Source organism: Hyla sarda, chromosome 1 (genome assembly GCF_029499605.1).
Source record: "Hyla sarda isolate aHylSar1 chromosome 1, aHylSar1.hap1, whole genome shotgun sequence".
Classification (NCBI taxonomy): domain Eukaryota; kingdom Metazoa; phylum Chordata; class Amphibia; order Anura; family Hylidae; genus Hyla; species Hyla sarda.
The window spans coordinates 505,827,444-505,899,532 of record NC_079189.1 but is presented as its reverse complement, the minus strand read 5'-3'; the positions used below and the strand labels follow the sequence as shown (position 1 = coordinate 505,899,532).

The window sequence follows — 72,089 nt, the reverse complement described above, 5'->3', positions numbered from 1 at the left end:
GGGGTCCCACCGCTGGGGATCCCCGCAATCTTGTATTCACCACCCACCTGTTTGAGCTGCACGCCCCGTGTAACGCCACCCCGCCCCCGCTATGCAAGTCTATAGGAGGGGGCGGGACGCCTCCTTCCATAGACTTGCATAGCGGGGGCGGGGGGGGGGGTGACGTCACTAGGGGCGGAGTCGTGACATCACGATACTCCGGCCCCGTGGTCGCCACTCGGCTGTTTGTGAGCTGGCACTGCGGCGTGCAGCTCAAACAGGTGGGTGGCGAATACAAGATTGCGGGGGTCTCCAGCGGTGGGACCCACGCGGTGAGACATCTTATCTCCTATTCTTGTGATAGGGGATAAGATGTCTCAGGGCCGTAGTACCCCTTTAAGTAACAAACTCTCAGTGTTTTGCAACCAGTGTGCCTCCAGCTGTTGCATAACTACAACCCCCAGGATGCACAGACAGCCAAAGAGAATGCTGGGAGTTGTAATCTTGCAACAGCTGAAGGTTTGTACCTACCCCCCCACCCCCATGTGAATGTTCAAGGGGCGGGGGTTTACAGTGATTTTTTTCGCTGCAAGTTTGAGATGCAGCAAATTTACCGCTGAAGCTCAAACTCCCTAAAAACACCACACTACATCTACACAAAATAAAGGGTAAAACACTACATATACCCCTACACAGTTACACCCCCCCCAATAAAAATGAAAAACATCTGGTACGCCAGTGTTTCCAAAACAGAGCCTCCAGCTGTTGCAAAACAACACCTTCCAGTATTGCCGGACAGCCATTGACTGTCCAGGCATGCTGGGAGTTTTGCAACAGCTGGATGTACCCTGCTTGGGAAACACTGCTGTAATTTTGGTATTGGAGGCAAGTCTAATTCTTGCATCCGGGTTCGCCGATATGCAAATCCGTATATTCCCGTACTCGGGAGAAATTGTGCCACACATTTTTGGTGGCTTTTTCTCCTTTTACCCCTTATGAAAAGGTAAATTTGGGGTCTACACCAGCATGTTAGCATAACATTTTTAACGTGCTGGTGTTGTCCCATACTTTTCATTTTCACAAGAGGTAAAAGGAAAAAGACCCCCAACACAATTTCTCCCAAGTACGGAGATACCCCATATGTGGACGTAAAATGCTCTGCGGGCGCACAACAAGGCTCAGAGTACATTTGAGGCCTAAATTGGTGATTTGCACAGGGGTGGCTGCTGGCTAAAGCAGTTCTGACATAAACGCAAAAAAATAAATGTGACCCCATTTCAGAAACTACACCCCTCACAGAACATAACAAGGGGTACAGTTAGCATTTATACCCCACAGGTGTCTGACAGATTTTTGGAAAAGTGGTCCGTGAAAATGAAAAATGTAATATTGTTACGTTCCGTGAGGGGTGTAGTTTCTGAAATAGGGTTACATCTGGCGGGGGGGGGGGGGGGGGGGCTTGGGTTAACTGATCTGGACCATGGGAGCTTTGTAAACGAACATGGCCCCAGACTTCTATTCCAACCAAATATTCTTTGCAAAGTTCCATTGTCGCTCCTTCCCTTCTGAGCATTGTAGTGCACCCACAGAGCAATTTATATCCACATCCAGGAGATATTTCCTTACGCGAGAGAGATGGGGTTACAAATTTTGGGGGATATTTTCACCTATTACCCCTTGTAGAAATGAAAAATTTGGGGTGACATCAGCATTTTAATAAAAAATAATAAAATATTTTATTTTCCTGTCCAACTTCAACGCAAAGTCATCAAATACCTGTGCGGTGTTAAGGCTCACTGTACCACTTGTTACATTCCTTGAGGAGTGTAGTTTCCAAAATAGTATGCCATGTGGATTTTTTTTCGCTGTTCTGGCACCAAAGGGGCTTCCTAAATGAGACATGCCACGCAAAAACCATTTCAGCAAAATTCGCTTTCCAAAGCCCAATGTTGCTCCTTCCCTTTTGAGCCCTCTAGTGCACCTGTAGATCCCTTTACAGCAACATATGATATATTTTCTTACTTGAGAGAAATGGGGTTTCAAATTTTGGGGGACATTTTCACCTATTACCCCTTGTGAAAATGAAAAATATTAGTGAAAAAAATAAAGATTTTCATTTTCACGTCCAACTTTATTGAAAATTTGTCAAACACCTCTGGGGTGTTAATGTTCACTGTACCACTTGTTACATTCTTTGAGGGATGTAGTTTCTCAGATAGTATGCCATGTGGGGTGTTTTTCACTGTTCTGGCACCATGGGGGCTTCCTAAATGTGCCACAAAAACCATTTTAGCAAATTTGCTCTCCAAAAATTTGCTCCTTCCCTTCTGAGCCCTCTAGTGCACCCACAGAGCACTTTACATCCATATATGAAGTATTTCCTTACTCGAGAGAAAATGTGTTACAAATTTTGGGGGGCATTTTCTTCTTTTACCCCTTGTAAAAATAAAAAAATATGGGTCTACAAGAACATGTTAGTGTAAAAAATGAAGATTTTTAATTTTTGCCTCCACTTTGCTGCTATTCCTGTGAAACATCTAAAGGGTTAACCAACTTTCTGAATGTCATTTTGTCGTTGAGGGGTGCAGTTTTCATAATGGAGTCCATTATAGGGGATTTCTAACATAAAGACCCTCAAATTCACTTCAAAACTGAACTGGTCCCTGTAAAATTCAGATTTTGAAATTTACTTGAAAAATTGGAAAATTGCTGCTATACTTTAAAGGGGTTATCCAGGAAAAAACTTTTTTTTATATATTAACTGGCTCCAGAAAGTTGAACAGATTAGTAAATTACTTCTATTAAAAAATCTTAATCCTTTCAGTACTTAAGAGCTTCTGAAGTTGAGTTGTTCTTTTCTGTCTAAGTGCTCTCTGATTACACGTGTCTCAGGAACCGCCCAATTTAGAAGAGGTTTGCTATGGGGATTTGCTTCTAAACTGGTCGGTTCCAGAGACATGTGTCATCAGAGAGCACTTAGACAGAAAAGAACAACTCAACTTCAAAGGCTCATAAGTACTGAAAGGATTAAGATTTTTTAATAGAAGTAATCTACATATCTGTTTAACTTTCTGGAGCCAGTTGATATATATATATATATATATATATATATATATATATATATATATATATATATATAAATTCTCCTGGATAACCCCTTTAAAGCCCTACGATGTCTTCAAAAAGTAAAAACATGTCAACTTTATGAAGTCAACATAAAGAAGACATATTGTGTATGTGAATCAATATATAATTTATTTGGTATTTTCCTTACAAGCAGAGAGCTTCAAAGTTATAAAAATGCTGAATTTTCCAATCTTTCATTAAATTTTTGAATTTTTCACCAAGAAATGATGCAAGTATTTACGAAAATTTACCACAAACATAAAGTAGAATATGTCACAAAAAACTGTCTCAGAATCAAATTCATAAGTACAAGCATCCAAGGAGTTATTAATGTTTAAAATGACAGTGATCAGAATTGCAAAAAATGCTCTGGTCCTTAAGGTCAAAATGGGCTCGGTCCCCAAGGGGTTAAGGGGTTAAATCTTCCATAGAGGACACCTCCCAATAGTGGCCAGTTTCTTATTCCCTGGCAGAGTCCCATAAGACTTAATGTATTTGCAGAACAAAGAAGCAGTAGATCCAGCACTATTCTTTGCAGCTTTATTGTAACACAGCACTCGGATAAAATCAGCCAATACATCAAATGCGTTTCGAGCGCATGCGCTCTTTTTCGGTGATGTCACAGGTAAATCCAGGCGAGGTTAAATACCTTTCCATCTTAGGGAGGGGGAAAGAACTTACTCCTAGCCCCACCTCTCACTGGAAACCTGTGACACAGTTCACATTAGTAAAAACAAACATTGATTTAAGATATATAAAACCATCAAAGTTTTCAAACTGGGTGGTCTGTTTCACATACTGACATGTGCGGCATACTTTATGTCCACATTTGAAAAAACCTTTTCTCTCTATCCAATTTTGATTATTTCTTTTTTGTGAAACAACCACACTGGGGGATAACTTATCACCAAGTGTGGGTGCCCGCTTAGAAACTATCTGACATCCTACACCTAATATTTCAGCCAGGGTTTCATCCTGCCTTAGATATTGCATGTGTCTCTGCACTATGTTTTTAATCTGGCCGAAATATGGTGAGTAGGTAATGGCTAGCACGGGTGTTTTATTTTGGGTTACCGCCTGACGTGTTGGATTTAATAAGTTACTTCTTTCTTTTTTAGACACTTTCTGTTCTGCTTTCTTGATAGTGTACGAGGAATATCCTCTCTGTTTTAATCTTTGTTTTAACTCACCAGCTTGAGTATTGTACACTACGGGATCTGTGCAGTTCCGTTTTAACCTAGTTAGTTCTCCTACTGGAATCGCTTGTACAGTATGTCTGGGATGATTGCTATTGGCTCTTAGGACCGTACTACCCGATATGGGTTTTCTGTATGTTGAAGTCTCAATTATTCGGTCCCTGGAGCCACTCAACTCTAAGTCTAGAAATGTAATGTTAGTGGAATCCACATGGTAGGTAAATTTTAGATTAAACATATTATTGTTCAGGTAATCTACAAACAGTGGTACGGCCATGACGCTCCCCCTCCAAATTAGGAGGAGGTCGTCAATAAATCGACCGTACCACTGTATGTTTTCCCTAAAAGGATTCTCAGTATTGTAAATGAATTGTGACTCCCAGAACGACATGGTTAAATTAGCTAGGGAAGGTGAGTGCCTCGCCCCCATGGAAACACCACTGACCTGTACAAAAAAGGTCTTGTCAAAAATGAAGTAATTCCTGGACATAAGAAACCAAATAACCATTTTGATGTATTCACATAAATCCAAAGAATAATCACTATATGTAATCAAGTGGTAATCCAAGGCACGCATGGCAACGGTCCATGGGATGCAGGTGTATAAAGACACCACATCACAGGAAAGCCACGTGAATCCCGGATCCCACCTGATATTTTCAAATGCATTTAGAACATCTCTGGAATCCTTTAAATAACCTGGGACTCTTTGAACTAAAGGTTGCAATAATCGATCCACCCATGTGGACAATCGCTCCAGCAATGAACCATTATAGATATTCTATCTATAATTACATTAACTGTAATTACAGTAATGTGATTTATATGATAGAATGTACAGAGTGTAATTTAAAATATGTAGGATATACCACACGAAAACTGAAAACCAGAGCACTCGAACATCTAAATGATAGTACACTCTCTGCGGTGAGACAACGATCTGCGGCATCTGTGCATTTTCGTTCTGTACACGCTGGTAAATTAAATTCTTTCAAAATCTTTGCCATTGAGCATGTGAAAATGGGAACAAGAGGTGGTTGTATTAGAAAAAAACTTGCAGATCGTGAGGCTTATTGGCAGTTCACATTGGGGACTCGTTCCCCAATGGACTTAATGTCCGTCATGAACTGTTGTTCCACTATTAATATTTAATATTTAACATTATATATAGCATAAATTGCTAGGTAAAACATTACCAATTATAATTATAGTATTCTTATAAACCTCTTGTTCCCATTTCTTTGATCCCACAATTGTATGTACAATATGGCAATATTTATTGCATGCATGTTCTTTATAGATTTTATATATCTTAAATCAATGTTTGTTTTTACTAATGTGAACTGTGTCACAGGTTTCCAGTGAGAGGTGGGGCTAGGAGTAAGTTCTTTCCCCCTCCCTAAGATGGAAAGGTATTTAACCTCACCTGGATTTACCTGTGGCATCACCGAAAAAGAGCGCATGCGCTCGAAACGCGTTTGATGTATTGGCTGATTTTATCCGAGTGCTGTGTTACAATAAAGCTGCAACGAATAGTGCTGGATCTACTGCTTCTTTGTTCCACTATTGGGTGTTGGCTGGACACCGATCCGTGCACATTGGAGGGGTTTTGGTGAGCTGGACAAGTGTCTGTGAACTTTAATGTATTTGCACTCTCCAGATAGGGGACACTCCCAATATCAGACACGGAAACACCCAATAGGGGACAAAACACACCAAATAGGGGACAAAACACACCAAATAGGGGAAAACCAGGCTTAAGCCTCAGTAAGGGGACTGGGCTCCCAGGGGGCCTGCTTCTGCACATCTGCCGGCCACATCATTTGCCCCCCCCCCCCCGATTCTCCAGTGCCACTTTATTCCCCCTGTGCCAAATCATCCACCCTTTATTACCCCGTGCAACATAATTTCCCCTTGATCCCCCCGTGCCATTTAATTCCCCTTTTATTAATCTCAGTGCAAATTCATCACTCATTTTTTACCACCCCTTGAGCCATTTCATCCCCCCCCAAGTGCCATTTCATTCCACTTTATTTGTACCACTTTTTTCTCCCTGTGCCAAATCATCCCCCTCACCCCATGTGCCACATCATTTTCCCTTCCCTCCTACCCCTGTTGTTCTTCTTACTTGGCCGGTCTCAGGTGCAGGGGCTCTCAGTGGGTTTGACTTTCTCTGGACGTCCTCTGCACTGCACTTACTGAGCACAGTGGCTGCAGCCTCTAGTGAGTGATGTCAAGAGCGTCACTCATCATTGCTGGAAGCCACCACTGCTCACAGCCTTTCAGTGAGTGCAGCGCTGAGTATGTCAAGAGAAGGTCAAATCTGCTGAGAGACCCTGTAACTAAGCCTGCTGACCAGGTAAGAAGAACAACAGAGGAAGGAGGGAAGGGGACAAGTGATGTGCCACAGGGGGGATGAAATGACACAGGGAGAGGATCAAGGGGAAATTATGTAACACAGGGAGTAATAAAGGGGAGGGGGAATTATTTGGCACAGGACACAGAGGGAATAATGTGGCACAGGGGGTTCAAGGGGGTAGGAATGAAGTGGCATTGGAAGGATCAATAGGGGAAATAAAATGGCACGGGAGGATGAAATGGAACAGGGGTGATACGGGGTAATTAAATGGCACTGGGAAATTCTACTGTCATATCACTTTTCATTGTGTTTTATAGGTAATTACACTCTATAGTGAGTACAGAACAGTATTTAGTCATTTAGAAAGATTGTTGAGCTTTTTTTTTCCAATAGGGGACATCTCTCAATAGTGGACACTTTTTTTCTTCCTGTGAGTGTCCTCTATTAGGAGGTTCTACTATATTATAGAGTTTAGAGTTACCTTTTTTATTCCCTTTCTTTATCAGAGTCCCTACTTTCTCCAAATATTCTTCATTGTTGTCAAGATTTTTTAAATAGTTGTCTTCAGAATCAGACTTTTGCAGAGTTGGAATCTGAAATGTCATTGACTCAAAAGAAGTTCCTGGGATGGCACTATCAGAACTGTTTCTTGGAGATGTGCTGCTACTTTCCTCCTGCTCTGGATACACGGTGTTGTTTTCTCCTTTTATACATGTTTCATCAGTTATGTTGGTTTGATGTTCCATTGATAAAAAAGGATCAAATGGCTCTGATGTCTGTGAAGAAATATCTTTGCATATCAGTGCACTTTGGTCTTCAAAAGAACTATGTATTCTGTTTTCTGAATCAGGTTCTTCAACATCAGACACAGGTGTTAATACTGAGTCTCTCTGCAACATAGAAAGTTTAAACCCTTTGGAAAGTTCCTGTTTTGACCTAGAAGCTGGTGTCTCAGTATCACCTTGGATTAGGACTCTTTGGTCCAGGTCTCCTAATGCTACAGTTACAACTGAGCCTCTTCTTTTTCTGTTAGCATTTTCTGTTTCAGGTGCATTAGATTGGCTTATTTCAGATTGTGGGAGACATTTAGCAGGCACTCGACTGTTGCTGTTTTTCCTTAGAATATATTCTCTTGAAGAGCTTCGAGAAGGAGGAGTAACCTGAAATAAAAAGCTTTGGCTTTGTAAATCTGAAATATCTTGTACTTCTGTATGATTATCACTGTCTAACATATCTTCATCAAAGCCACTTTCAGTAAAATCTACCCGCTCTTCTGCATGCTTCAGTATATCATCTAAGTCTTCATCTTCATCTAATAGCTTATTTTCAGCATCTAATAGATGGCCATCATTTTCACAGGGACCTAAAACTATTGAATGGATGCTTGCCACATCATCTTGGGCACAACATGAATTTGGATGATTTGGTGGAATGATGTTATAGTCTTTGTCTTCACTATGTCTTCTGCTGCTTAGAAGTGATGAGGACACCAGTGGTCTGCCATGGTCAACAGCAGAAACATGTGGTGGATTAGATGTAAAAATCTTTTCTCCTAATTCAAAAAAAGATGGCCTTGTATGACTACACGTAACATAGGGATCATAATACATTTGTGGAAATGTTTTACGTCTCATTACTTTGGCATTAAGGGTATAATCACTTTTTCTTGATTGACAGTAATGGGATGGACGCAGCTTTAATTCCTTATTTGACAAAAATGGAACAGGGTTAAAGTTATCTTTATTTGGCTTCGATTGCCTCAAGTACTGTTTGTGGTGGTTTTCACTTCTTTGTGCTGGGCAAACCTCATCTTTTGACTGTTTGGGCTCAATTTCCAACTCAGACCAAGAGGACGATGGAGATTTATAATATGTTTGTTTAATGGAATTGCCAAAAAGTAAGGCCTCATCTTCTGTATTTACTAATGTGTCCTTTTCATCGGCAAACTCTGCTGGAGGTGGAGGGACATCTGCACACCACTCGGAATATCTGTCCTTAGAACAGACTTCTTTCTGCTCATTCAGACTATAATAAGACACTGGGTAAGAACTGCATGATCCTCCGGTAGAACCGTAATCATTTACTTGGGTAGAACCACTTCCAAATGCATCATGATTATTTTGTTGTACATCAGATTCTATGTGAACCATTACATTTTGGCTGAGTGCTTTATATTTTACTTCTATACCTTCTCCTATTATCTCTAATTTTATTAAAGGCTTGTCACTACTTTTGTCTTTTGTTGCTGTCTTGTCTGTGTGCTTCACAGGATCCTCCATAAAATCCCAAATGTAGTTAGCGTTATGCTGGCTTTGTTGGTGCTGTCTGTCATGGTAACTCCTGCTCTTCTTAAGACTTTTTCCATTGGTTATTATAACATGAGTTCTGCTGTTTTGTGCTAGTCCATTATTTATTTCTAAATTAAGATGAAATCCATTAGACGTGACTGTAAATCCCCCACTGTCCTCTGCTTGGTCTGTATCATGGTGGAGCTCCTCTGTATCACGTTGTGACATTGTAGATGTATCATGCCACGTAACTTTTACAAAACTGTCCATTTTGTCATATGTTGAGAAACTTGTTTTACTTTCTCCTGGTCTCTGTTGGAAGTCATAGTCTTTATTATCCCTGTGCTGTGGTTGGGTCTGTTCTTCACTAGGAAAGGTGCATGGGTGAGAATGATCATTTACTTGTTCCTTTTGGCTGTCTTTACATTCCTTATCAGTTTTCTGATTTAAGGATCTTCTGTGGCAATGGCAAACAAATGGCAACTGCAGATCTAAAAAATGGCAGGACAAATGTTAAAACTTAGAAAAGGAGCTGTAAAAGTTATACATTGCAAAATTGCAACAGCAATGTAAACTTCAGTTTGTAAATCTTTTTTAGTCTATATGGGTGACATTTATCAATGTTTGCTTATGTATTCTTTTTTTAGTTATTTTTTACTTGAAATTTTTTGCTTATGTGCGACTTATTTATCAATAAAATGTAGTAGTTTTTTTTTGCTTAGGGCACTGCACAATCAAAAAGTAGAACAAAAAATAGAGTAGTCGCACATGCAACTTTTTTGCGACAATGTTAAGCAAAAAAAAAAACTACTAAATGCTTTGATAAATGTCCCCCTATATATGTTTAGCAAGTTTATATATAACTCACACAGCATGCATACCACCTGGTCAGAAAAAAAACATGGAAGTATATTGTCAAATTTATTGTTTCTAAGCAGATAACAAAAACAAACCTCATATGAGACATGCTCTAGTCTTTATGCTCTTCAATGAGTAATTAATAGCTTTGTGCACAAAATTCAATACATTTATTAATGGAAATCCTTGCTCGTCTTGGTTGGACTTAGCAGGGATGTAAATAAGTCAGATGTAAGTTTTACTGAATCTTTTCTAAAAAAAAAAAAAACTTTTTGTCAATCTGCTCAACTATTTCTGTTCTAGAACCTACTGTATTCAGACTGGACAACATGTTTGCATACAGCAGGTTATGGAACTTAAATTGTTAAAGTATATGAGAAAAGATTAGCCAATTTTCTTTAACACATATTTTTTTAAAATAAGATGTATAATATGATGCAAATATGAGTTTACCAGTCAATAAAATGTTTTGTATCAGATAGGATAGAACTTACATTCTTCATGGACTGAACCCTTTCGATTCCTGTTTTTCTTCCGTTTTCTGCTCATTACTTCTCTGCAAATGGTTTGAAAGTTCTGTCTGAATAACAAAAAATAAATGCTTCATGATATTAAAGGGGAATTCTTCTGGAAAACATTTTTTGTAATCAACTGGTGCCAGAAAGTTAAACTTATTTGTAAATTACTTCTATTAAAAAATCTTAATCCTTCTAGTACTTATAAGCTGCTGTATGTAGGAGGTTGGAGCCTCTGGTCCTTACATATTTGGTTGCTATCCTTGTGCAAAAAGAATAGTTGATTATTTTCTCTTTTTAACATGTGTTCTTTTTTCTATGAATAATATAATATTATTAATATTATAAATAGTATAAATTGCACCATGTGTTTAATTTTCTTTATATTTATATTTGTTTTATTGCTCAAGAATAAAGTATCCTTTTATTTTGTATACAGTAATGCACTCCCATAATTTTTTTTTTATAGCACCGCTTACATGGGAGAAGACTATTTATGCTGTCTGTATACTTTTAAATTCAATGTAAATATTTTTCATTAGAAATTCATTTGTTTCATTTTTTTTTATAACAGACACCAATCTACAAATTCAGTTTTAGTACCAAATTCTTAGTTACTTACCTAGATTTGGATTAAGTGAAATGTTTTTGAATCTTTTAAATGTATTATATAAACGCTTGTAATCTTATGAATATTACATACATTTGGCAAGAAGTTATGAAAAAATATTCCATGGGATAACCTTACTAATCATAAATTTTTAGTATACTTAACCTCTTGTATGCATATGCCCTGCATCCCTGATCCTTAAGGACCTGTACGCCCTGAGTATTTCTGGTCCCCGCCGCTTCACGGGGAGGCATCCCGTAACAATGCCTGGGGGTCCCCCCCCCCCCCCCCCGAGACGGCACCTATCATCATTTAGCAACATTGTTGTGCCTCCAGCTGTTGTATAACTACAACCCCCAGCATACACGCACAGCCAAAGGGCATGCTGGGAGTTGCAGTAGTATGCCTCCAGCTGTTGTATAACTACAAGTCTCAGCATGCCCTTCGGCTGTAAGTGCATACTGAGAGTTGTAGTTTTGCAAAGGGTGAAGGCACACCGGTTGCGAAACACAGAGTTTGTTACCTAACTCAGTGTTTCGCAACCAGTGTGCCTCCAACTGTTGCAAACTACAACTCCCAGCATGCACTGATAGACCGTACATGCTGGGAGTTGTAGTTTTGCAACAGCTGGAGGTACACTGGTTGCAAAACACGGAGTAAAGTAACAAACTCTCAGTGTTTTGCAACCAGTGTGCCTCCAGCTGTTGCATAACTACAACCTCAGAATGCACGGACAGCCAAAGGGCATGCTGGGAGTTGTAGTTTTGCAACAGCTTGGCGTTTGCACCAACCACCCCCCACCCCCATGTGAATGTACAGGATACATTCACAAGGGCGGGTTTACAGTGAATTTCTCGCTGCAAATCCCCGCCCATATGAAGGTACCCTAAAAACACTACACTACACACCACAAAATAGAAAGTAAAACACTATATATATACCCCTACACAGTTACCTCCCCCCCCCCCCCCCCAATAAAAATAAAAACATCTGGTACAGCAGTTTCCAAAACCAGCTGTTGCGAAACAACAACTCCCAGTATTGCCGGACAGCCATTGACTGTACAGGCATGCTGGGAGTATTGCAACAGCTGGAGGCACCCTGTTTGAAAAACACTGTTGTAGGGTAATTTTAGTATCGGGGGAAAGTGTAATTCATGCATCTGGGTCCGTCCTTCATTTTCACAAGAGGTAAAAGGAAAAAAAGATCCCAAAAATTTGTAACGCAATTTCTCCTGAGTACGAAAATACCCATAATGTGGTTGTCAAATGCTCTCTGGCGCACAACAGGGCTCAGGAGTGAGAGCACACTATGTACATTTGAGGCCTAAATTGGTGATTTGCACAGGGGTGGCTGATTTTACAGCAGTTCTGACATAAACGCAAAAAAATAAATACCCACATGTGACCCCATTTTGGAAACTACATCCCTCACAGAACGTAACAAGGGGCATAGTTAGCTTTAACACCCCAAAGGTGTTTGACGAATTTTTGTTGAATTTGGATGGGAAAATGAAAAAAAAAAAGAATTTCACTAATTTAGGGTAACTGCTGGTGTTACAAGGGAAATAGAAAAAAACTGCTGGTGTCACATAGGGAAAATAGGAAAAAAGCCCCCCGATATGTGTAACCCCATTTTATCTGAGTAAGAACATACCCCATATGTGGATGTAAAGTGTAAAGAGAAGGAGCGCCATTGGGCTTTTGGAGAAAAAATGTGTCCGGAATTGAAGGCCACGTGTGTTTACAAAGCCCCCATGATGCCAGAACAATGGACCCCCCCCACATGTGACCCCATGTAATAAGGCGTACAGTGAGCATTTACACCCCACAGATGTCTGACAGATTTTTGGAACAGTGGTCCGTAAAAATGAAAAATCTAATTTTTCATTTGCACAGCCTACTGTTCCAAAGATCTGTCAAACACCAGTGGGGTGTAAATGCTCACTGCACCCCTTATTAAATTCTGAGAGGTGTATATTCCAAAATGGGGTCACATGGGGGGGGGGGTCCACTGTTGTGGTACCATAGGGGCTTTGTAAATGCACATGGCCCCTGACTTCCATTCCAAAAAGATTCTCTCTCCAAAAGCTTAATGGCACTCCTCCTATTCTGAGCAATATAGTTCTCCCGCAGAGCACTTTACATCCACATATGGGGTATTTCCATACTCAGAAGAAATTGTGTTACAAATTTTGGGGGGCATTTTCTCCTATTGCCTCTTCTAAAAATTTAAAATTTGGGGAAAAAACTGCGTTTTAGTGAAAAAAAATTTCCATCTACACATCCGACTTTAACGAAAAGTCGTCAAACATCTGTGGGGTGTTAAGACTCACTGTACCCCTTGTTACATTTCTTGAGGGTGTAGTTTCAAAAATAGTATGCCATGTGGTTTATTTATATATTTTTTTGCTGTTCTGGCACCATAGAGGCTTCCTAAATGTGACATGCCCCCCAAAAACCATTTCAGCAAAATTTGCTTTCCAAAAGCCAAATGTGACTCCTTCTCTTCTGAGCATTGTAGTATGCCAGTAGAGCACTTGACGTCCGCACATGGGGTATTTCCATACTCAGAGGAAATGGGGTTACAAATTTTGGGTGGCATTTTCTCCTATTACCGCTTGTAAAAATGTAAAATTTGGGGAAATAACAAATTTCATTTACACATCCAAATTTAACGAAAAGTTTTCAAACACCTGTGTTGTGTTAAGTCTCATTGTACCCCTTGTTACGTTCCTTGAGGGGTGTAGTTTCCAAAATAGTATGCCATGTGGTTTTTTTTTTTGTGAATCCATGTATAATTTATTTGGAATTTCCATTTCCTTTACTAGCAGAAACTTTCAAAGTTTCTAAAATGCTAAATATTCACGTAATTTGGGGATTTTTCACCAAGAAAGGATGCAAGTAATGACGAAAATGTAAAAAGTAGAATATGTTACGAAAAAACATTCTCGGAATCTGAATAAAAGTTAAAAGCATCTCAGAGTTATTAATGCATTAAGTGACAATGGTCAGAATAGCAAAAAAGGGCTGAGTCCTTAAGGTGAAAATGGGCTGAGTCCCTAAGGGGTTAAATATGTATGTTTGGTATTTTTATGCCAATTTATTACATAAGTGACCATCTTTGCTGTATTTTTAATCTCTATAGTTGTATGACAAGATTAGAGGACAGTTATAATGAACGGACATGTCATACACAAAAGAACATATCTATATTGATTGATTATATATTGACAGTTTTTTTTATAGTTACCATTACCTTAGTGACCAATGCTTCTTAAGTGTCCTATGAAAAGGATTTTCTCAATATACAGAGCTCCTTCTAATGTGCACTCACCAAACCTTATTACATGAACAACACACACACACACACACACACACTTATACTCTCTACTATTGTCTTCTATAACATACCATTGGGCCACATTTACCACAAATTTTCATAGACAACATGAGGACACTAGGGCAGAAAAGGAATTAAAAGGCTTGTAAAATGTTTGGTCTACCCCATCACGGAAAGCTGGTTAGGAAACACTAGCAATCCCATAATAACAAAGAAGAGTAATAAAAGAAAAATAATACATAAAAGTTTATATAAGTAATCCATTACCATAAAAAAAATTAGATTAAGAAGGGGTTAGAGAAGAAACTTGACTAGAAAAGATACTGATCCAAAATGACAACTCACCTGGAAGAGTTATTTCACTTGGAGAACATTTACAATTCATCTGTAACATTGAAATTGTCCAGTAATCAGAAGAGGAACCTGTTAGATGTCTGGTGCCAAGCTTTGTACTGCGTCTCTTTAGTGCTATTTTTGTCTTGTAATCTCAGAATCTGATTATCACCTATAATCCAGAGTAGAACAACAGCAGTCTCCTACCTGTAAGCAGCCTAGATAGATCATGTTACACAGGTAGCAAGTATAAAGAACATTACTCCAAACATGTGCTGAATACTTGCAAACTTTTAAAAAGTGATGTAATACATAAAGTTAATAAGAACCTATACATATTTCCATATATTCCAATTCTTCGTAGCTCTCCATTACATGGTAGATGACTATGAAAGATTATTATTCCAATGCCTGCCCGTGAATAGACAGTGAACAAGTACAGAAATAGGTCTAGATTTGTCAAAAAATTGCAAAAGAAATGGTGTGAAGTCTGTTTAAAATGATACAATGGTCATGCACCAAACATTTGGCATTTGCGATCCTGTGCCCAGTGCAGCAGGGTTGAGGGGGTAAGGGTCAGAACTACTGCAAAATTTACCTACAGATGCAGCCACTCATTATGTTGTGGATTTGTGACTGATTACACCACTTTCTGTGTATACAGGTGAGATTCATGGTAAATCTGCAACAAAATTAGTATGAAACATAGGAGGTTTTTGCTGCATATTTATGACAAATTTACATGAAAAAAATCTGATACTTGTGGAATCACCCTAATTCAGTCTGAGTGCCTAGACAGCACCAGCTGTATATATGGTGCTGGCACCACATGTAAATATTCTATGATGTCTACACAAATGATGCATGAAAATTGGTGAAGATACGTTTGTTATATATATTTATTGTAAAAAAATATAGATGTACGTCTATGTCCCGGAAAAAAAGAAGTATGCTTAGTTGCACCATTTTAAATGGGAATAATATGTAACATATCTGCTTCAAATATGCTATTAACTCTTTCTTAGAATATTAATCAATTCCTAAAGCAGTCAACACTATCCGTGCTACAAGTCCCATATTTAACCATAGGGACTACAGGTCCATATGACAGGGCTCAGCAAGAGTATAAGATATGTAGGTTCACAAATAAAAACATGTCTCCAATAAAGTTGACATTCAATAATTTTACACTAACTTGTCCTGCTGAAGCCTGTTATATGACCCTCCTCCACACCTTCCTCTACCAATCATGTTTTTGGGGTGATATGGCACTCACCAAGTAGTCAAGTGGCAGAGAAACTGCCAGTCAACTTTTACTCTTTGAATGCATATTTATTTTAATTACAGGTAGAAATGTAATATGTCTATATGTTTGATGAAAATGCATATTGCACGTTCAATCTCATCAATTTTATTGCATATTCATGTTAAACGCAGGTAGAAATGCACTCTGTTTCATCAAACCCAGAAAATACACGTAACTGGGCCTTAGATACCTATTCCACATTCACTCTCAAAACCATTTTTCATGTTTTTGGGGGTAATCCATCAGTCAGTAGTCATTATTTACTGCAGGAAGCTGTTGCTCCCCCTGCTAACTATGTAATGTTATAGGTGCCCCAGGTAGTGTTAAACACTAGTGTTCTTGCATACCATGCTAACACAGCTCTCCCAACCGGTGCTGTATTTATTATCCCTCACAACTTATTGATTTTTTTTCAAACGTGATACCTTGATTAGAGTTTTTGCATGTGAAGGGTTAAACTAACTATTTACTGACCGTCAGACCATACTCTCGGCTTAAATGTCTTCTCTCTTGCCTCAGAAGGTTGATGGGTGTCACGATTCGGCTGGCTGGAGGTGGATCCTCTGTGCCAGAGAGGGATTGGCGTGGACCGTGTCGGTGGACCGGTTCTAAGTTGCTACTGGTTTTCACCAGAGCCCGCCGCAAAGCGGGATGGTCTTGCAGCGGCGGTAGCAACCAGGTCGTATCCTCCGGCAACGGCTCAACCTCTCTGACTGCTGAGATAAGCGCGGTACAAGGGAGTAGACAAGAGCAGGGTCGGACGTAGCAGAAGGTCAGGGCAGGCAGCAAGGATCGTAGTCAGGGGCAACGGCAGGAGGTCTGGAACACAGGCTAGGAACACACAAGGAAACGCTTTCACTGGCACAATGGCAACAAGATCCGGCAAGGAAGTGCAGGGGAAGTGAGGTATAAATAGGGAAGTGCACAGGTGAAGGTACTGATTAAAACCCATGCGCCAATCAGTGGTGCACCGGCCCTTTAAATCGCAAAGACCCGGCGCGAGCGCGCCCTAGGGAGCGGGGCCGCGCGTGCCGGGACAGCACAGATGGAGAACGAGTCTGGTAGGCGGGTCGGGATGCGCATCGCGAGCGGGCACGTCCCGCATCGCGAATCGCATCCCGGCTGAGTACATTATCGCAGCGCACCCGGTCAGCAGGTCTGACCGGGGCGCTGCGAACAGGAGAACGCTGTGAGCGCTCCGGGGAGGAGCAGGGACCCGGAGCGCTCGGCGTAACAATGGGTTTTACCCAAAAAATTTTAGACTTTCATAGTAGCAAACAATAAAGCACAGAGTAGGATAAATTATTTAAATAATATAATTTTACTGATGGAGAAAAGAAAAAAAGTCATACCTACTTGCTGCATTCTACAACATTGTATAATATTAACAACAATTTCATGAGAAGACCTTTAGACTAGGTTTTCAATCCAGAATTTCCGTTTGCAATTATGCTTAGTTATTTCATTCAGAAAATCTGGTGCAGCAAAATCCCATTGCTGTCAACCAGAATCCACTGAACAGTGCACACTATTGGATTTTTTTGTCAGTAAAGAGTAAGTAAAGAGTCAAATGCACTTAAAAAATGACCCAATTGTAGTCACTAGCTCACTATGATTGGGTGCATGCCGATCATAGTAGTGAATGCATCTGTGCCTGTCTGTGCACAGATAACATTGCAGCTGATTTCAGCTTCAGAAATCGTATCTGTGTATCAGAGGGAATAATCGTGATGTGAATGTGGCCTAAGCAAAACACATACATTTGTTCATTGCTTTGTTCATCCTCATAATGTTTATTGTCCATTTATCAACAACTTTTTAAAACTATTACACAAGATGTGGTGGCGTTGCAGTCTACCATATGCAGTAAGTACTCCTGAAATACTGCTGTTTACCTGCTCTTATTTAAAAATGTTACCTGAAAGATTTAGCCTATTATAAGTTAGGGTCTAATTTCTAAAATCTGGCAGATATATTAAAGACTGGTTAATAGAAGCATTGCAGAAGTTTTACTGCACATGGCCAATCGCAACACAACTGCTGCATTCACTTACAAACAGCTGCAAATATGCATTATTAGGCAAACAGCTTCTTTGGAACTGAAACGTGACTAACTCCGATCCAAGGGGAAAAAAAATCTCACTAATGGACTGAGTAAACAATTTCCTATATCTGCCTCTATTCACCATGTCAGCCGCTGTTTTCACTGCTCCAGTAAGTGCCAACTTCAATTGGCAGCAGAATTAATTAGTAAATGTGGAGGCAGCACTAATGACTCCTTAGATGCTATTGAGTTATCCGGTTTAATGTATTACAGCCCCGAGCTCGAAGATACAATGGCTTCAAGAGATTGAGTCTGGCTCATGAGCTATTAAGACAACAACTCAACGCGAGTAAATGAAACTTGGAACATTATTATATATTTATATATTGACGTGCCAGCCTTTATCACCATTTACATTATTCACTAATTGGGCTTATCACAGTTATTTGCATTTGGAAGGAATTTTACACTTTCCCAATGCAGTGTGAAAATGAAACAAGTGCTTGGTTGAATGTACTAAATCTTTATTTTTAATTGAGAAAATAATGTACAATTTTAACACAATGAAGCATTTACAGGCAATTACAAAGAGTAACTATAATAGATAAGCGCGTCCTTTTTATCTGGAGCTTACACAGTCTGGGGCATGCTTTTGCCAAGGGTTAGTGGCCAATTAATTAACGTTATTGCAGAAAAATCATTATAAAATGTTTGCAGCATGACATCTGTAGGCTATGAACGAGCAAGAGGCAAATTAAGGATGTGTAGGGTCATGGAAGGGAAACCTATGCCATCTATTGTCAGCAAGCGGTTACTACAGGCTGTGTGCCTACAGTGATGCTTTAAATACAACACTGATGACAGCCTACCTTCACATTTTCATTATCTAAAAGATCACTATGGATTGAAAAAATAAAAGGTTCAGGGATCTTTTATTTTTTTAACAGAAAAAAAACATCCCAGCTAGACCATATGCCTCCAGATGTCAGAACAAAAAAAAAAAAAAAACAAGAATACAAAACTCTTCATGTGGAAGTAAACAATATAATATTGATTCTTCCACCATATACAGGCATTATAACTCTAAGGCTATGTTCACACAGCGTAACATTTTGTAGTGTGAAATTTCATGTGCACATTTTTGCAGATTACGACCTAAAAATGCATGCATACAAAGCATGCACATTTTCGCACCCGGATTAGGGCTGCAAATCCTGGCCTGACCGCACTTCTGATGCCCCCCACTGACAACCAAGAAAAAAAAAGACCCTAAACAAATGTAGACCCTGCAAATACAGACCTCAAAGCAGATCGTCTAAATAGACCCCTTTAGTTTGACCGATTTCAGCCACATTTAATAGGGTTGTGTATCCACCTCTAATATTATGTTAAATTTGAGAAACCTCTTCAGGCGTTTTCAAGTTATCACAGAACATACACACAAAATCCATCCGAGTCAAATAGTAGGCCTTACTTCATTCAGTGAATAAATATAAACCCCAGACCCAGTAAACCATTACAGGCCCCTCCTTAAAAAATGACAAAAAGGTGACAATATTAACATTTTTGACAATAATTATTTTGTTATAATATGTAGATTTACTTTTATTTAACAGTAACATATTCAGCTGTACAATCATGCAGTACGTGGCATCTGAAACAACAAAAGTTTAATGTAAAAGTCAATATACAATGCTAAAAAAAAATTGCTTTATTCATTTTTTTTGGGTGGCCACATGAATAGACATTAACTTAAAAAAATGGGGAAAAAAAACACTGCAAATTAATGTGCATGGTGTTTTCCCAGTGCTACTTTGTTCTAGCAACATGTAAGGACATTGGTAGTATGCCACCTATGTATTTGATAAGACAACCACTTTAACTCTACATCATATACTTCCCAAAGATGTCTTGCTAGGCATACTTAAAAAGTACTTGTCACCAAATAAACTTTTCTAAACTTACTCAGGATATGTCCCCTAACTACTGCTAACAACCCTCCCACCCTTAATAAAAATTTCAGAGCTTTAAAAAGCTGTGTATCATACCTTTATTCTTGCTCATATGCAGTCTCTCAGCAGGAGAAAGTGGGTGTTTCCCAGCACTCATGACATCACTGAAGCCTGCTGGGGGACCAGTTCCGCCCCCACATTGTTGCAGCATTGTGATGAATAGAAGACCTCAGGCTCTGTGCAGCTTTTAGTGAGGCTCTTTGTAGCTTTCAGTGAGGCTCTGTGCAGCTTTTAGTGAGGCTCTATGCATGTTTCAGAGAGGCTCTGTGCAGCTTTCAGTATGTGCAGCTGTCAGTAAGGCTCTGTGCAGCTGTCAATCAAGCTCAGTGCAGAGAAGCACTTCCTTAGTTTGGTCTTCTGCCAGGACGGGAGGAGACCAAAATCACTGTATTAATTGTGGCAGGGAACAGAACAGAGCCACCTAGTGGCCGTTTTTCTATTACATTTTAAACATATTTACCGTATTTATCGGCGTATAACACACACTTTTTAGGCAAAAATTTTTAGCCTAAACTCTATGTGCGTGTTATACGCCGATACACCCCCAGGAAAGGCAGGGGGAGAGAGGCCGTCGCTTCCCGCTTCTCTCCCCCTGCCTTTCCTGGGGTCTAGAGCCCTGCTGCCGGCCCTTCTCTCCCCCTGGCTATCGGCGCCGCTGCCCATTCTGTCCCCCTGACTATCGGTGCCGACGCCCCATTGCCGGCGCCGATAGCCAGGGGGAGAGAAGCGGCGCCGACAGCCAAGGGGAGAGAAGGGGCAGCGGCACCCATTGCCGGCGCTGCTGCCCCGTTGCCTCCCCCCCATCCCCGGTGGCATAATTACCTGTTGCTGGGGTCGGGTCCGCGCTGCTGCAAGCCTCCGGCGTGCGTCCCCTGCGTTGTTGCTATGCGCTGCACGCGCACACACGCACCCTGATTTTACCATGGATATTTGGGTAAAAAACTTTTTTTACCCAAATATCCTTGGTAAAATGAGGGTGCGTGTTATAGGCCGGTGCGTGGTATACCCCGATAAATACGGTATGTTGATAATTTTAAAAGCAACTGAATGGGAAAGTGTCTGCTAATTATTTGATGACAGGTACTCTTTAAATATTAGAATATTTTTTTTTTCCTGGATAATGCTTTTTTCCCCAAGAAGAAGAAACGTTTTGTAATACACACTGTATTACTCTTTTTGTTTTCTTATTTATATTGTATAGGGCATAAGCCAAATATAATATGCACTTTAGTCACAATGTCCGCAGCTCTCAAGATTAAAGAAAGACTTCAGGCAAAATATATCCATAGCTTTTTGCCTTTTTTAGTGCCTGAGGGGACACGAATAAATATTTTCTTTCATGGAACTTCATGAGATATTGCTATGCTAAACTCTGGAAACTTTTTATAGAAGGCTTTTCATAGAAGTATGTACATGCGGCCCTTTTAGCCCATTCCCTATCAATACAATGCAAAATGGCAGAGGAGAGTGATGTGTTGGATGTGTGGTGGGGAGTCATCAGGAGATTGTCTTTTGAGCTGACAAAAAATAAGCAAAGGGACCAAGGCATTAAATGGGTATTCCAGGCAAAAACTTTCAACTGACTACGGAAAGATAGATTTGTAAATAACTTCTATTAAAAAATCTTAATCCTTCCAATAGTTATTAGCTTCTGAAGTTTTCTGTCTAACTGCTCAATGATGATGTCACGTCCCGGGAGCTCTGCATGATGGGAAAATATCCCCATAGGAGCTGCTCAGCTCCTAAGATGTGAGTCAGCAGAAAGCAGTTAGACAGAAAACAGCAACTCAACTTCAGAAGCAAATAACTATTGGGAGGATTAAGATTTTTTAATAGAAGTAAATTACAAATCTGTTTAACTTTCCGGAGCCAGTTGATATATAAAAAAAAGTTTTTGCCTGGAATACCCCTTTAAGGTAAAAATTTGCGAAGTGCTACACATATGTATGCTGTGGATTATAGTTAAAATTGCTTTAACAGGTGGATTTCACTTTAAATTTTATATTTTGCATCGTGTGTCTTCTTGCATTATTTAGTTTGTCCTATGTCTTTGCATTTTCAGATTTCTAAGAATATAGTACATATAGGGGGAGATTTATCAAAATCTGTGCAGAGGACAACTTGCCCAGCTGCCCATAGCAACCAATCAGCTCGTCTATTTCATTTTTAGGAAGGCCTGTGAAAAATGAAATAAGCAATCTGATTGGTTGCTATGGGAAACTGGACAACTTTCCCTCTTTACAGGTTTTGATAAATCTCCCACATAGAGTATGTGCAGGGAGAAAGGTAACAAGTATAAAAAGTCCTAAAATATACCTACTGTGCGCTGTTTAACAAAAGTCATCTAAAGTGGCAAAGTAGTTTTCTCAGCACAATGAAGCCTGGTGATCAGCACAATATATGCACTTGGTTAAAGATCCTTCCACATGACAGAAATTAAAATGTAGTTGAAAGGGGTATTACGATCTTAAATATCATATTTAACCTTGTAGTGCACATCAAAATACACATTTTAGCAAACAGTTATAATTAAAAGGGTATTCCGGGCAAAAACATTTTATCCCCTATCCAAAGGATAGGGGATAAGATGTCTGATCGCGGGGGGCCCGCCGCTGGGACCCCCCCACGATCTCCCTGCAGCACCCTCATTCTATGCGAAGCTGCTTCTCCAGTTTCGGAAACCCCTGATGGCTATCATGCCCCCTCCCAAAGACATGAATTGACGGGGCGTGGAGTGACGTCACGTCCCCAGTCCCGGAGACCAGGAGGTTTCAGAAACTGGAGATGCAGTTCGTGCATAGAATGCGGGTGCTGCAGGGAGATCGTTGGGGTCCCAGCGGCGGGCCCCCCGCGATCTGACATCTTATCCCCCTATCCTTTGGATAGGGGATAAAATGTTTTTGCCCAGAATACCCCTTTAACATTCTTGCATCCTTTCAGTGATATGGGCTTGTTTTCCCCTTTCCTTGTTGACAGCTCATTGTATAGCTTACAGACCTAGAAGCAGTCGTCAGGCTGGTGGTAACACCATTCCCTCTCTCTGCACAAAGTAGGAAAGTGATGGCAGGTTGGGAGATTGGTGTGGCAGTGTGTATGTTACTGGCCTGAACTCCATGGGACTGGCCTATACATCTAAGGGTCAAACCAGAAAGCTGCACTGAGCGTGCACAGCACAGACAATGTAAAAAGACAGTTGTGAATAACCCTTTAACTAATTCAGATTGCACTGTTATGCATGAGAGGACTTTATTCCCTGCTCAAGCCCAGAATCTAACTACAATTCCCCTCTGCCATTGGGACACATATCATAACCAAATCTCTCCTATGGCCAGCTACTCTCCTGCCTAAACTGAACACTCCATATAGAGTTCCTATAGCTGCATGAAGTTATGCTAGCAGAAGAGAATGATGAAATATGTATCAGGCTTACGTTATGTATCATACATATTACAGTATATACATACAAATGGTTACCTTCAGATTTTCCAGGGATCTTCCATATACGTTTAATAGGCTATTCCATGATTTATTTTTATGCTACAGGGGCTCTATGGTTAGTGTAGTTCATAATATAGTGTCTGTACCTGTATTTTATGGTGATCTTGCAATTATTATGTGATTTTTGCCCCAATGTTTATTTTTAACAGTATACAAAATGACTGATGGCTAAGGGAGCCTGACTTTGCTTCAATGGTTGGAGCGACCACTGGGTGGGAGAGAGATCATTCTGGTTTTGCAGCAGCTAGAGGCATCCTGGTCAGAAAACACTGATCTATTGAATGGAAGGCAGAAAACGTGTGTTTCAATGGGTGGGGTGGCTGATGTGTGGGAAGGAGAAAAGTGACCTCACACTAACAAACAAGGAATTATGGGACTTGTAGTTGGATAGAGGAAACTCCAACAGGAAATAGCAATTTCATAAAAAGATAGCCACAGTATTAAGGTAATCTCACACCATTTAGCCTGAAGACAAGCCCGGATCCTTCCTAAGCTTGTCCTGTACTGTCTAGCAGGTAAGTGCTAAATTACTTTAAGGTGGATAACCCCTTTAAGCATCTGTATACAGAATTCACACACATAAAAAGTAAAGCAAATACATTGCATTACTTATATTGCACTTACCACTGCCATTTTTGTTGTCTGCACAGATATTGCTCTAGAGATTTGCAGCTTTGAAATGGTGTTCAAAATGTTCAGGAGTTGCTGCATCACCTACTTACAGATGTACAGTAACAACACACCGTCCAAGGTACTGAAGTTTACTCTTTACCAGCAGATATTTATTATAAATTCTATAATTATTATTATTATACATTATTACCAGAATTATCATGTTCATCCAAATAAATCAATTTTGAACTAGTAACATTGAACATTTTTTGCTGAGGTTTCTTTTAATCCGAATTTCTGGATCCTGCACGAAAAGTTGTAGATGTGTCTTAATATATGAATTACAAGGTGCAAAGGTACCTATATAGGATTTTACATTCAGAATACGGCATGTCAGCATAGCTTTAGGATTATTAACAAGAATTATTCACATGATATTTTTTCTTTATAAATTGACACGCTTGATAATTACATTGTAATTTTTTATAAGATACAAAGCTCTGTTTTTATGCCACTATAGGTTAGAATTCATTCCAATCCAGTGCTTTATTAACTGGTGGGCGATGGCATGCCTTGGTGGCACTACGAGGTGTTGCTGGTTTCCTTTGATTAAGGCTTCTATAACCTACATGTAAAAAAAGAAAAAGAAAAAAAGATATAGGAATTTACATAGATGTTCAATATCCTACACCACTGGTCTCCAAACTGTGGATCTCCAGATATTGCAAAATCACAACTCCCAGCATGCCCGGACAGCCAACTGCTGTCTGGGCATGCTGGGAGTTGTAATTTTGCAACATTTGGAGGTCCATAGTTTTGAGACCACTACCTTATACTTTGTGTCTTAAAGTGTACCTGTCAAATCCCACAAAAGAAAATTATAATATATAACTCTATCACCTATATTAATTATAAAAATACCTCTTTTCATCAGCTCACAGTGTTAGAAATTCTCTCAGGAGAAAAGGGCATGTCTCCCCCTTGTGGTGGTGGAAGGTGATTGGTGCGTCTGCTCATGCAGCCTTGTCCATGAGTCATCTCTTGTCCATAACTCATGGACAAGCCTGATGCTGCTGCGAGACTGGTTCGTGTCCCAGTAAGTATGGGGACCCCTAGTGGTGGGATTTTCAGGAGCAGTTTTCATTATTAAATATTCAAACTTTTTTAAACAACCATTGCACAAAAGGTCTTCGATATTCATCAGTGACAATGTATAAAACGTTTTTGGATCTGACAGTGCCCATTTAAGAAGAACCTGACAACAATCCAAATAAAACAGGACTGTACTATGATTCTAGATCTTTGGCAATTGTAAAAACCTAGCCTTTTCCATCTTGCCCAATATTAGTCAATTCTCTAGCACTATGAATTTTTAGTAGTACTTTGAATTGTGAAACACAGATGCAGCAGAAGACAGTGAAAAGATGTAGCATCTGATAGGGAAACACTAAGCCTTCCTTTCAGCAGATGCAATATACTGGAAACAGTTCTAAACTAGTGTGTACGGTATATTTGAAATACCAGGTAATATTTTAACCTGCAACCACTAGGGTGTGCGATATACATGACAATGACCCATTTGCTCTACGGATTTTCCAAGCGGAATTCCGTTCTGGAATTCTTTTTGGAAAATACAGTGCAGCATTCTCCTATTGTTCTCAAAGGGATTCTGCTGCACCTTTCATATTACGAAATTTTAGCGGTGGACGTTCTGCCACAGAAATTCCTGACCCCAGACTCCATTGAAAGAATGAACATGTTCATTCTTTTGGCGGAATCTGCTCTGAAATACTTTACCGTTTATTGAGACATTTCAGAGTGCATTTCAGAGTGGTCCTAGTATTGGCTGTTTGCCTGCTCTGGCTCAAGATAGAATCTTCGCCCGGAATATCTCTTGGCAGAGATTCTGCAGTGTGAATGAGCCCTAAGGAAAGATGGCTGTAAACATTACTTCTTTTTGCTTCTTAATTCAGTTAGTAATAGAATAGGTGAAGGGAAGTGCCTTAAGGATAAACGGTAGTAGGCAGGGGCATCAGCTTTGTGTAGTTTGGAGTTGTTTATTCGCATGGTCTGTATTTATTATGTATGGTATTTTACATGGAAAATAAAGGATAACAAATTATTATTTCATAAGTTTAGTACAGCATAGATACAAGGTCCTTGGCCCCTTTTCAGCTCATGAAATTCCTCTGTATGCCCCAGATGTCATATAAAAGGCATAAGGTTTTCAGTTTTGCATCTCCTGCTTTCCTATGAAATGCGTTAGCGAGAAGTAGGGGACAGAAGACTTTATAAAGATTGTTTGCAGTCTGTTGCAATGGAGACAGAAAGGCCTGCATAGAATAATAATGTAATAATAATTTCTTAAAGGGTTGCTCCGCTCCCCAGCGTCCGGAACATTGAGTTCCGAACGCTGTGTGCGGGCTTCCATGTTCACACCCGGCCCCTCGTGACATCACGGCCTGCCCCCTCAATGAAAGTCTATGGGAAGGGGGCGCGACGGCTGCCACGGACATCACATGATGGGGCGTGACATCACGAGGGGGCGGGAGTGAACGATGGGAGCCCGCACACAGCGTTCGGAACTCAATGTTCCGGATGCTGAGTAGCGGAGTAACCCTTTAATTTATGTAGTGCTAACATTTTCCATAGCACTGTACAGAGCCTGTCAACACATTGGGGCTCAAAATCTAACTTCCATATTCACCTATCAGTATGTTTAGGGTGGGAGGGGACTGAAGCACCAGGAAGAAACCTATATAAACACGGAGAGAATATACAAACTACTTGCACATGTTGTCTTTTTCCCAGCGCTAACCACTGAGCTACCCATATAGAATCTATAGACCAGTGTTTTCCAAATAGTGTGTCTCCAGATGTCGTAAAACTACAACTCCCAGCATGCCCGGACAGCCAAAGGCACTACAATGCATATTTTTTTTATGGAAATTCATGATTTGGATTGACCAAACTGAATAGGGCTGAACTGCATCCAAAAGTGCAACAAAATAAACAGCAAAAATCAGAGCTGATCCTCAGAATATATGCTGTTTATACCCAGATTGTATACACAGGCTGTCAGCCACCACCCTAATAGTGGACATTAAAGGGGAACTCCGGTACAGGACATATTATCCCCTATTCACAGGATAGGGGATAGATAAGTGTCTGATCGCGGGGGGTCTGACCGCTGGGACCCCCGCATTGTCATGCCTGGCGCCCCAGTGTTTTGAACATTTGTGTTCAGAACTCCGGCTCTCCTAACGTTCAGAGCAACCGTGGTCGACCCCCCCCTCCACGTATCTGTATGGGAGAGTCGGAGATACAGCACTCATGTTTCTCTGGCTCTTCTATAGAAATACCTGTAGGGGGCGTGTTTACCACAGCTTCGCGCTGTGGTCAACAGTAATCCGGCACAGAGCAGAGATCAGGGTGCCGGGCAAAGGATTGCGGTCAGCCCCCCGCGATCAGGCACTTATCCTCCTATCCTGTGGATAGGAGATAAGATGCCCTGTTCCAGAGTTCCCATTTAAGACCAAAAATTGTAGGACGAAAAATGTTCTTCCAATCTACTTTAATACGAGTGTGTAATTCCTTGTTTTTTGAATCAGAGTTTTGCTTTAAAGGGGTATTCCAGACAAAAACTTTTATATATATATATATATATATATATATATATATATATATCAACTGGCTCCAAAAAGTTAAACAGATTTGTAAATTACTTCTATTAAAAAAATCTTAATCCTTTCAGTACTTATGAGCTTCTGAAGTTAAGGTTGTACTTTTCTGTCTAAGTGCTCTCTGATGACACCTGTCTCGGGAAACACCCAGTTTAGAAGAGGTTTGCTATGGGGATTTGCTTCTAAACTGGGCATTTCCCGAGACAGGTGTCATCAGAGAGGACTTAGACAAAAAAGAACAACCTTAACTTCAGAAGCTCATAAGTACTGAAAGGATTAAGATTTTTTAATAGAAGTAATTTACACATCTGTTTAACTTACTGGAGCCAGTTGATATATAAAAAAAAGTTTTTTCCTGGATAACCCCTTTAAGAGCAATTTGGGTTCCTTCCACATATCTAGTGTGCAATGTTTTCTACTGTGAACTCCTTAAATTGGCTTTCCACAATAACTTCATACCGAGGAGAGCTATAACTGTTGTACAAGATAAGATTATACTCTGGGGATTAGAACTGGAGAGACATGGAATATATTGACACCCATAGGCCAACACTTTGTTTTTAAGGGAACGGCTTCTTTAATTATTCATGTAATTAGCAGGCGTCTACCTAAATTGGGAAACAGGCCACTGAATACAGAGTTACACATTAACACGCCTTGAATAAGTCCCCATATGAACACAATGTTGCCTAAAGCAAAGCTTTCATTAAACAGCTATAACATCTGCGGCCTCGCAGCCCGGATATACTATTTCTGCTCACAAATAAAAAGGATTGTTTTACACACTCCATCAAGTCTCGGGAGCTTGCATAGCAATAGAAAGATCCTGATGAGATCTGCCTTGCTTTACATTCATATATTTTATCATTACAGTGAAGTCATAGATTCTAAACATTGCCCCGTGTGACTCAGAAAGGCTGCGATATGTTATACAAAACCAAAGTAATCAAAAAAGAATCAATACGAGAAGGAAATTAAATTGAACTTTACCTGTTCTCTAGTGAACCAACGAGCATCTTCTATTTCAGTCTTGTCAGCTGTTATTTCTGTGGATATTGCGACACCTAAGCAACCAATCATAAGGGAGGAAGGCATTGGCCAGGGCTGGCATGAAACATACTGAACATGGCCAACTTTAATGCCGCTCTCCTCTTTCACCTCTCTACGGACAGCATCTTCTAACGTTTCTCCTTTGGAGGAAAGGGAATGACAAGGTAAGTAGTGTGGTAGCAGATTAGTCACAGCTCAAAGCAATAAGATGAAAGGACTGAACACTTTAAAGGGATACTTTGCCCTTAGACATCTTATCCCCTATCCAAAGGATAGGGAATAAGATGTCTGTTCGCGGGGGTCGCGCAGCTGGAACCCCCAGCGACCTCTGTGTAGCAGCCGGCGTTCATTTAGAACGCTGGGTGCAGGGGAGGTCGTGACATCATGGCCACGCCCCTTGTGATGTCACACCACACCCCCTCAATGCAAGTCTATGGGAGGGGGCATGGTGGCGCCGCGCCTCCTCTTATAAACTTGCATTGAGGGGGTGTGACATCACAAGGGGCGTGGTCATGATGTCACAACCCCCCCGCCGCCCACTCCAAGCGTTCGGAACAAAATGTTCTGAACGCTGGGGCAGCGGAGTACTACTTTAAATCTATTTTGTCAATCTGGTCCATCATCACTACTTCTCCTATATCTCCAGTTCTGAGATCCCTCGGAAACATCTAGGTTTGAAAGATGCTTGGAAACCTCTGTAACAAATCTACAATAAATCTGCAGTGCACAAGCATACCCTTAGTTGATACATATGTTCATTTCAGAATTAACCTGTTAACGCCCAACTGCCGTTCATGTACAGAAGCTGGGTATGGGGTGTGTATGGTGCGGGCACCTGATAGGTGCTGGCTTTTTTTTGCAGCCCACAGCCAGTAATGGGACCTTCATGGGAGATTACTCTGATGCTGGCATTAAGCCGTTTAAATGACGTATTTACTAGCAACTGTGGCATTTAAACAGTTCTGTGCCTTATACTTGGTGGCTAGGGTCTCAATTAGCGCACCCTCGATGTGCCTTCTAGGCCTTAGTGCCTGCCATGACTGATCTACTGACATAATCTGCCATAGATATGCTGTATCGGTAAAGAGTCCTGTGCACTGAAAAAAGAAAAGCCTGCATACTCACCTCCTGCGCTCCCACGCTGCTGCTGATTCCAGACCTCACCAGTGGTCCTCTTCATCCTTCTTTGGATGACATTTCGCATGTACAGGAACTCTTGGCACAGTGATTGGTTTAGCAGACACAAAACTTTTTAGAAAGAGGAAGAAGACTGCAGTGGGGACTGGAAGACTTGACAGTGACAGCAAGGGGAGAGATGAGTAGGCTTTTTTTTCCCTTTTCTTCAGTGCATAGTGAGATATATAAACAAAGTCTTGTCTGGTCACAGGATAGCTTTAAAATTTCTTAACATAGAAGAATAATTTCAGCTTTTAAAACATGGAAGACACTCTACCTATCAGCACATCTACCTACCTGGTTCAATAAAGCCTGCTAAACAAGAGAACATGCCAGGAGGAAATCTCTTCTGTCTCCCCAGAAGACAATGGTTTCCATCAGGGTGAACGATGAGCATTATCACCACAGGATCTGGATATAACAAGGGAGACAAACAACAATATTATATTTTGCCAGTTCCTTAATGCACTAACCTCAGTTGTACTCTTTACCTGTGCTGTTGTATGGGACACAGTATACAATACTAACTTAGTATTATATTAAAGGTCAATGAAAATGTATCTAATATATGCATTATGATGTCCTTTCCCTGCCTCCCAGGAGCCCTGTAGTAGTTAAAGGGGTATTCCGGTGCAAAACTATTTTTTTCATATCAACTGGCACTGTGTCTCAGGACCTGGCCAGAGCAGGAGAGGTTTGCTATGGGGATTTTCTCCTACTCTGGTCAGTACCTGAGACAGACAGAGGTATCAGCAGAGAGCACTGTTATCAGACAGAAAAGAACAACTCATCTTCAGCAGCTGATAAGTATTGGTAGGATTAAGATTTTTTAATAGAAGTCATTTACAAATCTGTTTAACTTTCTGGAGCCAGTTGTTTTTCACTGGAATCCCCCTTTAATGTAGGCTTTTGCATACAAATATAATTACAATCATTTTACATTTATCTTCTATTCACATGAGGATCTGTCATACCATCAAAGCCACCCACTATTTGTTCTTTTGGCATTTTGGATTATCTGGCGCTTTAATGGCTCAGGCAAAAACAGATTTTCAATGTTTTACAGCACTTATACACAAACCAATAATAAGAAATATTCACAAAGAAAAAGAATAGTGACATAGATCTATATAAATATGCCCTTAAATATAACAATAGTAACAAAATAAAAACACTTTTTTTTAAAATTCAGATACATTAAAGGGGTACTCCAGCATTTGACAATTTATCCTCGATCAACAGGAGATATGGAATAAGTGTCTGATCTCCAGTTGTTGACCCCGGCTCTCCCTGTGCACGAAATTGGGTCAACACCTCCCTTAGTGCACTTTCTATGGGAGAGTCTGAGACACATCTCCGTTGTCAAATGCTGGAGTACTGCTTTAAGAGAGTCAAAAGAATGATATTTTCGTTTTGTTAGATCTCCTTTAAGTAAATAGGTTGTTTGTGCTGTACAACACAACTTTCAGTGCTTAAACACAAAATGCCATACACAGTAGTTGTTGTGTAATTATAGTGGATGTGTAGGCACAATGGCTGTGTAGGCGTGATCACCAACGGCCGTGACTGACAGGTATCATCAGGCCAAAAAATAAAGAAGGCCAAGGCCAAGATGAAACACTGTCATATAAACTAGTGTTTCCCAACCAGTGTGCCTCCAGCTGTTGCAAAGCTACAACCCCCAGCATGCCCGGACAGCCTTTGGTTTTGCAATAGCTGGAGGTAGCCTGGTTTGGAAACACTGCTGTAGTGAGTGCTTTCAGAATGATGGGCAAAATTGTGACACATCAATAGCCACAGATACATTAAAGAGCAGTTCTGAGCTATTCCTATTTGCCTTGTTACTCCGGTACATTACATCTTATCCCCTTTCCACAGGTTAGGCCATACGTTTCTGATCATGGTGGGTCTGACCACTGGGACCCCCGCAATCTCCTGCCCGGTGTCCTGAAGCTTTGTTTTACAAAAACCGGCTCTTCACTCTTCTCTGGTTGACAGTAATCAGTCATGGAGCGGAGGTCACTCCATGCATGAGGAGAGCCGAAGCGCCTGGCAGGAGCTTGCGGTAGGTCCCATCGGTCAGCCTCCCTGAGATCAGACACCTATTCCTAAAGGCTGTCCGGACATGCTGGGAGTTGTAGTTTTGCAATTGCAGGAGGCACCCTGTTTGGAAAACATTGATATAGACAGTAGTGAACTGACATGAAACTGCAACCTTAAAGCTATGCGGTGGGGATTTTACCTACATAGCTACATTTAGCTGACCTTACATCTTGGTTTATTATATCAGAATGAAAGACTGCATTATTATTCTGCATAAAAGAGATCAAAATAAGCCATTTGTCACTGAACTGAACTGATCCCTCTTATTAACAGGACATCCACTTGTAGCAGAAAATCTGCAGCATTTAGCAGCAAAGTGGAAGACATTTTGAAAAACTAATCTACACACTGTATAAACTATCCTGCATTGCAGATTTAAACTCTGCAGCATGTACAATGTTAACTTAGATCTGCTGCAGATGTTCTGCAAACTCCCCCACAGAAAATAATGGTCTGTGTGAAACCTATGCAGAAAATCTGCAGCATAACACACACAATTTGGTGCTGACAATTTTTTGAAGCTGACATCGACAGCATATGCACTACGTGTGGCCGTACCCACAGAGTTTTCAATCATGAAGCACTTAAATAGGTACTCCGGTGGAAATTACTTCTATTTAAAAATCTTAATCCTTCCAGTACTTACCAACTGCTGTATGTTCCACAGGAAGTTCTTTTCTTATTGAATTACTTTTCTGTCTGACCACAGTGCTCTCTGTTGCCACCTTTGTCCATGTCATGAACTGTCCAGAGCAGGATTGGTTTGCTATGGAGATTTGCTCCTGCACTGGACAGTTCCTGACATGGACAGAGGTGTCAGCAGAAAGCACTGTGGTCAGATTGAAAAGAACAACTCAACTTCCTGTGAAGCATACAGCAGCTGATAAGTAGTGGAAGGATTAGGATTTTTAAATAGAAGTAATTTACAAATCTGTTTATCTTTCTGGAACCAGTTGATTTAAAGAAAATAAAAATAAATATGTTCTCCACAGGAGTACCCCTTTAAAATTCTTCAGTTGTATGCTGTATGTACTCACCCACTCTTGGATATGATGTATTATGAATTCCTTGTAAGCTGGGGCACCCCTCTGCTACACATGTCCGCTTGTATCCACCCTCCTCAATTATTGTCTTACCACCACAGGTCGGGCAGTATTTGTATCGATTGTGCCAGGCAAGGACAGAGCGGGCTTGTGCCAAAATTCCTAGAAAAGATAAAGCAGATAACTTGTGGATACATTATAGTAGAACATTAAAAAACAAATATTTATTAAACATTATACATACAATTTTGTATTGCTGTTTGACAGAACTATGCAAATTAAAATTTGAGTGTTACAGTATAGTTTGCTTGCAATAAAGGCAAACTGACAGCTGGTTAAACCCAATACACAGTGTTATAGTGGGGGTAAACCGGATTAAAATCATGTATTACTCCCCTGCATCAGTGCCAACATTATGGAGATATACAATGTATTAGCTGACAATATAATATGTTAATCGCCGGCTTTGCACAATAGGGGGAGGAGCCAGCATACCCAGCATTCTGCCCCTTTCCCCTCTGCTTATAAATATTCATGAAGCCCTTCATTCATGTAAACGCGAGTTAGGCAGGCATATCAGAGCAGAGGGGAAGAGGGCAGGGATGCTGAGTATGCTGGCTCCTGCCCCCATTATGCAAAGCCGGTGATTAACACATTAGCAATGCCGGATAATACATTGTATATCTCTGTTAGGACAGCACTGACTTGGGTGTGTAATACATGATTTTATTCTGGTTCACCCTCACTATAACCCTGTGTATTTGGTTTAGTGCGGGTAAACCGGCTTTCAGTTTTTCTATATAAAGATTCTTTAATCGGTTGCCGCCAAAGGGCGAGCCGGCTCGCCCTACAACGGCAAGCTGTGTATGGCGCGAGCTCCTGACTCGAGCCCGGCCCGTACTGGCTGGCTGCCGTTAATAGCCGACATTTGTCGATTGCCGCGGCCGGTGTTGTGCCATATTATGTGTTTTGCCGTAGAATGTGTTAGCTGACTCAGCACTATATGGCACATCACTGGCTATTAACCCTTTAAATCGCAGCTGTCAAAGTTGACAGCGGTGTCTAAAGGGATCTTTAACCAGTCCCTGGGGGTCCAGAAGGGTGGATCTATGGAACCACATTGATCTGTATGAGGAATCTGCTGATTCCTCCTAAAACGAAAGTGCAAAAATGAAAAAATGGCCTGGTTCTTAAGGGGCTAAACAAACAAGGTTGTTATTTTTTGGAGCAGATTGACCAGTCTGGGATAAAAAGAAAATATAAAAGCTGTACTCACTACCCAATACCCCTGATAGTGCCCAGTCTCACCTGATCATCTCTTCCTTGTCCCTGTTTTGACAAACAGGAAGTGCTTCATAGCCACTGCAGAGGCCAATGATTGGTTAACAAGTTAAAAATGATTGGGTATTAAGTGCATTGCAGAAGCTCAGAAGACACAGGCCCCTATTACATGTTCAGGTGAGATTTACGAACCCTTGTACAAGGCTCTACTATCGTGCAGGGAGGGCCACATAAATGATCGTTCATACAGACCTTTGCTTTCAGCATTCAGTGGAACGATGTGCAGCCGACAAATGAGGATTTTTTGACTTGTGAAAATGACATAATCAGTCGACAAACATCTGCTTGTTCCCTGGGCCTATTACACAGGGCAATATTGCCCATCCACCAAAATTCATATTAAGAGCTAAGCAGTTAGGTCAAAAGTCTGACAGCAGACAGTCCATAGATAGATTGATGTCTGTTCCTAAAGGCAACCTCTAAAGTAATGACCTTTTTTTTTTTTTTTTTTTATTGTTTGGTGTAGGAATGAACACTAAACAAAAACTGCCAGTTCCCCTTTATTTCAGGAGATCGTAAGGTGAAATCAGGAATTTAAACATTTGAAAGGTTATTCGGGTGATCAATTTTTTTTTTTTGTATTTGGCTGTAGGTGCTTTAAAAATAAACTCACCTCACTGACCTCTGCTGCAGATCTATGCTGCAGTCAGTGACTGGCAGATCCTGCGGGGACAACAGATCACAGGAAGCAGCAGAAAATAGAAGCAGTCAGTGCTGCAGCAGTGTGGAATCAGGGCAAGTGAGTATGGTTGCTTTTTTATTTTTAAAACATCCCAAGTGAAATTTAAAAATAATTCTGATCACCGGAATAATCTTTTAAAATAATCAGAGATTAGTTACACAGCATTAGGATCTGCGTTTTTTGTGCTGCAGCAGATTTTGCTACCCATTGAAGTCAATGGACAGCAAAATCGGCTACGGCAAATCTGAGGCATATCTGCAAAAAAAATAAGGACATGTGAACTGACCCCAAAAATACCACTCCCTTAATCTAGCATCTCATAATCCAGAATATCTCTTGTATTTATTAGCAAGTATTTTGATCTTGTTTACACTTGGAGTGGGAGGCGGGGGTCGTGATGTCATGGCCATGCCAACTTGGGATGTCATAGCCACGCCCCTTAATGCAAGTCTATGGGAGGGGCGTGGTGGCCACCATGCCCCTCCCATAGACTTGCATTGAGGCGGCGTGGCGTGAGACCACGACCCCCGCTGCCCACACCCATCGTTCTAAATGAACGCTGGGTGCTGCACAGAGACAACGGGGGTCCCAGCTACGGGCCCCAGCGATCAGACATCTTATCCTCTATCCTTTGGATAGGGGATAAGATGTCTAGGGGTGGAGTACCCCTTTAATATAGGTTTTCTAGGTTAGAAATTATTTTCTATGAGTGTCTCGTAGTCCAGAATTTCTGATAATCCAGCAGTTATCAGGTCTCATTTTCAGCAGAAGGAGGAAATGTTATTGCTCATAAATATGTATAAATGAAGAGAGTTAAACATCCTGATACCTGCTTCCATGCCAACTAGCTGCAACAGGGTCGGCATTGGGGGTTGAAGGAAATAGCAGCCTTCAAATTTTCTTTCAAACGGATCTGTAGATAAATTCTCCACATTAAGGGCAAACCAGGCCACCAGTCCATCTTCCTGTTCTGCTGAATGTGGATTATTTAATTGGGTTTCCACTCCAAGAAATATTAATGAGACCTCATCGGGCTTTGACAAGAATTCCTCCACATCTTCATGCTGCAGTCTGCAGAGCCTGATTTCTGGCTCTTGTGCGCTATCTTTTGTACCAATTAGCGATACAAGCGGACCTAGGTTGGAAAAAATGATGTATACTGAACTGGCGTCTGTGTGCTTGGATTTTAACCAGTTAGTATCTGCCCGTTTATCGCTTCTTCTGTCCAGAAATGTCTTGCTGAAATAATTCTCATACTCCTCTTTAGCATCTGACAAAAAATGAGGCTTTGCTCCACCTCTAGCACTTGAGAGCAAGTTTACAATGTGTTTGTGACCCCAAAACTTGGCGATATCTAAAGCAGTCTGTCGAGATTTGTTTACCGATGTCTTGTCGCACCTAAAAATAAATAATACGACTTTGATTAATATTTTATAGCTTCTTATGAAGAAGATAATGAGAAGTAAGAGAGCAAAGTTTCACCTAACACCACATATGTAGTATAAAGAGCATCTGGCCCTGTTTTTCATATGCAATCAATGTAATATTATGATATATTCTCCTGAGAGTATTCAGATATAAGATGTCTGCTACCAGTCATTGTTCCGGAAATTTTACTTAATATTACAGGCTTGACTGTCCCCGGATGAGTCTGTAGCTGAGACTGACAGACAGCAGAAGACCTCTTCTGCACTGTATTAAAGAGTACCTGCCATTTAACCATATTTTCTAAACTAACACAGATTATATTCCTCTAACTACTCCTAACACCCCTCCTGCCCTAAAAAAAATTCAGAGCACTAAAAAGCTTAGTATCATACAGTTCCTTTTGCTCACATTGTCTGAGCACCCGGCAGTAAAAGTGGGCATTCCCCAACAGGCACTGAAGCCTGCGAGATCTGTGCCTCGCCATGCCCCGCACACACTTCCTGAGTTTGGACTTCTACAAGTACGGGTGGAGACCAAACTAACTGTTTGACTTGTGCAGGGAACAGAACAGAGCCACCTAGTGGCCGTTTTTTCAATCACATTAAAAACATATATAGATTGAGAATTTTAACATCAAGTAAATAGCAAAGTGTCTTATAATAACATAAGGGACAATATATTTAAAGTTAAGTTTGGTAACAGGTACTCTTTAAAGTAGTATTCCAGAGAAATATTTTGTGTTTTCATACTGCTCTGGATGTCAGAAAAAAAATTCCACTGTCAGAGCTTCCTGTTCTTCATCCCCCCCATATAGGAAGTGCCCGTTCAAGCCACTGCTACGACTGGCTAAGCAGGCGCTTCCTACATGTTGGGATGAAGAACAGGAAGCCATGATAATAGGGATCAGCAGTGTCAGAATGACAGGGTATCAGCAACAGGGGAGTACATGTTTTTTATTTGTTCCTGACACCATGAGTCCTTTACAAATAAAAATATTTCAACAGAATACCCCTTTAAACCTCCAGCGTGTTGAAGTTCTCAAGGTGTAAAATTTAACCCCTTAAGGACCAAGCCCATTTTGACCTTAAAGGAGTAGTCCAGTGGTGACTCAGTGGTGAACAACTTATCCCCTATCTTAAGGATAGGGGATAAGTTGCAGACGCGGGGGGTTCGACTGCTGGGGCCCCCTGCGATCTCCTGTACGGACCCCGACAGCCCGCTGGAAGGGGGCGTGTCGACCTCCGCACGAAGCGGCGGCCGACACGCCCCCTCAATACAACTCTATGGCAGAGCCGAATCGCTGCCTTCGGCAATCTCCGGCTCTGCCATAGAGTTGTATTGAGGGGGCGTGTCGGCCGCCACTTCGTGCGGGGGTCGACACCTGCTATCTGGCCGGAGAGCCGGGGCCCTGTACAGAGAGATCGCAGGGGGCCCCAGCGGTCGGACCCCCCGCGATCTCAAACTTATCCCCTATCCTTAGGATAGGGGATACGTTTTTCACCATTGGACTACCCCTTTAAAGACCAGGCCAATTTTATTTTTGCATTTTCGTTTTTTCCTCCTCGTCTTCTATTATTTATATTTTCATTCACAGACCAGTATGAGGGCTTGTTTTTCGTGCAACCAGTTGTCCTGCGTAATGACATCACTCATTTTACCATAAAATATATGGCGCAACCCAAAAAATACTATTTGTGTGGGGAAATGTAAAAGGAAATCGCAATTTAGCAAATTTTGGAAGGTTTCGTTTTCATGCCGTACAATTTACGGTAAAAATTACATATATTCTTTATTTTGTGGGTCAATACGATTAAAATGATACCCATGATTACATCCTTTTCTATTACTGTTGCGCTTAACAAAAATCGCAAACTTTTTTACCAAATTAGTATGTTTAAAATCCTTCTATTTTGATGGCACATTTTTTGCGCCATGATCTGTACTTTTTATTGATACCACATTTGTGTATATAAAAATTTTATTAATTTTTTTCAAAAATTTTTTTTGAATAAAATGTTACAAAAAAGTAGCAATTTTGCGCTTTTTTTTAACGTTGACACGGTTCACCGTACGGGATCAATAACATTATATTTTAATAGTTCAGACATTTATGCATGCGGCGATACCAAATATGTGTATTATTTTTTTTTTTACACTTTATGGGGGTAAAATGGGAAAAAAGGACATTTCAAATTTTTATTGAGGAAGGGGATTTTTCAAATTTTTTTCCTTTTATTTTTATTTTTTATTTTTACACTTTAATAGTCCCCATAGGGGACTATTTATAGCAATCCTTTCATTGCTAATACTGTTCAGTGCTAAGCATAGGGCATAGCACTGATCAGTGTTATCGGTCATCTTCTGCTCTGGTCTGTATTATTCTTATTGTTACACATCCACACCGTTTTTCTGGTGTAGGATTCTATTGTGGCAGTTGTAGTCCGCTGCAGGTATCCTCCATTGTATGCATTTTTATGCTGGGGATCGCCCCTAGCAACGGACTACAAGGGCAGGATCTGCTCCCCCAGTATAAATGCACAACTGCATTTGGGGTTGAGCACCTCCAGCCATTTGAGACCACGTTTTTTGTTGTTTGTTTAAATTTATACTTGGAGGTGTGTAAACTCCAAGATTAATGCGCCTTGAATATCTTCAAGGCAGCATTAAGGTAGCACCTGTGAGGCTATGCACCCATATTAGCCAACTCAGGTGGGGCCTACAGCTTGCCTCCCTCCTCCCATTGCATGTGTGCTCAGTCACGCTGGAGGGTATCTGGGAGGACGTTGTGAGTCGACCGAATGCTGCCGTAATTGCCCACTGGCCCCTGTTTTGCTTATCAGGCACAGGTAGGATTAGCGTAGGTCCCGCGCCATTTTGAGAAACCTTGGCATTGGTGTGCGGGCTCTGGTGTGTCCTTCATATAAGGATACACTGGCAAATGTCTCAATGTCTCAAAAGTACCGGAGCACCAGGATGTAAATTTACATCCTTGGTCGTTAAGGGGTTAAAGGGGTTCTCCGGTAGAAAACAATTTTTTTTAAATCAACTGGTGCCAGAAATTTGTAAATTACTACTATTTTAAAATCTTAATCCTTCCAGTACTTATAAGCTGCTGTATGCTCCACAGGAAGTTGAGTTCTTTTCGGTCTGACCACAGAGCTAACTGTCCAGAGAAGGAGAAAATCCCCATAACAAACCTCTCCTGCTCCGGACAGTTCCTGACATGGACAGGGGTGTCAGAAGAGAGCACTGAGGACAGAAGGAAAAGAACAACTCCACTTCATGTGGAGCATACAGCAGCTGATAAGTACTGGAAGGATTAAGATTTTTAAATAGAAGTAAATTACAAATCTGTTTAACTTTGTGGCACAAGTTGATTTAATTTTTTATTTTTTTTCCAATGGAGTAACCCTTTAGTATTAGATCATATTCTATAGGCTTTAAAGATATGTACAATACTAGTAATGGAGATGCAACATGGTATTGTCGATTAAGAATCCTTAAAGCATTCCTGTCATTTCAAAAGATTTTTAAAAAACCTGCATGGTTTAGTTCGATTAACCCTTAAAGGGGTACTCCCATGGAAAGCTTTTTTTTTTTTTTTTTAAATCAACTGGTGCCAGAAAGTTAAACAGATTTGTAAATCACTTCTATTTAAAAATCTTAATCCTTCCAGTACTTTTTAGGGGCTGTGTACTAAAGAGAAATCCAAAAAAGAAATGTGTGGTGGCCCAAGACCGTATTACATACCATACCTAGTGTAGAGGTCCCCAAAGTCAGAGTAACTACGCTCAGGTAGGGTCCCTCAGGTGGGACAGCCCCTAGTCACCTCTCCTTAAGTCTAATTCTTTAATGCTAATACATGTATATATTTAATAATAGTGTATATCTGATATAATGTATAGTACTTACCTTGTTTAGCGTCGCAGGACCTTCGGTCATTTGACCATGTTAATAACCTCTATAGTATGTTGGAGGAACTTAGGAGGTCCTTGGGTCATGTGTTACCCACAAATCTTTGTAATGGTGATTGACATCAGTACGGACCAATTAGCACTAGTCCAGCCCCTGCCCATATAAGGGAGCTGTAGGCAATTATCGCTCTCTTGGGTTGCTGCTTTTGTGGATGCCGGACTAGCAGGACGGATCTACGCAACTTTCAAAGACACGCTAGGCATCAAAACCTACCAGCCTCAGCAGAACTAAAACCTTGAGTTCTAATCTACCCCCGCTAATGCTAGCGTGACTACTGGACCGCAATTAATACCCCAAAATCCAGTGGAACAGTGCCTAATACTTAAAGACTCTAAATTGCTAAAGCCCCAACCTATGTCAATCTCCAGAGAAAGCAGTTGTGTGCATAGAGACTGTTCAGTTTATGAAGCTTGCAGAAAATCTTCAGTAAAAGTTATACCTGTTTCAGAAAACTCTCTGGTTGTGGACATTCTATTATTATATACCTCCCTATCGCTCTTGGGAAGGATGGCGGTAGGACAAGCATTACTGAGGAGCCCTCACCCTGGCATCACAAATAGCAAGGATTAACAAGCACCCTTTAACTGCCGCACAGCTACAGTCCCCATACCCTACATCCCCCAGGCTATCACAAATGCAATTCCTCTGATGTCATGACCACAGTGCTCTCTGCTTACCTCTACTGTCCATTTTAGGAACTGTGCAGAGCAGGAGAAAATCCCCATAGCAAACATATGCTGCTCTGGACAGTTCCCATTCTCCCCCCACATGCCATCTAGCACTGTGATTTACACAGTGCTAGATGGCATGTGGGGGGAGAATGGGTTACTGGTGCCAGAAAGTTAAACAAATTAGCAAATTACTTCTGTTTAAAAATCTTAATCCTTCCAGTACATATCAGCTGCTATATGCTGCACAAGAAGGTCTATTCTTTTCTTTTTAAATTTCCTTTCTGTCTGACCACAGTGTTCTCTGCTGACACCTCTGTCTATTTTAGGAACTGTCCAGAGTAGGAGCAAATACTCATAGCAAACCTCTCCTGCTCTGGACAGTTCCTAAAATGGACAGATGTGTCAGCAGAAAAGAAATTAAAAAAGAAAAGAACATCCTCTGTAGTATACAGCAGCTGATGAGCACTGGAAGAATTAAGATTTTTTAATAGAAGCAATTTACAAATCTGTTTAAAGGGGTACTTCGGTGGAAAACTTTTTTTTTTTTTTTTTTAAATCAACTTGTGCCAGAAAGTTAAACAGATTTGTAAATTACAGTAAATATGGAGAGGCTCTTGTCTAACTATTCACCAATGAAGACCCGAGCTGCCAAACTGACACCTATACCCACGGTGTCTGAAAAATAGGGAATTAATAAAAAAATATCGGGCTCAGGGTCATGGATATTTAACCATTAAAAAGTTTATTAAAAGTAAATTATACACTCCCTTGGCCTGTGCACCCTGTTGTGAGGTAAGCCTTCTCCTTCCTATACCTTGGTTCCTCGCTCTCATCTGCTGCCTTCTACTCTCGCTTTCTTCTCACTTGCCTATCTATCTTTCTACCCCACCTTCCTTTTCTTTCTGTCCTCCTCTTTAACTCTTTGATACTGCGCTCCATCATACCTACTCAGTTGAGACCTAGCTAGGACAGTCCCTCGCTACCTTTACGGTGGAGCTTTCATTTCATTACATATGATTAGGATTCTTTTTACGGTTCGTGGCACGCACGTATTTCCTGCTTATCTTATCCTGTGTGTTAGACTATACATGTGCCTTACACAGTGTTCGTACTGTTTATACTGAATATTTACAATAAACTTCTACTGTTGGAAAAAAAAAAAAGTTAATTATCCAAAATTATATAATATGACCTGCGACTCACAGGGCCCTTGTGAGTCGACTGGGTCTCCTCTTAAAGGGGTTCTCCCTTGCTTATACTGTTTTTTGTTATTATGTTTGTGTGTTATGTGTGTATAAGTATGTGTTTTTTTATGTGTGTTGTGATTATGTATATATGTATTTTCTTACCTTTTGTGAAGATCCGGAAGCTGGCCCCTTTGTAACCTCGGCCTCCGCCATGTTGTGTTCGGTAAGTGGGATGTCGGGGGGTGTGTTCTTGCTTCTGTCCTTCCTATCTTCTGATGTCCGAGGCAAATCTTTTCTTCCCGTTTCTTCCGTGGCTCAGCGACGAATCTGCGGCCTCTTTCGGCACATGCGCAGGTAGTTTGTTTTTTTTACCAATAAAATTTTTTTTGTCTAATTGACAAACTGTCTGCGCTTGCGCGAAGCTACGCTATTAGCGTAGACCTAACGTACGCTACGCTGTTAGCGTAGCACTTGCGTACTCGCGCACGCGTTGACAGTTTTTCAATTAGGCAAAAAAAACTTTATTGGTAAAAAAAAAAACTAGCTGCGTATGCGCCGGAAGAAGCCACAGATTCGTCGCTGAGCCACGAAAGAAACAGGAAGAAAAGATTTGCCTCGGACGTCAGAAGATAGGAAGGACAGAAGCAAGAACACACCCCCCCGACATCCCACTTACCGAACACAACATGGCGGAGGCCGAGGTTACACAGCAAGCCGCTGGAAGAAAAAGGGGCCATACACAAAACACACAAACATAATAACAAAAAACAGTATAAACAAGGGAGAACCCCTTTAATCAATAAAATACTAAGAATGAATCACCGAAAGGCTAATTAGTACTTGGGGAATGCAAATCCCATGCGTTAACACTAAAGAGGTTAATTTAAATGTATCTCACCGACTGAATCATGCCTCTTTTTGAATATCTTAAAACATAACTTTTAATGTCGTACCTTAAAAAATTATTACTAGCTCTTAATCAATTATACTAAATACATAACAAAAGAAGATATAAATGTGGTGCAGTGAATAAAGAGAAAATGTGTGTGTGAGTGAATGACTGGTAGCGGTCACGGGTCGCGGAGCATTGGGTAAATAGATATAGATGTTAACCTTAATAGGGTGAGGTGGGGAGGTAATGGTTAGATAAATAGTTAGATAGATAATGCATACCACAGGCTAGATGACGAATCGTCACTGCTGGATATAGTGACTGCAATCAGAATAAAAGATGGAAGAAGGGGTATGTTCACGCTAAGCTAGATAGCCCCTCCCTCTGTCCCTGCCTTTTGAGGGACCCACCTCCTTAACAGGGTGGCCTCAACCACGATGACGTTCCCTAACTTAGATAAGTGAGGGAAAAAAATAACAAACAGTACAAAAGATAGAATAATAGGTATGCTCGGCAATCCGTGACCATCCAGACCTCACTTGTGATAATCAACTAAACTGTTTAGCGTGCACATATCCCTTCTTCCATCTTTTATTCTGATTGCAGTCACTATATCCAGCAGTGGCGATTCATCATCTAGCCTGTGGTATGCATTATCTATCTAACTATTTATCTAACCATTACCTCCCCACCTCACCCTATTAAGGTCAACATCTATATCTATTTACCCAATGCTCCGCGACCAGTGACCGCTACCAGTCATTCACTCTCAATAAAATACTATTCAGATCATTGGAAATGTAAAAAATATATAAAAGATAATACTGGGAAAGAAAAACATTTTGCAAGGGTCCAGCTCCTGGGTATGCAGAAATCCAGTAAAACTTAACCTTTAATCGTGCACATTAAAAACATGGAAATTCGCCACTCAGTGGCAAGTGACATGTCACTTAAAAGAAGGGTGAAACGCTGGCACGTTTCGAGCTATTGCTCTTAGTCATGGCGTGATTAAGAGCAATAGCTCGAAACGCGTCAGCGTTTTACCCTTCTTTTAAGTGACATGTCACTTGCCACTGAGTGGCAAATTTCCATGTTTTTAATGTGCACGATTAAAGGTTAAGTTTTACTGGATATCTGCATACCCAGGAGCTGGACCCTTGCTACATTTTCTTCTTTTCCAGTGTTATGGGGAGTGGCGGTTCCCTGCATCCGTGCTCCGGGATCATTGACAGATGCTTAACTCATATGGACTTTGGTGAGCTGATCTACACTTCTTTGCATATAAAAGATAATAGACTGATATAACATGTGACCATACACCTAATAGAACTAGTGCAAGTATTCCAAATAGCAAGTTGTTACTGTCTCTTGGCTGGTATGCTTCATGCAAATTGCATTTTTATCAAGCTGCTGAGGAAAGGACTTATGGGGGTCCTGAAACGTGTCCAGCCTATCATATACTGATATATGTGACCACCAACAGTACCCCATTGTGCCCTATTTGACACTTATTGACTTTGTTACCTAAGGGATATTTGCCTGTCAATCAAAGCACTGGCAGGTGCACGTAACATACACAAGGACGCCACCGAGCGTACCAGCTTCCTTTACTACTAAAGCGACGTAGTCCACCGAGCCGGAGCCCACTGTACCCAGAACTGCGATCCTGTGAGACAGTCGAGTCTCCAGCAGCGCTCGCTCCTGCAAGGAGAAGCGGCACAGAGGATTAAGACCAGCATTACAGAAAGGTACATTTTCCTCACCTATAGCCAACATCCTAGGATTGGTGAGCAACATTGCAATTGAATGTACTGCATGCATTGTTAAGCATACCAGCCGAGTATTTTTTGCACTAAGAGACAGTAACAGAACATGCTATTGGAATACTTGGACTAGTTCTATTAGGTGTATGGTCACATGTTATATCCGTCTATTATCTTTTATATATTTTTTACATTTCCAATGATCTGAATAGTATTTTATTGATTAAGAGGTGACCCAGACGACTCACAAGGGCCCTGTGAGTCACAGGTCATATCACATAATGGTGTATAATTTACTTTTAATAAACTGTTTAATGGTTAAATATCCGTGACCCTGAGCCCCATATGTTTGTATTAATTCCAGATTTGTAAATTACTTCTATTAAAAAATCTTAATCCTTCCAGTATCTATTAGCTGCTGAATACTACAGAGGAAATTATTTTCATTTTGGAACACAGTGCTCTCTGCTGACATCATGAGCACAGTGCTCTCTGCTGACATCTCTGTTCATTTTAGGAACTGTCCAGAGCAGCATATGTTTACTATGGGGATTTTCTCCTACTCTGGAGAGTTCTTAAAATGGACAGAGATGTCAGCAGAGAGCATTGTGCTCGTGATTCAGCAGACAGCTCTGTGTTCCAAAAAGAAAAAATTTCCTCTGTAGTATTCAGCAGCTAATAAGTACTGGAAAGATTAAGATTTTTTTAATAGAAAACATTTGAACATCTGTTTAACTTTCTGGCACCAGTTGATTTAAAAAAAAAAAAAAAAGTTTTCAACCGGAGTCCCCCTTTAACAGCAAAATAGGATCTTAGATATTGTAGTCATCACAGTCTTCGATGTGATAGCACAATGTCGCTCTCTATGATATCAGTTTAGCAGCATCTCCTCTTCATCTGCTTTTCCACTTTAACGTCAACTCTATTAGAGTGCGACCGATAACAGTTTTAACTTCGTCTTGAGATCCTAAATTGCCGACATTTGTATAGAGGACACAGATAAGTAAGGCTTAGTCATTTCGGCGGCGGCATTCATCCTCTCATATAATTGAAATATGTCACACTCTGTATCCCCGAACATTGATGCTAAGATATTTTAATGTCAACTATTCAGTGTAAATTAAAGCTCTGGAGCCGCAAGTTGAAAAGGGAGAAAAAGACTGAATTTTTTTTCTATAATTGTATTAAGAAAGCGGCACGAAGCAAATATAAAAGAAAGATACGTGTAATTACCCTTTCTCCAAAAGCATCTTCACTACATCAAAGTGGCCATTCCTGGCTGCGTACATAAGAGCACTCCATCCGTTTTCGGCGGTTTCATTAATGATCGAGGATGAATGACTTAGAAGAGCAAACAGCTTAGTAGTATCGCCCAGAGCGCAGAAGTTGTGCAGCTGAGCAACCATTTCTTTCCTGGGATTTTGCATTTCTGAAAGGCATTAAGACATAGGCATTAAAACGGAGCACAATGGATCCCTTGTGTTTGCGGTACAGATCAATGAGAGAAAATGCAACAGTCATTGTCAAATGGAATCACACTACTCAAGTTGACCATAGATGGAAAGATTACCCCGTCCCAGTCCGACCAGCGCTATAGTTTTTTTTTTATTTTTTTTATATTTGGATCGGTAAATGGGCATAATGTATTTAGTAATCATTGGAAATGGCTGTTCATGTGAAATATTCTGCCACTGTAGCAAATAGTGTTCGCGTGAATTGTTGCTCTTATATTTTCTCATTCAATTTGCGAGTTCCTGAGAGTAAAACTTGATCTTGGGAACAGCAGGTACTTTGGCTAATGTGTTTATTTACTTCGTGGCCATCCAGAAAAGAAGGATATGTGTATATGATCTTATCCATAAACAAGCTTAGCAAAGCTGAAATGTTTTTTTAAGTACCTGATGCAACCATCTCCCTGTTGCAGTGTTCTCCAAACAGCGTGCCTCCAGCTGTTGCAAAACTACAACTCCCAGCATGCCTGGACAGCCGAAGGCTGTCCAGGCATGCTGGGAGTTGTAGTTTTGCAACAACTGGAGACACACTGTTTGGAAAACACTGTCCAATGCCCTTAAGGGTGCATGCACACCACATTTTTGCAATACAGCTCCCGTATCAAAACATGTGTACAAATTTCAACCTGTATACGGTTAAAAAACGTATACGGTTTGAAAAACGATGTCCGGTTGCATCTGTTAAGAAAAAACAGTATATGTTTTTAACTTTTCACTCTATTTTGAATAAAGAAAAAAAACTGTGCAAAGTCAAAAACCGGATGGAACCGTACGCACATACGGTTCTGTACGGTTCCCATTGACTCCCATGTAAAAAAAAAAAAGGCATACGGTTTAATATGGTTTTTCACCCGGACCGAAAAACGTGGTAGTCTACGGTTTTGGGTACGGGTAAAAAAACGGACAAAACTGTATAAGCAAAATGGACTAAACCGGATGGTGCGTTTGACATACAGTTTACAATTTTAAGTCAATGCATATAGTTTTCTATACGGTTCTGTATGGTTTTTAACTGGAAACCGTATATGGGAACTGTCTAGCAAAAACGTGGTATGCATGCACCCTAACAACAGGAGGTTGCATGTAAAGAGCCTCTGTGGGGAAGACATCGATGGCCAGATTTATCAAACTGTGTGAGAGAAAAAGTGGAGTGATTTATCCACAACAACCAATCACAGTTCAGCTAACAAGCTCTGGTAAAGTGAAAGCTGAGCTGTGATTGGTTGCTGTGGGAAAATCACAATTTTTTTCTCTCACACAATTTGATAAATCTGGGCCAATGTGTGGATCTGCTAGGATGAAACCCCCCTATCAGGTAAGCAGGGAAGAGATTGGGGGAGCTCCGGTGTTCTGTACCAAACAATATTCTTTATGGGTGTATTCACACATACAGTATCCTGCGCCTATTTCATGCACAGCATTTAAAGCAGCAGATTTTAATGTAAACTAAATCTGCAGCTTCAAATATTGCATGTGTGAATACACCCTGAGGGTAAGGTCACACGTAGCACAACCGCAGCACATCCTGCTGACCGTCCCTAGAGTGTGCCTCCTGCTGTGTCCGTGTGTCCTGCTTTGTCTGCTTGTAACAGTAATCCGCCGTACAAGCAGGCACACTCGAGGTAATCCACCGACTGGTTTATTCACAACAATGCAACACATTTCGCTGCTCATGCGTAGCTTCATCAGGCATGGCAGTTAGGAACAACACCCAGGGCTATATACCCTAGTAGTATTAACCCTTAGTAAACATGAACAGAATAACAAGTAGATATCTGTGAACATTCATACCAAACCACAACAAATATTATAAAATATATATAGAAAAATATAAAATATATAGGTATATATATGCCGACATTTATCATTGTCTTTAGACTGCTTTTGTTTCTACACAAGGTGCAAAGCAGGGTATATTTGGTTTACACATTTCTGCTGATTTTGAGTTGCAACCCACTGATTTTGGCAATACACATGATATGGAAGGGTTTTATAAACTGCGTCTTTTTGTGAAAAGGTGCAAAAAAGGTGCAAAGCCACTGAAAAGTCTCTAAAACTTCACCAGTCCAGACTTAGCTTTTTGGTGTATGTGAGGAGAGATATCAAATTATCTGCGACCATTTATTAAATTTGGTGCTCCTACACATTACCAGCACACAAAAAAAGGTGTAGAAAAATGCTTCACTTACACCTACAATGATAAAAGCCGGCCATAGAGATTAATATGTATACAATGGAAAAGTAATAAATAGAGCAGAATTTATATGTTAAACGTACAACCGCATAGAAATCGCATAAGGATATTCACATTATTAATAAGGAGTTCAATAGGTATCAGTATAAATGTTCAACTTACATTTAAACACAGAACTTATTCATTATAACAAGTGGAATACCAGTTATTTTATATATTATGCAACATTCATAGTCCAAATTTACAATGTAAATAGCGACGAAAAAAAAAAAAAAAACGTTTAAAATCCAGGGACTGTGTCAAAATTAGGGACTCGAAACGCCCCATAAATGAATTTGCATAACTAGGGGCGGATCGAGTCCCATGGCACAGCCCCTGGTCTGCCTATACAGTATATGGCCTCATTCAACGAAAATACATTGTGCTCCAAAATAACAAGAATAGAATCCAACAGAAAAAGTGAGGGCAGGATCATTCGTAAAAAATATCCCAAATAGCAGCGATTACCAAATCTGTACTATTATTAGAATAGAGGGAGCACACGCCTAATGTTAAAAAGGAAAAACCACAAGGTAAATGAATAGTACTAATTTCCTGAATGGGTTGTGTGGAATCCCTTAAATATAATGGTAAAATTGATACATATGGATGTAACAAAAGATCAATAAAATTAGAAAGATTGGCTGTCATGGACCTGTGTAGTGTCATGTCACCTGTATAGCGTTATATAGCACAACAAGAAAAAGCAATCGCTGTATAAAGTACACACTCAAAAAAGAATACAGTAATTTAAAGGACATCTGCAGTGCTGGGCAAAAAAACTTTTTTTTACCTCATTTAATAGGTCTTTGAAAGACCTTTCCAACGATGTCTCCCCCATCAAAATTGGCCCAGTATTTCTCCCGTTATCAGCACACGAATTACGGAGGAGAAGTGAAAATAAAACTACATCTCCCATCATGCCTTGTGCTTACTTCCTGTAAGCTGCTGCCCTCCACCTGTTCTATCCCCCCGAGCATATTATTATATTGTAACGCCCACATCTCCCTTCCCTATGCATACACCCTCCCCTTCTGCTCATCTCCCCCTCCCCATGCTGCTCCTGTCCAGTGATGAAGCAGCTGCCTCCGTGCTCACTGTAGTGTGGGCACTGGAGAGTGGAGAGTGAAAGTAAAAATGGTAAAAAAAAAATATAATTGTTTGTCTATAAAACTGTCCTGATAGGGGTCCCTCCATCTTTTTCACAACTACAACTCCAAGCATGCCCAGTTATTTTATATGCTGTTGGGGCATGCTGGGAATTCCACTGGTGCCTCCAGCTGTTGCAAGACTACAAATCCCAGCATGCCCTGTCAGCTTTCTGCTGTTTGAGTGTATAAAGGAGTTGTAGTTCACCAACACCTCTACTGTATCAGGAGACTCCTGGGAGTTGTAGTTCACCAACACCTCTATTGTATCTCTGTAGTCTCCTGGGAGTTGTAGTTCACCAACACCTCTATTGTATCTCTGTAATCTCCTGGGAGTTGTAGTTCATACACCAGTGTTTCCCAACCAGGGTGCCTCCAGATGTTGCAAAACTACTACTCCCAGCATTCCCTGGTTGGGAAACACTGGCATACACACACACATAACAGGGACTACAACTCCCAGCATGTCATTCAGTAGTCCCCCATCTCACACACAGAATCATCTCCAGTATGATATTTATTCCCTGTAGTCTATACACCACCAGCCCGTGCAGTGTAATATGTCTCCTTCACATACACGTCCTCCCCCCTCCCTCCCTGCTCTGTGGTTTGCTCTGTGTTTCCCCCATGAAAACTTGAATCCTCCCCGTGATAAGTGAGGTCCTATGTAGACAGAGCAGGGGAGGGGGGAGGAGCTGGGGACGTCCTCATTCTCCCCCTGCTTCAATCTTACAGATAGGGGCGTTTCTGAGGATGAGCCTATGGCTGCCTCAGAAAGCACCTGCTCATGCATATGCATAAGGAGGGAGGACCTGACAGAGGCTAGGGGGAGCACAAACACTGCTGGGAGGAAGAGATCTCCGTCCCCAAGATGGCGGCTGCAATGTAATGAATAGGGGACGGACGCAGGACTACTGGGCTATGCTGACAACTCGAATATCTCAGAAACGGCTGCATATAGATAAATAGAACTAATTGACTGAATTGTATAACTTTTGTTTGGGGAACATTTGGGCAGTGATTTTTGACCACTACAGTTGTCCTTTAAAAAGTATATCTTTCATTTTGAAAACACACACACACACACATATATATATATATATATATCAATAAGAGACAACAAGGACATCTAAAAACAATTAAAAAGGGAGGCTCAAAAATGAGCAAAGCACAACATGGGGAGGGGGCACGAACCCCCTGACTCCTGGTTGTAACAAAAGATCAATACAATTAGAAAGATTGGCTGTCATGGACCTGTGTAGTGTCATGTCACCTGTATAGTGTCATATAGCACAACAAGAAAAAGAAATAGAGAACCAATAGTATGGGCCACAGGGACAGGGCCGGATTAAGAGCATCATGAGCCTGGTGCTGAAAATTGTGATGGGCCTTTCTATAAAAGTATATAAAATGAAAATGCAACACAAAGCAATTTTATCACGTTTTATGCACATTAAATTACCAGGATAGGTAGCATGTTCCCCACATTAGGTAGGTAGCATGTTCCCCACATTAGGTAGGTAGCAGTTTCCCCACATTAGGTAGAAGCAGGTTCCCCACATTAGGCAGTAGCAGGTTCCCCACATTAGGTAGTAGCAGGCTCCCCACATTAGGCAGTAGCAGGTACCCCACATTAGGTAGTAGCAGGTTCCCCACATTAGGCAGTAGCAGGTTCCCCACATTAGGCAGTAGCAGGCTCCCCACATTAGGCAGTAGCAGGCTCCCCACATTAGGCAGCAGCAGGTTCCCCACATTAGGTAGCAGCAGGTTCCCCACATTAGGTAGCAGCAGGTTCCCCACATTAGGTAGCAGCAGGCTCCCCACATTGGGTAGCCGCAGGCTCCCCACATTAGGCAGCAGCAGGCTCCCCACATTAGGCAGCAGCAGGTTCCCCACATTAGGTAGTAGCAGGCTCCCCACATTAGGTAGTAGCAGGTTCCCCACATTAGGCAGTAGCAGGTTCCCCACATTAGGTAGTAGCAGGCTCCCCACATTAGGTAGTAGCAGGCTCCCCACATTAGGTAGCATTGTCGTCGTCCCCACATATACACGCACACACACACACAGATAGCCACACACACGAGGCGGCTCTAGACTTTGTGAGGCCTTAGGCGAAACTTGAGCTTGAGGCCCCCACGAACACAAGATATGCACACGATAATAAAATGAATTATATACAAAACACAATTGGTATAGTATCCTTAGCACTGTGATGTCACTGTACACATTACCCCTGTACTATGATATCACTGTGCACATTACCCCTGTACTATGATATCACTGTGCACATTACCACTGTACTATGATATCACTGTACACATTACCCCTGTACTATGATATCACTGTACACATTACCCCTGTACTATGATATCACTGTGCACATTACCCCTGTACTATGATATCACTGTGCACATTACCCTTGTACTATGACATTACTGTGTATTTTTCCTGTACAGTGACATCACTGTGTGTATTATCCCCGTACTGTGACATCCCTGTGTGTATTATCCATGTACTGTGACATCACTGTGTGTATTATCCCTGTACTGTGACATCACTGTGTATTATCCATGTACTGTGACATCATTGTGTGTATTATCCCTGTACTGTGACATCACTGTGTATTATCCATGTACTGTGACATCATTGTGTGTATTATCCCTGTACTGTGACATCACTGTGTATTATCCATGTACTGTGACATCATTGTGTATATTATCCCTGTACTGTGACATCACAGTGTATTATCCATGTACTGTGACATCACTGTGTATATTATGGCTGTACTGTGACATCACTGTGTATTATACCCGTACTGTGACATCACTGTGTGTATTATCCCTGTACTGTGACATCACTGAGTATTATCCCTGTACTGTGACATCACTGTGTGTATTATGTCTGTACTGTGACATCACTGTGTGTATTATCTCTGTACTGTGACTTCACTGTGTATTATCTTTGTACTGTGACATCACTGTGTATTATCCCTGTACTGTGGTATCACTGTGTGTATTATCCCTATAGTGTGACATCACTGTGTATATTATCCCTGCACTGTGACATTACTGTGTGTATTATCCCTGTACTGTGACATCACTGAGTATTATCCCTGTACTGTGATATCACTGTGTATATTATCCCTGTACTGTGACATCACTGTGTGTATTATCCCTGTACTGTGACATCACTGTGTGTATTATCCCTGTACTGTGACATCATTGTGCATATCAACACAGTGATGTCACAGTAAAGGGATAATACACAGTGATGTCACAGTACAGGGATAATACCCAGTGATGTCACATAACAGAGATAACGACCACAGTGATGTCACAGTACAGGGATAATACACACAGTGATGTCACAGTACAGGGATAATACACAGTGATGTCACAGTACAGGGATAATACACACAGTGATGTCACAGTACAGGGATAATACACAGTGATGTCACAGTACAGGGATAATACACACAGTGATGTCACAGTACAGGGATAATACACACAGTGATGTCACAGTACAGGGATAATACACGCAGTGATGTCGCAGTACAGGGATAATACACAGTGATGTCACAGTACAGGGATAATACACAGTGATGTCACAGTACAGGGATAATACAAAGTGATGTTACAGTACAGGGATAATACAAAGTGATGTTACAGTACAGGGATAATACACACAGTGATGTCACAGTACAGGGATAATACACAATGATGTCACAGTACAGGGATAATACACACAGTGATGTCACAGTACAGGGATAATACACACAGTGATGTCACAGTACAGGGATAATACACAGTGATGTCACAGTACAGGGATAATACACACAGTGATGTCACAGTACAGGGATAATACACAGTGATGTCACAGTACAGGGATAATACACACAGTGATGTCACAGTACAGGGATAATACACAGTGATGTCACAGTACAGGGATAATACAAAGTGATGTTACAGTACAGGGATAATACACACAGTGATGTCACAGTACAGGGATAATACACAATGATGTCACAGTACAGGGATAATACACACAGTGATGTCACAGTACAGGGATAATACACACAGTGATGTCACAGTACAGGGATAATACACAGTGATGTCACAGTACAGGGATAATACACAGTGATGTCACAGTACAGGGATAATACAAAGTGATGTCACAGTACAGGGATAATACACACAGTGAAGTCACAGTACAGGGATAATACACACAGTGATGTCACAGTACAGGTATATTACACACAGTGATGTCACAGTACAGGGATAATACACAGTGAAGTCACATTACAGAGATAATACACAGTGATGTCACAGTACAGGGATAATACACACAGTGATGTCACAGTACAGGGATAATACACACAGTGTTGTCACAGTACAGGGATACAGTGATGTCACAGTACAGGGATAATACACACAGTGAAGTCACAGTACAGGGATAATACACACAGTGATGTCACAGTACAGGGATAATACACACAGTGATGTCACAGTACAGGGATAATACACACAGTGATGTCACAGTACAGGGATAATACACACAGTGATGTCACAGTACAGGGATAATACACACAGTGATGTCCCAGTACAGGGATAATATACACAGTGATGTCACAGTACAGGGATAATACACAGTGATGTCACAGTACAGGGTGTACTAGTACTGTGATGCCCCTGTGCATATGGGGGATAATAGGGCATAGCATTCACAAGCTTTTGTATTTTAGTTAAATCCAAATCGGAGGTGGCTTAAACATGAGGCCCTTGCTGATGAACTGTTATGACGTTGCATGGGTGGGCAGCACCCAGTACACCCCCACCCCCAAGGTGAATGTAAGACAAGAGTGATACGCACAGTGGGGGAGATTTATCAAAACCTGTGTAGCGGAAAAGTTGCCCAGTTGCCCATAGCAACAAATCACATCGCTTCTTTCAATTTGCAGAGGCCTTGTTAAAAATGAAAGAAGTAAGCTGATTGGTTGCTATGGGCAACTGGGCAAATTTTCCTCTGGACAGGTTTTGATAAATGTTCCTCAGTGTATGTATCGCCACTCACAAGGGAGGATGCAGAGGGATTTTCTCAAGGATTGGGGTTTACTAGCAAATTAACACCTCCATATTAGGATGACATATTACTACATCAGTAAAAAAATAACAATAACCACCAATATCACCACTATTACAAATATTTGAGCCACACTATGACCACTCCAATTACCACTATATAGTGACAGGATAATACTACAGACCAATATCCCGCATGTAGATCCCATATTAGTGTTTCCCAAGCAGGGTGCCTACAGCTGTTGCAAAACTACAACTCCCAGCATGCCCGGACAGCAATTTGTAGTTTTGCACCAGTTTGAGGCACCCTGGTTGGAAAACACTGGTCCATATAAGGTGACCCCCAGGTCTACACAGGCTCTGCAAGTTTCTGGCAAGGTGCCTGGAATATTACTAGACAAAATAGCCCTGTATGCAGTGATGGAGGCCGCAATGCAAGTGTAAACCCAGCCTGGCAATTACAGTACCATGGATGCCTAAAAAGACAAATACACACACATCCATGCATATGTATATATACATATATAGATACACACACACACACCTATACACAAGTGTACATACCCTAACTATAAATGCACATACCCTAACTATAAATGCACATACCATAACTATAAGTGCCCATACCATAACTATAAGTGCACATACCCTAACTATAAGTGCACATACCCTAACTATAAGTGCACATACCCTAACTATAAATGCACATACCCTAACTATAAGTGCCCATACCATAACTATAAGTGCACATACCCTAACTATAAGTGCACATACCCTAACTATAAGTGCACATACCCTAACTATAAATGCACATACCCTAACTATAAGTGCACATACCCTAACTATAAATGCACATACCCTAACTATAAATGCACATACCCTAACTATAAATGCACACACCCTAACTATAAGTGCACATACCCTAACTATAAATGCACATACCCTAACTATAAGTGCCCATACCATAACTATAAGTGCACATACCCTAACTATAAATGCACATACCCTAACTATAAGTGTACATACCCTAACTATAAATGCACATACCCTAACTATAAGTGCACATACCCTAACTATAAATGCACATACCCTAACTATAAATGCACATACCCTAACTATAAATGCACACACCCTAACTATAAGTGCACATACCCTAACTATAAGTGCCCATACCATAACTATAAGTGACCATACCCTAACTATAAATGTACACACCCTAACTATAAGTGCACATACCCTAACTATAAATGCACATACCCTAACTATAAGTGCCCATACCATAACTATAAGTGCACATACCCTAACTATAAATGCACATACCCTAACTATAAGTGCCCATACCATAACTATAAGTGCACATACCCTAACTATAAGTGCACATACCCTAACTATAAGTGCACATACCCTAACTATAAGTGCACATACCCTAACTATAAGTGCACATACCCTAACTATAAATGCACATACCCTAACTATAAGTGCACATACCCTAACTATAAATGCACATACCCTAACTATGAATGCACATACCCTAACTATAAATGCACATACCCTAACTATAAATGCACATACCCTAACTATGAATGCACATACCCTAACTATAAATGCACATACCCTAACTATAAATGCACATACCCTAACTATAAATGCACATACCCTAACTATAAGTGCACATACCATAACTTTCTGAGATGCTGACAGGATCCTCATATATGGCTTCCAGTGCTGGGGGTCAGGAGTCAAGACCCCTGACCTCAGGATGAAGTCATGTGGAGGACTGGCACAGACAGTTCTCCTCCTACTTTGCTCTCATGTTTCATGCTAGCAGGCTGCTGTGCTCTGAGGTTCCTTCCCCTGCTTTAGGACCCGACAGCAGGACGGCGCTTGTAGAGCATGTGCTTTGATTCCTACAATCTATGTGCCAGGCTGGGCAGCCAAAAAGCACTGACTATGTAGGCAGTGCCACTACATGCCCCCCATTCACTCTCCTAGTTACCTCACACAGAGGCCATCTACTCCCCCAGTTCTTTTTCCTCCTTACTCCTGGACGATCACCATCAGTGAAAGGGTGGGGGCCAGAGCGAGGCCCCCACCAGTGCGAGGCCTTAGGCGGTGGCCGCCTCTGACCGACACACACACATAGACACACACACACACACACAGACACATTACCTGTCCTGCGCGGCGGCGGCCTAACGAGTGACGACGTCCTGCGCGGGTCTGAGGAGGAACATCCCATGCGCAACGTCCCTCATCAGACTCAGGCCGGCCAACTGGATATGCGGAGGAGGGCGGGGTAAGTGAAGTCTTCCAGCATTTAGCACTACTCGCCTGAAGCGCTAAATGTCTGGGCGTCAGGCAATACAAGTTATACGCCGTTCAGTCTGTGCGGGCCGTTTGTGCGGGCCGCCGGGCCTATTTTAACACAGGGGCCTGGAGCTGCAGCTCCATATGCCCCTACGTTAATCCGGCCCTGCACAGGGATACATATAAACATTACGAATGCACAAATATTATAAAAGTTATAAGGATTTAGGAAAAATATGCACACAGAAAATAAATAATATGGAACAAACAGGCAATTATGATGCAATGCATGGGATATAGAGGCGCATATATAGAAATAAGTGTTATGGAGCAAATGAATGAACATGATGCAATATATTATATATATATATATATATATATATATATATAGGCATTTGTGGAATTGTGGTAGTACGAGATATATGCAAAATATCAATATAGAGAAAAATAACAATACAAACATTCTATAATGTGCCATAAACTATAACATACATAATATGCATAATAGCATGGACATATATGTGCATAGGTGTAATAGTGGTAGTATTCTTAAATAGATCAGTGATAAAAAAAAATGTAATAAATTATTGTACTTCATATACTATAATTTGATACAGGGACTATGTGATACTGTATAATTTGGCACAACGAATATGGGATTTACATGGATGAACTGTCCTACTTGTATTCTGGGCCACATGGGTATATATGCACAAGAATGCCTTTCGGTACATAATGGTACTGATGGGGGAGCACATCAGTTTTTAGGCCTCTATTGACCATATAATGGGCAAATGTTGCCTATCTGTCCATACCAACTTACATCTTTTTAATCATCTTTTGAATGGTTGGGGGCCCATAGATATAGGACATTTATAATTCTGTGACATCCCGTGCATCGGTGACGAGCGGTGATGGTCTGGAGCGGCGGGGACAGGTGAGTACAACTTCCTCTAACAGCCAACGGCTGCCCGGGCATGCTGGGTGTTGTAGTTATGCAACATCTGGAGGTCCGCAGGTTGTAGACCACTGTCCTATACTTTACATTGCACGGATCTCTCAACATACGATGGTTTCAACAAACGATGGTCCGTTTGGAACGGATTACCATCGCATGTTGAGGGACCACTGTGTGTATATATATATATATATATATATATATATATATATATACATTAATTTTTTTATCACTGATCTATTCAGGAATATTAACTCTATTACATCTATGCACACATATGCCCATACACTTATGCATATTATGTATGTTATAGTTTATGGCACATTATAGAATGTTGGTATTGTTATTTTTCTCTATATGGATATTTTGCATATATCTCATACTACCACAATTCCACAAATGGCCATATATATATATTATGTATTGTATCATGTTCATTCATTTGCTCCATAACACTTATTTCTATATATGCGCCTCTATATCCCATCCATTGCATCATAATTGCCTGTTTGTTCCATACTATTTATTTTCTGTGTGCATATTTATATAGGGATGTTTATGTGATAGTGTCGTGTATAGTGTGCATATTTATATAGGGATCATGTGATCACATGATGACTCACGTGACTCGTTTCCAAATCACGTGTGTCAACACATTACATAGTACGCTAGATTCAGCGTGACAGCGCTGCTAGCGCATGCGCAAGATGACAGCGCTGCTAGCGCATGCGCAGAGTAACTAATCAGTGGGGCGGGAGTGCCCGCATGCAACACAGGGCGGAAGTACACGCCAGGACTTGGCGTGCACCCGATACCGTGCACCACTTTGGAACAGACACTCCACCTGTCAGGCATTATTACAAAATATGTTTGATATATAAAGTAAGACTCAGGACACCTTGGCACAACACCCCTGAGGAAGTCACCTCAGAGTGACGGAACGCATGGGGTCCTGGCTGTCCTGTGCTGCACACTTTATCCAGCTGCTCCTCCGTCTGTGGTATGCTACCTCTGTATCTTTTTACTGTTTGATTATTATTCTCTATGCACTTTGGGTATTTCTGTATTGCCTTTCTACATATTGCTTGCACTGTGCACTTTGGAATAGCAGCTATATCATTATTATTATTATATTGTAGGACAGGATTTGGGGTCAGGGGGTTCATGGCCCCTCCCCATTTTGTGCTTTGCTCATTTTTGAGCCTTTTTAAATAGTTTTTAGATGTCCTTGTTGTGCTATATATATATATATATATATATATATATATATATATATATGTGCATGTGTGTTTTTTTTCGAAATGAAAGATATATTGTTTAAATTATTCTCTTTTGGGTGTGCACTTTATACAGCGATTCCTTTTTCTTGTTGTGCTAGATTATGTATTTTTGCTGTCAGTAGTACCCCTCGCACAATTATTGATAGGTTGAGCCCCCCTCTCTTTCTGTGCTGTATAGTGTCATGTCATCTGTGTAGTGTCATGTCACCTGTGTAGTGTCATGTCACCTGTATTAGTGTCATGTCACCTGTGTAGTGTCATGTCATCTGTGTAGGGTCATGTCATCTGTATTAGTGTCATGTCACCTGTGTAGTGTCATGTCATCTGTGTAGTGTCATGTCACCTGTGTAGGGTCATGTCATCTGTATTAGTGTCATGTCACCTGTGTAGTGTCATGTCATCTGTGTAGTGTCATGTCACCTGTGTAGGGTCATGTCATCTGTATTAGTGTCATGTCACCTGTGTAGTGTCATGTCATCTGTGTAGGGTCATGTCACCTGTATTAGTGTCATGTCACCTGTGTAGTGTCATGTCATCTGTGTAGGGTCATGTCATCTGTATTAGTGTCATGTCACCTGTGTAGTGTCATGTCATCTGTGTAGTGTCATGTCATCTGTGTAGTGTCATGTCATCTGTGTAGGGTCATGTCATCTGTATTAGTGTCATGTCACCTGTGTAGTGTCATGTCACCTGTGTAGTGTCATGTCACCTGTGTAGGGTCATGTCACCTGTGTAGTGTCATGTCATCTGTGTAGTGTCATGTCACCTGTATTAGTGTCATGTCACCTGTATTAGTGTCATGTCATCTGTGTAGTGTCATGTCATCTGTGTTAGTGTCATGTCATCTGTGTAGTGTAATGTCATCTGTGTAGGGTCATGTCATCTGTATTAAAGTCATGTCACCTGTGTAGTGTCATGTCACCTGTGTAGTGTCATGTCATCTGTGTAGTGTCATGTCACCTGTGTAAGGTCATGTCACCTGTGTAGTGTCATGTCATCTGTATTAGTGTCATGTTATCTGTATTAGTGTCATGTCATCTGTGTAGTGTCATGTCATCTGTGTTAGTGTCATGTCATCTGTATTAGTGTCATGTCACCTGTGTAGTGTCATGTCCTCTGTGAAGTGTCATGTCACATGTGTAGTATCATATCATCTGTATTAGTGTCATGTCACCTGTATAGTGTCATGTCTTCTGTGTAGTGTCATGTCATCTGTGTTAGTGTCATGTCATCTGTATTAGTGTCATGTCACCTGTGTAGTGTCATGTCACCTGTGTAGTGTCATGTCACCTGTGTAGTGTCATGTCATCTGTGTAGTGTCATGTCATCTGTATTAGTGTCATGTCACTTGTATAGTGTCATGTCATCTGTATTAATGTTATGTCATCTGTATTAGTGTCATGTCCTCTGTGTAGTGTCATGTCACATGTGTAGTATCATATCATCTGTATTAGTGTCATGTCACCTGTATAGTGTCATGTCTTCTGTGTAGTGTCATGTCATCTGTATTAGTGTCATGTCTTCTGTGTAGTGTCATGTCACATGTGTAGTATCATATCATCTGTATTAGTGTCATGTCACCTGTATAGTGTCATGTCTTCTGTGTAGTGTCATGTCATCTGTATTAGTGTCATGTCTTTTGTGTAGTGTCATGTCTTCTGTGTAGTGTCATGTCCTCTGTATAGTGTCATGTCATCTGTATTAGTGTTATGTCATCTGTATTAGTGTTATGTCATCTGTGTAGTTTCATGTCTTCTGTGTAGTGTCATGTCATCTGTATTAGTGTTATGTCATCTGTATTAGTGTTATGTCACCTGTGTAGTGTCATGTCATCTGTATTAGTGTTATGTCACCTGTGTAGTGTCATGTCCTCTGTATAGTGTCACGTTAATCTACTGCGCATCCTGCTTGTCAGAACTACAAATCCCAGAGATCTCCGAGCCTGGTCTGCTCTATGACAGTGTCATGCTATTCTACAGAGATGTCTGTTAGTGAGAACTACACCTCCCAGCATGCCCTGAGTAGCTTGGCTTGCCGTCTGTGAGGTGGTGATCTCCCTCTAGGGGTATTATTTGTGGGCACACTATGTGCCAGGCTGTGTAAGGTTGGATAATACCTGAGTGGCGAAGGCAGCAGGCAGAGTACACTTAAAGGACTGCTGGAGGATCACTGGGAAATCCTTCACTTCCTGCTACCGTACTCCTTCTAATAGCTGCGTCCTCCACTTACATCATAAGCAGTGTACAGCCTGCTGTAACATCAGGACTCAGACCTGACTGCAGCTAATGCATTTACAATACAGTGGGCCCTTTCATTTACATAGATATTTATGAATCCTTCAATGTATTCTCCTACCTATCATTGGAAAACTGGATGTGCAAATCGTTCTAGTATGCGCAGTGAGGGACATTAAAGGGGTACTCCCGTGCCCCAGCGTTCTAAACATTTTGTTTAGAACAATTGGAGCTGGTGGCCGTGATCGTGACATCAAGCCTCACCCCCTCCATTCATGTCACGCTCCCCCCATAGACTTGAATGGAAGGGGTGTGGTGTGACATCATCAGGGGCTTGGCTGTGAATTCACGATCACGGCCATCCGCTCCAAGTGTTCTGAACAAAATGTACAGAAAATTACACAGAAAAGCTTGTTGCAGCAGCGTTTCACCTCTTAGTCACCTCGGCCTTCTGTAGCACACAGCGTTTTTGCACAGAAATTAATTCTTACTGCAGCGATTAACCCCTCAGTCACTGTAAACAGCATTGTATTACAGAGAGGGGCAGAGAGCTGTGTATTGCCTCAGCTGGGGAATGGTTTTCACAGGAGGGAGAAATAGTTTTTTAGGGTACATTCCCACACGGCGTATTTGCTGCGTATTTTATTTTCTCTGTTGAAGTCAATGGGTAGGAAAATACGCAGCACCAAATACGCAGCAAATACGCAGCAAAATACGCCATGTGGGAATGCACCCTTAAGGCAAATCTGTGTCTTTGTTCCACAACAACTGGTCTGCTGGTTATACTAGTCTATAGACTGTATAATCCATACCCAGTAGTATTTGAGAAATTTTGGGTTTAGTACACAGTGACTGTGTGCTCCAGCATTGTTGTGTACTGCTGGTCAAAGTCCAGGCAAAATTAATCACCGGCTGGTGTTTTAATAAAATATGTTTTGTTAAGCGTGCTGTACCACATTTTTCTGCCCTCATAAGTGCATACCACATACATACATCTAAGTAGAGTAATATTTTGTACCTGTTAATCTGTCAAGGGCCTAGATACTGTGAAAGTCCAGGCAAAGGTAATCACCGGCTGGTGTTTTACTAAAATACGTATGTTTAAGTGTACTGTAACACATTTTTCTGACCTCATAATTGCATACCACATATGTACATCTAAGTAGTGTACTATTTTGTACCTGTTAATCTGTCAAGGACCTACATACTATGAAAGTCCAGGCAAAAGTACTCACCGGCTGGTGTTGTACTCAGATACTTTTTAAGTGTACTGTAGTGCATTTTTCTGCCCTCATAATTGCATACCACATACCGACATCTAAGTAGTGTACTATTTTGTACCTGTTAATCTGTCAAGGGCCTATATACTGAGAAAGGACAGCCAATAGTACACACCTGCTGCTGTTCTAGACAAATACTGTTTTAAGTGTAGTGAAGCGTATTGTACTCCCCAAATATACGCAAGAAGTATGTCAGGCTGAGTAGTGCCAGGACATGCAGAGTGGAGTGGCAGAGGCCTAAATTCATCAAGTGCAGCCAAAGGTCACAGCAGAGTAGGGGCGTGTGGCAGCTGGAATCGCAGCGAGAGGTCTGAGGTCCCGGTGCCAGCTAGTAGTCGTGTCTCAACCAGCAACCCAGCAGCCATGATTGATCGGTTCACTTGGTCATCCACTTCATCCCAAGTAACATCCGACACCCCCAGTCAACAGTCGTTGGGGTCCTCAGACTCAACCCTCAGTTGGCATGGCCCTCATGCTGCTGCCACCTCAAGGCTCTGTCATTGTGCTGCTCTATGGTGTCCTCATGCTAATGCTACCACCTCCAGCTCTTTCATTGTGCTGCTCTACGGTCTCCTCATGCTAATGCTACCACCTCCAGGCTCTGTCATTGTGCCAACATATGGTCTCCTCATGCTGATGCTGCCACCTCCAGGCTTTCTCATTGTGCTGCTCTATGTTCTCCTCATGCTGATACTGCCACCTCCAGGCTCTCTCATTGTGCTGCTCTATGGTCTCCTCATGCTGATGCTACTGCCTCCACGCTCTGTCTTTGTGCCACCATATGGTCTCCTCATGCTGATGCTACCACCTCCAGGCACTGTCATTGTGCCGCCATATGGTCTCCTCATGTTGATGCTGCCACCTCCAGGCTCTCTAATTGTGCTGCTCTATGGTCTTCTCATGCTGATGCTGCCACCTCTAGACTCCCTCATTGTGCTGCAAAACATAATTAAGATGCTGGTCCCCAGTTTCAGAAATCCCTCTGCATTAGGGTCATTTTCAGGACTCCTGATGCAGCTGCCACCTCCAGGCTGTCTTATTCAGCCACTATATGGTATCCTCATGCTACAGCCAACTCCAGGCTGTGTAATTCAGCCACTATATGGTATCCTCATGCTGCCACAAACTCCAGGCTTTGCCATTCAGCTGTCTCCTCATGCTTCAGCCACCTCCAGGCTATGCCATTCAGCCACTATATTGTCTCCTCATACTGATGCCACTTCCAGGCTCTGTCATTGTGCCGACATGTGACTCCTTGTTAGATTTGGTCCTTTGTATCCACACACTAAAACTTGGGAGTGTTAGTTAAAATTTCAATTTCAAAATCTTAAATTTCAATGGTCTCCTCATGCTTCTGCCAACTCCAGGCTGTGCCATTCAGACACTATATGGTCTCCTCATGCTGCCACAAACCCCTGTCAGTCCTAAGGCGAGCTCAGGGAGGACAGAAACCTCCAGGCTGTCATTCAGACACTATATGGTTTACTGATGTTGCTGGGCCTGGTCCTGGGCCTAAACATTTTTAGGGTAGCACTAGCTACCATAAATATTCAATTTAAATTTCAAAATTCATCTTTTAATCTTAGGGATTGTGAAGCCCTAGTGTCTACTCATGCTGCTGCCAGCTCCAAGATGTGTCATTCAGCAACTATATGGTGTCCTCATGCTGCCAGCACCTCCATGCTGTGTCATTTAGCCACTATATGGTCCCCTCATGCTGCCAATACCTCCACGCTGTGTCATTCAGCCACTATATCAGATATAGTCAACCTTTTGGTAGTTCTGTGCCCCAAAAAATTTTGAAGTCACTTGGTGTGCCGGAAATATGGGTGTGGCTTTATTGTGGGTGTGGCTTACTGTGGTGGGATTTGTGGCGATGTGGCTTGTCACAGGTTAAGCTTTTTTTTTTCTGAATGTTTCCAATAAATTGTCCCTACTGTAAGGAACTTACAGTGAGGACAATACAAAGAGAGGGAATTTCCCACAACAGCCAAAAGTATTTGTTTAGCATGGATAAGCATTTTAATCCCGACCCCAGACCCCACCATAAAACAGACCCCAGAATCAGACCCTAATATCACTGCCCTACATAATACAGACCCCAGAATAAGACCCCACCATAATAAAGACCCCAGAATCAGACCCTACCATAATACAGACCCCAGAAAAAGACCCCAGTATCACTGCCCCGCATAATACAGATCGCAGAATCAGACCCCAGTATCACCGCCCTGCATAATATAAACCCCAAAATCAGACCCCAGAATCAATGCCATGCATAATCTGTAGTTGACTGTTATTGGGATCTGTAGATGATACACTGTTATAGTGGGATCTGTGGATGACACACTTATGGGGGGATCTCTGGATGATGCATTTATGGGGGATCTTAAGATTAGTGTTGCTCACGAATATTCGCAATGCGAATTTTATTCGCGAATATCGCATATTTGCGAATTCGCAAATATTCGCGAATATAGCACTTTATATTCGTAATTGCGAATATTCTTTTTTTTTTTCATAGTACACATCACAGTGATCAACCCTCTCTGCTTGCAGCTTGTGTGGTGTAAAGAAGGCTCTAATACTACTGTGTGAGACTGGCGTGCGAATTTTCGCATATGCGAACATTAGCATATGCAAATGTTCGCATATGCGAATTTTCGCTTATGCTAATTTTTGCATATACTAATTTTCGCATATGTTAATTTTCGCATACGCGAATGTTCGCAAATGCGAAAATAAAACGAGAATATTACGAATATGCGAATTTTGAGAATATATGACGAATATTCGTCCATATATTTGCGAATATTCGCGAATTCAAATATGCCCTATGCCGCTCAACACTACTTAAGATGATGCACCTTTGTGGGATATGCAAATCACACACTGTTATGGGGGTTCCTTAGATAACACACTTATAGGGGGATCTGTGAATGAAACGTTTATGGGGGATCTGTGAATAACACACACATATGGAATCTGTTAATGAAACACTTATAGGGGAGCTGTGAATAACACTTATGGGGAGCTGTGAATTACACACTTATGCGGGATCTGTGAATAACACTTTTATGGGGGAGCTCTGAATGACACACTTATGTGGGAGCTTTGAATGAACACTTATGGGGAGCTGTGAATGACACACTTATGGGGGATCTGTGAATGACACACTTATGGGGGGAGCTGTGAGTGAACACTGTTATGGGGAGCTAGTAATGAACACTGTTATAGGGAGCTGTGAATGACACACTTATGGGGGAGCTGTGAATGACCCACTTATGGGGGAGCTGTGAATGATACTCTTATGGGGGAGCTGTGAATGACACACTTATGTGGGAGCTGTGAATGACACACTTTGTCATGCATTTTGGATACCCCCCCCAAAAAATGAATCCCTATGTTTAATATGTTTTATAGTATAAGAGCATGATGCCGGCCATTTTGCGTATAATCAAAGTAGGCCACAATTTTGAAGTTTCATCTCCCAGTTTGGTTACACTCTCTAGACATCACTACTAAAATTCACCCAAGTAAAGGGGGGGGGGGGGGGGGGATAACGACTAGTGGAATATTCCTAAGGCTTTGTGAATGTTATTCTGTTCCAGTTAATTACCCATTTGACTGGACATAAACATTCACACATCTGTGTTAGAGACCTCCATGATTCTTATCTTTCCACTAAATTTAGGATGTCTAATAGGCTCCAAGATGTCTATGAGAATCCAGGTTTTGATTACTTATAGATGTCAAAAATAATTCCTGAATTGATAATCTATTGTTCCATATTTCAAGTATGGAATTTAGGACCAATTATTGACAAGTTAACCCTTAATGGTAATGATGCTAATTGTTTATGCAATAGCACCCCTTAGTGTATGGGGAGTAGACATTACACCACAGGAAAGGCATTATGGGTGATATGCTCAATGCATTCTGGGTAGTATAGTGATGTCATAGTCATTACCATATGTACACGCCCAACCTACATTCATTGGGGACTTCCAATTTAGGAGGGAGTGTATAACTAATTAAAAAGTCTGGTAAACCAGATGTTAGGAGCTGATACTGAGAACTGATCTGAAGTCTGAACTGCTCTAACTGAACAGTAGATTGTAGGCTGAGAACACAAAGACAAAGGAAAGAGGTCCATAAGATGGATGCCATGAAAGCCATGTGAGATCCCAGATCCCGGACTGATCACACGGTACCGACCCAATGGCTGTCCCTGATGATGAGATGGTCTGTTCAGTGTTCCTCAGAGCAGAAGTAAGGTTCCTACAAAGTTTTGGTAGGAGACACAAAAATGATATTCCATTTAATTAAGACTAATTGGGAAAATGTGGATGGGATTATATCATTTAGATTGGCGAATAAATTAATTAAATAAAATAATTAATTATCTCGATATTGTGATCATAGTTTTAGGATATTGTGACTTCATTCTACCTGCAGAAGAATCAATACTCATAATCTATCAAAGCATTAAATAATTGCTTAGATATTGATAGAATTCCTACTCGCCAAGCTAAGTGTTATAATTTCCCACACAGGAAACTTGTTTCAAGTTCCTCCTCTTAAAATATAGTCTAGCAAGATCATATATCATTGCTATTTAATTGTCTTAATATCTTACCAAGATAATGTATAGAAAACAGTCCAGAATGGGGTAGAAGTATATCATAGTTCTTCCATGTATATATCTTAGATGGATTTCCCCATCCTTGGAGTCATGTGATTTATAGTGAGTTAGAAGGGGGGGGGGGTAGTTTATTTAGCATTCCATATTGATGTCTAATGATTAGATATCGCCCACCTTAATATCATGAGGTTATGTAAACTTTTTCTTATATGATTTTCTAACCAAGTAGCTTTTGTTTATTGTAACAAGTTACTAACTACTCACATGTATTGTTCTACTCATATGTAGTCAATTGATAATCTTGTACTGTTTACTAATATCTAATTGATATTCATTTGCATATATCATTGTGTTTATTACTCATTTATGTTTATAACCTTATAACCAATAAATCTGCATACTTTTATAATACCTGTGTATTATTGTATATTGCAAAATTGCGTTAATGTCATCCTGTCATAAAAAGAACTTAATTCTGAGGAAATAGTCGGACTCAGATGTGAATTGTATTGATTAGCTTTGTCTACAATTCACCAGGTCATAATTTTGATATATTTAATAATTTTCATAATTTTAAAATTTTTCACAATTAATAATTTCTATGACCATAATTCATAATTGAGTTATTACCACACGACAACTTATGGGGAAGCTGTGAAAGACACACTTATGGGGGAGCTGTGAATGACACACTTATGGAGGATCTGTGAATGACACACTTATGGGGGAGCTGTGAATGACACACTAATGGGGAAGCTGTGAATGAACACTGTTATGGAGAAATATGTAGATAACACAGTTATGGGAATCTATAGACTTACAAAGACCAGAGCCTGTCTCTGGGGCAGTAAAGCTACTGTCAGAGCCAGGAGCTGAGCTAACTGTATTCCAGAGAAACATACAGACGACTTACTGGTCTGTAGCAGTGACCCCTGACCTCCTTTAGACACCTCACTGCGGCCGGTAAAGAGCTCACAGTGATCCTCCTCCCCCTCCATGCTGCCAACAGACAGCGGAGCATGGCAGCTGAAAGGTGACAGGGGAGGAAAAGAGAGACATTTCTCTCTCTCTTAACTCACCAGTCCAGGGAACGAAAGCAGCCTAATTCTGGAAAATGCATGGCTTCAAACATTATGCAGGTAAGATTCCATACAGCGTGGGGTCCAGATAGCGGGCGAGTGGAACACAGGTGTGGGGTGTGTGCAAAGGGCAACTAATTGTTTCACGTCATAGGTGATGCTTCATCCGGCCTCCCTGAGGGGGAAGTTCCCAGGGTTTTTATACATGATCATATGTGGGGATTAGCCTTAGTAACAGAAAAAAACTATTGTGTAATAAAATATGCAAGAAGGTAACAACAATATTCCAATGCATAATTAAAAACAACAAAAAACAGGGAAAACACAAAACATGACATGCAGCAATCAAAAAGGCCAAATTTATAGGAACTGGGAGAAATCGCTATGCTCGTTTAACCCTAAATCCCCAGTGGCATCTAAACAAATGATCCACTTGGCTTCCTGCTGTAGCAAATGAGTGTCGAGATCCATACCTGCCTTTGGATAAACGCTTTCAAGTCCCATAAATTTTAATTCAGCAGGGCTACTGCTATGACTCTTCTTTATATGGGAAAGAAAGCGAGTTTCTCCTTTCTCTGTCCTGAGAGAATAAAAGTGTTCTCTAATACGATGAAAGAGAGGTCTTTTAGTTTTCCCCACATATGCAAATGCAGTAGACTATGTGGATACTTCTACAAGTTATAAGTTGGTTTACTTGGACCTCATATCCCCCTACTTGCAAATTTCATCTGCCTAAATTATGCTGACAAAAAGAACAGCTTTTGCAGGGAAAATTACCTAGAGGAGTCGTGTCTTGTAACCAGTTTGTAGACTTCTTATGGACTAATAGTTTTTTCTTCTTTTTAATATAGTATCCTTTTGTGCCTGTTTTTTTAAGTGATTAAGTGATTTTTTTAAGTGATTATTGGTTTATGAATTGGAACAGAATTCAAATTGGGGTCGTTCTCAATCATAAACCAATGCTTATATATTGAGTTTTTAATAACCTGATTGAGGGGTGTATTCCTGAAAGCTAGCATGAATCTTTTCTTTACGTCTATGGCTTTTAGTAGTAAGTAACATATTCTATTAAGCTTTTTAGCTCTATCTAAAGCTGCTTCAATAATAATTACTGGATAGCCTCTCTGCGTGAGTCTATTCTTAAGATCCTCTGCGTGTTGCAAAAGAACATCAAAATTGCTATTTACTCTTCTGAGTCCTACCATCTGACTATAGGGGATGGCATTCTTAACATGTGACAAATGTGAGCGGAGAATTTTTGGCTATTTCCTTCCTATAGCCTGATGTGGAAATACTGCCATTAATTATGTCGATACTCACATCGAAAAAGTCGAGGTGAGTCTTCCCAAAATGGCTTGTAAAAAACATGTTAACGTGATTATTCTGATTAATGTAGGTGACAAATTCTTCTCTAGTGCCATCCCACATCACCAACACATCATCGACGTACCGAAGGTATAATTTGAGGTGACGGGTGAAGGGATTGGCACTAGAGACGATCAACCAACTCTCTAATACTGCCAGAAATACATTTGCGTATGTACATGACACGGGGGACCCCATGGCTGTCCCCCGTGTCTGTCTGTACTGTTGTGTATCATAAACAAAAAAAATTATTCTCCAAAATACATTTTGAAGAATTAGAAACAAAACGCAAAAAAGAAATCAGATTTGTCAGTGTGGGACAAGAAATCGCCCATAGCCTGTACACCCGCATCATGAGGGATGTAGGTGTACAGGCTTTCGAAGCTAATTGGAAGCTAGATGGAAGACGCTCTGCCACAATCTATCGAAGCTAGATGGAAGACGCTCTGCCACAAGGAATCCATCCAGCGCCGATATAAGATTACAGGTGTCTCGCAAGAAGGAGGGAATTCCTGAGAGGAGAGGGGAATGGAGCCACTCCAGATAGCTGGATAGGTACTCATAGGTCGGCTCAGCGATTTATGCACTTTCGGTAATATGTACCATCTAGCAGGGGCAGGATGTTTGGGGAGTAAACATTCAGATGTCTTTTCTGCTAGTACTCCTATCTCTACGCTGACTCTCAAGAAAGTGCGCAATTTGTCAAGAACTCGTTTAGTTGGATCACCAGCGCACTTTTCGTAAGTCTCAGCGTTAGATGGTTGTTCATTTCCCAATCATGGTCTGCTTTTGACCATAAGACCACCTCTCCCCCTTATCAGATTTGCAAACAATTATATCGGGCTGGCTTGCTAGCCAGTCCAATGCAGTTTTTTTCTGGATTGGTTAGATTTAAAGTAGACTGATCGTCAGATGTACTCCCTTCAGACTCTGTGGTGAAGAAATTGGTTGTGGACTTATTTTTTCTCTTATAAGTAGATCCAGTAGGATTTTTAAACTTTGCCCATATGAATTCACGGTGATGGTCATAATCGTTTTTGTAACACACAAATTTTTCTTTTTTGATCTCTTTAATCTCTGCCTGTACATGTAATAATCTCTTTTCTAATGTCTTAAAAAAATGAAAATGATTTTTCATTAGTGATGCGAGAGCGCAACTCCGATTTTGCTTTGCAGAGTTTTGTAGCAATGTTTTCACAGTCCCTCTGATTTTTATTAGGACAATCTTCAATAGATTCATGAACTAGATGAGCACCAGGTGAGTGACGGCATGGGGCTCTCATGCGGGTGCGTCCCGCGATATGAGTCCCAGCCCCGCCAGCATTAGCAGGTAACGGGACCATGCGCTCACAGCCAGCGTGTGCGGCCAGAGCGCGTAATGTAACAGTACCCCTCCTTTGGCCTCCTTCTTCTTTTCTGAGTCAGAAAACTCCTGAGAAGGTCAAGATCCAGGATATTCTCCTCAGGCTCCCAAGATCTCTCCTCAGGACCGTAACCCTACCATCGACCCAAAAAAATTGCCTCTCACAGTTTTTGTAGCAAGAATCTCTTTAACCTTGAAGATGTCAGAAGAGCCGGAGACTGGTGTGGGGACAAGATTCTTCTGAGAAAACCGGTTTATGACAAGAGGCTTGAGGAGAGAGACGTGGAAGGAATTGTGAATAAGTAACATAGCAGGTAGATGCAGTTTGTAGGAGACAGGGTTGATTTTTTTGTAGAATCTGGAAGGGAGCAAGATAGCGAGGACCGAGCTTATAACAAGGGATCTTGAAGCGGATGTACTTGGATGAAAGCCACACCATGTCACCAGGAGAAAAGGACGGAGGAGGTCTTCTACTTTTATCCGCTTGCGCCTTCATGTGTGAAGAAGTCTGAGATAACGACTGTCGGGTCTGTTGC

General features: G+C 41.0%; 1 protein-coding gene across 4 annotated transcripts; it reads right to left on the bottom strand.

The window, feature by feature from the left end:
* Positions 1–22,881: 22,881 nt before the first annotated feature.
* Positions 22,882–68,759, bottom strand: NUDT12 (nudix hydrolase 12). 4 transcript variants are annotated; one of them, XM_056537509.1, is made up of 7 exons: positions 68,660–68,759; positions 46,306–46,501; positions 35,986–36,554; positions 33,128–33,295; positions 30,285–30,398; positions 28,752–28,951; positions 22,882–24,703 (listed from the first exon to the last, which is right to left on the bottom strand). In XM_056537509.1, the coding sequence occupies exons 1-7, from the start codon at positions 68,742–68,744 to the stop codon at positions 24,593–24,595; spliced, it is 1,443 nt and encodes a 480-aa protein (XP_056393484.1). In that variant the 5' UTR covers positions 68,745–68,759; the 3' UTR covers positions 22,882–24,592. The 4 variants fall into 4 exon arrangements, with proteins under 4 accessions (XP_056393484.1, XP_056393485.1, XP_056393486.1 ...); XM_056537510.1 differs by lacking the exon at positions 68,660–68,759 and adding an exon at positions 61,704–61,797; XM_056537511.1 differs by lacking the exon at positions 68,660–68,759 and adding an exon at positions 54,834–54,924.
* Positions 68,760–72,089: the final 3,330 nt, after the last annotated feature.

Excerpts from the sequence above, each read along its gene's own strand:
- NUDT12 (XM_056537508.1), bottom strand. The coding sequence starts at position 46,730 with ATGATTACTAAATACATTATGCCCATTTACCGATCCAAATATAAAAAA. Across the intron at positions 33,296-35,985 it reads GCTAGTTGGCATGGAAGCAG|GAATTTTGGCACAAGCCCGC; the intron begins GTATCAGGATGT and ends TATCTTTTCTAG. Across the intron at positions 24,704-28,751 it reads GTTGGTTCACTAGAGAACAG|GTTATAGAAGCCTTAATCAA; the intron begins GTAAAGTTCAAT and ends TTTTACATGTAG.